Source organism: Martes martes (genome assembly GCF_963455335.1).
Source record: "Martes martes genome assembly, chromosome: 16".
Taxonomy (NCBI): domain Eukaryota; kingdom Metazoa; phylum Chordata; class Mammalia; order Carnivora; family Mustelidae; genus Martes; species Martes martes.
The window spans coordinates 17848367-17920455 of NC_137904.1; the positions used below are offsets into that span (position 1 = coordinate 17848367).

Below are 72089 nucleotides of genomic sequence, written 5' to 3' on the forward strand. Positions count from 1 at the left end.
GCCTCCCAGCTCCTGGAGAGCCTGGAAACCAGGGCCAGAATTGAGGGACGAGCGTCCTCTAAAACCACACATGGCCATGGACACTCCGAGCTGTGTTGGGGAGGCTCTGTAACCAGAGCGGGATCAGGGAAGCCCTGGTTGGCTGCCCCAGGGCAGGAGGGGCCTGGGCACAGACAGACTTGGCCATGCTGTCCTCCCTGCCAGCAGTCGGCTGGGAAGGGGATTCAAAACCAATCCTTCCCATTACGTATACACACATGCCGGTCTTTTAAAAGCAGACCTCATTCTAGAGATTCAATTTTTTTTTTTAACATTTTTATTTATTTATTTAACAGAGATCACAAGTTGAGGCAGACAGAGAGAGAGGAGGAAGCAGGCTCCCTGCTGAGCAGAGAGCCCGATGTGGAGCTCGATCCCAGGACCCCGGGATCATGACCTGAGCTGAAGGCAAAGGCTTTAACCCACTGAGCCACCCAGGCACCCCACGTGCCAGTCTTTTAACAACAGAAACAGCATATGCTGAAATCAAGGCACCACAGAGCACAGAGAGAAGGGCACCTCCCTGCCTGCCAGCAGCACCCAGCAGCCCAGTCACGGTCCGAGGGCGTCGGCCAGTAGCGTGCCATGTCCCTTCCCCCTCCTGTGTGCCTGTAAGCATGCACACACTTTGCCCCTGTGCGCCTGTCCACTGAAGACGTCGTGTACTTGAAAAGCTAAACTGTCTTCTGACCGATGTCTTTCTAGGTCAGAAGACACAGATGTTACTTGTTCTCTGCCATGACTGCCTGCTACTCCGTCCAGGTACACCTCACACTGTTGAACTGTGCTCCTCCTCATCGGCGTTTTAGTCAGGATCTGCCAGAGAAACAGAACCGATAGGGTGTGTACGGAGATGGAAAGTTATTTCCAGTGATGGGCTCATGGACGGTGAAGGCTGGCAAGTGAGGCCGCAGGCGGTAGGTCCAAGGGAGCATCTCAGCTTCAGCCTGAACGCAGTCTTGGAGCAGAATTCCTCCTTCCAAGGGGGCCTTCAACTGATGGGACAAGGCCCACCCACACCATTGGAGAATAATCCCTCTTTCACAGCCTGCTGGTTTAAGTCTTAGTCTCATCTCACACACACACACCTCTGAAGAAACATCCAGAATCACGTCTGGCTGAGTACCTGGGTACCGGGCCCTAGCCAGGTTGACGTAGAAGATTAACCATCACAGCAGGCATTGTTAAGTGTGAAATTCTAGACTGTTGCAAATTATTCAGCTTTAAATGGTGGATTTTTTATTAAATCCAAATGAATTGATCTCAGGTGATTAAAGTTGAAGCCAGCCCGACTAAGTGCCGAGCACCATAACTCAAACTCATCAAAATGCATATGTTCTCTTATTTTATTTTTAGCAGTAAATATCAATCTATGAAGTGAAAGAAAATGTCTTGAAAATAAAGATCAGTTAACCCAAGTTATTTCAAGGCATCAATTTAAATACTCACTAGATTCTTCAGTAAACACGAACGGGTAGGTTTTTTTTTTTTTTATAGCTTTGTACTTTAGGAGAAACTGGAAACATATATTTGGCTTGAAAGATGTAGCATTTTCCTTAAGATATGACAGGCTACCTAACAGATAATCAGACAGCCAAATGAGTCAGGCAATCAACATTTCAGGAAACTCTGTTATGCCAAAATTAAAAAACACAAAAACATGTATTAGGTAATAATTTGTAGTAGTCATAAAAATTCTTAGCCAGTTGTCTTAAACCCAAAAGAAACTCTGGTGGGTATTAAGGGCACATATTGCATGGAGCACTGGGTCAGATACATAAACAATGAATTTTGGAACACATACACCAAAAAATTAAATTTGATTTAATTTTAAAAATATATTTTAAAAAAAGAAACTGTTCAGTAGCAACAGTAAAAACAAGAATCACAGAATGTCAAAATACCTTGGTCATGAAACTGGTACAACACATGTATTCACAGATGTGGAGAGGGTAGCTGGGTGACTAGGAAAGCAGTATGCAGATGTGAGCATGGCACGTAAATGATCTATGATGTTTGTATTCTGCCACTCTTTGGGATAAAAGTTGAAAATCTAACTCTTCAGATAAAGTCACACTTAAATTTACCATGGACTGGTTACTGTTGTTTCTAAAAGGAAAGAGATGTGTTTTTGTTGAGCTAAAAGATTATTATATCAGCTACATCCTTTAAATTGACTTTGAAAAACACTTGTGTCTACCTAGTCATTTTAATCAGGTGCCTATGGGAACAACATATATTATCTCTAAAAATAAGAAATCATTGCTCATTTAGAAGACCCAATCAACACCAACAAAGCATGATACTCAGAAATCAATGCTCTTTTATAACAATAATAAGTAGATGCCAACTGAAAATACAAGGAGAAAACTAATGGCTCGCAGTCGTTGTGAAAGATATAAATGAATATTTGGGGTCAAGTCAGCAAATGTAACAAAGTGATTGTGCAAATACAACCACAAAGTTAAAGGCTGTAGGTAAAACTGACTTTCTAAATGGAAGAATTGGTATAAAAATGGGACAATTAGATTGTATGCAAAGTCATCATGTTCTTTCCTATTAAATCTTCATTGAGATTAGGACACCATATCGTACATGTCTTTTGTCATATAGGTTTTTTTTTTCTCCCCCAGACACTAAATATTTAATGCATCTAAAATATTAAAGAAAAATAGATAATAGTATTGCTCAACATGTTGCAAAACCAGCTTGTTTGACTATTTTCTTGGACAGATTTCTTTTAATTGGTATAGACTTGCTTTTTCACTAGCATCCTATGCTGCCCCTGAGTACTAGTTAAGTGTTTGCTTTTTGGGGTTTAAAATATTATGGTGTTTCTATATTTTCCACCATTTAGAATAAAAAATAAAGACTGTCCATAGCAACCAAGTGTCCTCATAGGAAATAACATAACTGATACAACACTCGCATGAAAGGATCTACCAGAAAAATAATACCTTTGAAAAATGCTATCACATCTCATCTCAGGCATGAAAGTACCTCATGAGTTTATTTCCTCCTTCCCATAAAAACTTCTTTCCACATGATATGTCTGAGGTAGAAATTAAGCAGCCTGGAATACTGCAATGTGATTTGTAAGATATCAAAGTTAAGATAGAGTCTATGACAAATACTAAAAATTTAATACAATTAAATAGTCACTCAATGAAATAATTTGGTGGACAAGTGTCATGCTTGAAAGATCCAAGTCTACCTGTGATCAAAATAGGTCCCTGTGATGGGGCAATGATGATATTAACTCAATGAAGACAGCGTGTTAATATCTTGTTAATGAGTGTTGAATTGATTGCTGGGAACATATACTCTCCATGACCGGAGAGAGGCCAGAATATTATTTTCACCCTGTCCTTCGAAGTCTTCCTCTTCAAGTCCAAATGAGAGTGGTGACTAAAACCCTAAGGTCACAATATCCATTGCAAAATTTGTGTGGAAGCCTAGATTGTCAATGACCTCAGCTTACTCTCTATTACAGGAATGAATTCAGTTGGGTGGTAAAGGCTGAGTTACTTGAGCTTAAATGTCACTCTCTGCACAGGGACTTGACAAATCCTCAGAAGTGAAGCTGGGAAAGCCTGCAGCCTCTACAGTTCAAATGACATCTGAACCCCCCAAACTCTTTAATATCCCCTTGATTCTAGCATGTGAACATGTTTTAATTTAGTATTCCTTTCATCAGCTTTGTGCCTATTAGAGGTAATTTTTCCATCCTCAAAGCCTTAGCTTTTACCCTACCTTGGTTTAGTTCCCATAAACTCACTCCTTGACAAGAGGCAATCCACCAACTGTGTTTCAAAAGATTATTTGGGTTCACTAATTATATATTCCTGCTTATGACACTCTCTGTAAGAACATATCTTATGTAAATGCCATGATCTGCTCAACCATTTTTCAAAACAAACCTCTATTGAAGGGTTAATGACTTCAACTGAATCCCTGAGACAGACACATCTGTCAGCTTGGTAGTGATATTAGTGAGAATATGAACATTAAGTGTTTATTTATACTTATTTTGTACCAGGAACTTAAGATGAATTAATTCATTTAATATGATCATCCTGTGAGGTAGATACTATTATTGCCCTCAATTCAGAGAATTTAAGTAATAATATATGCCAGGGCATCACAGCTATTCAGCACACATGTTGGATATAAACTTAGGTGAGCTTTAGAGTCAAGAGTCTATGTGTTTTCCACTTGCCTGCCCTGCTGATTGAGAAAGCTCTCCAGAAGGAGAGTAAGATCGACTCTTGATGGTATTATCTACAATACATTTTTATCAATAAGAGCTTGGGGCATAATTTTTGTAGAGATAGTTGATCTCTGACTCCTTCTGCATTTCCTTTTGGTGTCTGCCCCTCTCCCTTGTCACATCTCTTCTTCACACTCACTCTCTACAGGTTCTCTCCTGGGTGCCAGGTCTCTCACTGTAGCCTTCCCAGTGAGCCTGTTCTCTTGACGCTACATCTCTCACTGAAGTTTGTCTCCTTATTTTCGCCTACTCCTCTTTACTTTTCCTCCCCAGATTTTTGTCTAGTGTGTACGGACAGTCAGTCTGTCTCAACCCCAGGAAATGAATTTCCAGTTCCAACCATGATCCCATGCCATAACCTTAAGGGCTAATTTTTATTTAGGAGAGTTTTCATCAACTATAGAAAACTGGAGGAGTGGTTTGGGAGGTTTAACAGAGTCTCCAGATAAATTGAATCAATATTGGGTGTGTGTCTGTGTGTGTGTATGCTATTTTAGTATATACATTTATTCTTGTATATAGTACACACTACTCTATATTGTACATAGTACAGTAGTGTGTGTATATATATGTGGTGGGTGATCTCATATAATTAGATGGAGAGATCTGTTTTAAGGAACCAGTTTACATGATTGTGGTGGCTGGCAAATCAGAAGCAAGAAGGAAAGGCTAGCCCGTTGGAAATTCAGGCAGAAGTTGACACTGCTATCTTGAGGCAGAATGCCTTCTTTAGGAAACTTCAATTTTCTTTTAACACCTCTGATTGATTGGACTAGATCTACCTGCGTTATACACAGTAATCTCCTTTACTTAAAGTCAACTGATTATAGATGTTAACCACATCTTCAAAATATCATCACAGTGTCATGTAAACCCTGACAGTTGTTTGTTGTTGTTTTTCTCTTTTAATTCAGGTACCTGAGGTAAGCTTTGCTTGCCCCCACTTCAAAGAGGCATCCACTTCAAAGATAGTGATCCTCAACAAACACATTTCCAGCCATGCACTGAATAAAGAGCCAGGCCACCTTCCCACACTAAGGCTTCTTGGTTTTAGGGATATTACTTGATTACAGTAACTGCCCATTTGGCCATTTGTTTTTTCCTGGCTTTAAATTCCCTCTCATGTTTTAAGTTCACCAACAGCAAATAAGAGCAGAAGCCCAGGTCCATTCTGTGTGTGTGTGTGTGTGTGTGTGTGTGTGTGTGTCTCTCTCTCTCTCTCTCTCTCTCTCTCGCATGCCTTCTCTCTTTCTCTCCCCCTCCAATGACCTCACTGTGTGGTCCCAGATGTGCTGTGTAATTTTTAGATCTTATAAGTAATATAGCTTCATTTTTTTTAAGTCTCACCATGGTTATTGCTGAAGGGTATCTTTCTATCTTAAGAAGAACTACAGAGGCTAGCCCAACCACAACATTGGTTATTGGTAGGCTAAGACCAACACCCAAAAACAGTAACACCTAGATTACTGTTTGATAATCAACTGAGTACCATAGCCCAGTCAAACTGACACATAAAACAAACCATCACAGGAGGTATGCTTGAGAGATCAAATAGCTTACCATATCACTTAGCTAAGAGGACCCTGTACATATTTTCTGGGCTGAATCTGGTATGGAAGAAAACATCTAATGTAGATTAATTTCAGCTCTGTGTCATTGATGTTACTTTTTTGGGAGGGGGAGGGGGCTCTTCAGGAGCGAAGCTTTGTTCCAGAATGAGGAAATGTAATACCCAATACAGACAGACCCTGAGGAGGACTGAACAATTCCTTTTATTATTCCTAGTAGTGATATAATTGGATCCATGAATTAAGAATTAGGATGTCACTTGGTCTTGGATCTTAGACAAAGTGGTGAAAAGACAAAAGAATAATTCAAAATTCATTCAGAGTTGTGGTGTCCAGTAGTGGCTAAAAGCAGCTGTGACAGTAATGGAAAAAGTGGTGTTACTGTAGTGTTAACTTGGTCACTATTCTAGCAGTCTTTACATCCCTGGGTCCTGTATACCCTGTCAACTTCATCCCCCCACTTACCAACAGGTTCTTTGAGTTACCCACATTCTCAAAGTTTCTCTTTAAAAAAAAATTCCATCTCTTTCAGTAAAGAACCATGTCAGATAAATTGTCTTTTTCTTCACAGTCTTACTTCTGGAAGAAAAATACACAGTGAAGACAATGATACTGGCCTGGTATCTTTCCTTTAATTACTTCCTTGCTAATTTAATAGCACTACCCTGGGACTCCTGAACAGAGCCTTGGAGTAGTCTGGTGGGGAGAATTTGGGTTTGGGTCTCTCCATATGGTACAAATGGAGGTTGGAATGAAGTTTCTAATAATTTATTGCACTTGCCTTGTGCATTTACTGTCAGCCCAGAAGCAATCCAGTGTTCGATATGGGGTATATAAAATTTTTAGCAAATTATTTCAATTATCATTTCAACATAAAAATATAGCATGAAAGAAACTCAACTTACAACTGGATCATATCAAGTTTAATAACCATCTAGTATTATAGCCAGGAGTGAAATAAGAAAGTAAGACATTTCACTACATGAGTCTGTAATGAATTACAGTACAGATGCATTAAAGCTGAGTGAATTCAAATTTCAATAGACAGGCTCACTATTGAGAAGGAGAGAAAGATAAACATCACTTGGTATAATAAAGTTTGTTGTGGAAAAAGAAAGTAGGTGAAAAGAAGAACATTGAGGATAGGTTTTTTCCCCCCCTCTGTACCATGACATAATTCATATACCAATGTTATCTAACTAAAAGCATTGAATAAGATTTGGTCTAGTGTTCAGAGGAAAAAAATCTTCATTCCAACTGAGTGTTATGGATTGGAATATATCTATCTAGCTATATGGGTGTATGTTTATATCTCTCCTAGGATTTTGGTTTTTTGTGGAGTAATTTATTTTCTTCATTGCCAGGTGGGTGCAGTTACAAATAACCACTTTGACATCTTGAGTTTCATAAAAAATGAAAGCCACGTATGCTATTTAAACTTCGGATAATTTATTGCAAAAGGAATAGAGAAATCCCACAGTTATAAAAGCAGAAATAAAGGACACCAGGAAACATGAAAGAGACCATTATAAAATGATAAATATTCCTAAAGTCTTAGATACCAAATGTTTTTGATCTTGGCTTGGCTCCAGATGATCTTGTTTGGTTTGGTCATTGTAGTCAAATTTGGATAATCCTTTTGTGGCCTCAGATGTTGGGCTTCTGGAGCAGGATTTCAGTAGAAGCCAGAGAATCCATATCTCCCATAGCAAGATGGGCGGCAGCAGCCATATCTGTAGCCTCTGCAGCCCCAGCCCCAGCCCCAGCCACAACCTCGTCTGTGGAAGCTGCCACATCCCCAGCCACGGCCACAGCCCAGGCCACCAAAACCTCCACAGCCATAGCCCAGGCCTCCATAGCAGTTGCTGTAGTAGCTCATGGTGTCAGGGGTGATGAGTTTGGTTTGCTGTTCGAGTCCAGATCCTGAGTGTGAATGTCAGCATGGGTAGAGAGATGCTTATATACCCTGAGCAGAACATACGATAAATCACATGTATACTTTTCCTTTGTGTCATGCTGCATATTATCTGTAATGTTGTTAACTCATTATTCTTCTGTCTCTTGACACAGGGAGAGGCCCTCATTCCCATTAAAATACCTTGGTTTACTTACCTTCTTATTTAGAATGTCCTTGAACCTATTGTTTAGCTTTTATGGGAAGAAATGCCTACCGCTTTACATTTTGTACATTCCAAACCCTAAATTGAATTGCTTATTACCAGGTATATTAACATCATTTACATTTGATGACATTCCTTTTATAATTAAAAATTTTCTCCTTTCTGTCATCTCCCAAGTGGATAATTCCATCTCCAACTAAATTCACAGATATTTGTTCAATTTACAGCTGCTAAATCAATATTTTTCAAAAGGAAATTTGTTTATCAAGATGAAGACCGAAGAAAGTGCCTCTGTTCAGAAAACATTTTTTAAAAGAAGGTACATGTTGATTTTTTGCATTTTAATTATAATAACCTTTATAATATTTTTGGCTTTAAGAACTATCTTCAGCAACAGGAGAGAGAGAGAGAGAATCTCCAAGCAGGCTCTCCACAGTGTGGAGCCTGACCCAGGGCTCAATCCCAGGACCCTGAGATCATGACCTGAGCCAAAATCAAGAGTAGGCCACTCAACCAACTGAGCCATCCAGGAGCGCCTTAACTTACATGATTTTGAATATACAGTTGAGTTTTTATGAGATTCTCAATTATTTTAACAAAGGTAAATTTCCTCAGATGTTTTAATCCTAAACAGCAAGTAGGAAATTAAACACTGCTTATAGAACTAATGAAGAAATTATAAGTAAACTGATAGTAGCTATCATGGCTACAACAACCAGTGCAACTCTCTGACTCCACCTTAGCAAACTACCATTTTAATACCAAAATGTGGTTCGATATGTCATAACCCAACATATCCCAAGTTTCTTTTATCCAAATATTATTTCATTATTTGTCATCCTAAACTAGAAATAGTTGATAAGCTGAATTTTTCATTCTCAATAAGTCCTTTCAAATACATGTAACCATAAATACCTCAGGATTAAGGATATCACCTTTTGTCCATATAACTTAACCACATCATGTGAGAGTGATTAATGGCTAGTTTTTGTTCATTTGGATTTGAAAGAGATGTGTCCACCTGAGATAGAGCACTAAAAAACAAAAATGAAAAACCTCAATAGTCAAATAAGAAATAAAAATAATTTCAAGGATAAAACATGATAGCTTTACACAAGACCAATTTTACTGTTAATGAGCAGCAAAATATCAATACTGAAGTATTATAAAATACATAGCAAAAATGTTTGTCTTGGTTTTTTTCTAAGTGAAAAAATTATTAAAATGAAAATATCCATTGGAAAATGAAGACTATATATTTCTTTGTAGAAGTATTGTTTTATGTTCAATTGCTGGACCCCAAGTAGATTATTTTTTTTCTTCTTTTCACTCTTAGGAAGTTTCCCTCAAAATACATGTGAAATAATACTATGATAATGGGTAGTAAAGAAGAAAATCTGTTTTCACTTGGGATAAATAATAGTCTTTACAAATCCATAATGGAAACTTCTGTTGTAAATTCCAAAGGTTGTCCTGTGACTCAGACATAAATCAAAACAACATGAAATTGTAGGTCACAAAAATACACTACATTATACTAGGAATGTCACTTTTTTTTTTTCTCATTCTAAGTATACTGATAATTCTTTTTCTTTGTAACTTTGTAATAACTTCCTTGGGCTGCAAAGGTACTGACCTGTGTGAGAATAGGATACTTTCAAATGTTATTTAGTTATAGGAACCAAAGCTCTTTAAAGGCATGACCAAACTCTATTCCTGATGTCCTTACCTATGAAAATATGGCATTTGATAGGACAAGTGACAGGAGTCAACTGATTTTTTTTTCTATCTTCAGGTTGTATAAACAAATCCAAATCTTTCTAATAAAAAACTGTGATGAGGATTAAGTTTTAACACTATTCATTCTTCATTTGCCTTGAAGTACAACTAAATTACAAATTGAGAAGTTGATTATATACAATAAAATAAAATTTTCACAATAAAAATGTAAAAGAAAACACAATAAGAGGTAGTTGATCTAACAGAGGGAACTATTCCCCATAAACTCAGCTATAAAATAGTAGCTATTCATGGAAATATGACAAGAACTTTCCAGATGGTATTCAAATTTGAAAATATATAATGAAAGAGAATCAGCGTGATGGGGTAGATCACCAGGTTTCAGTGAACTGGTTTTTGATCTTGGTTCTGACACTTGTGGTATTTGTGACTCCAGGAATCACTTAACTATCTGGAGTTTCTTCACTTGTATGATATAAGGGGCAGCACAGCACTATATCTAATTCTAGGTGAGCTCTCGCTTCTGCTGTTGTCCTTTTATTATTGGATTTCGCCAACTCAAACAGCAACAAAAAACTTTATCTTTTTGCATTACCTGAATATTCCATTCAAATTTGAAAAGGCAAACATTTTTATTACATATTTTACGTACTCTATTATGTAAAATACCAACAACAACATGCTTGCTTTTGATTAGTGATAATTGATTGGAAATCTACTTAAAAAAATCCTTTGGATGAATGATGACTCTCATCAAGGAAAGCTACAGAGTGATATATTTCCTGGTTGTATCTAGGGGTTTACACTTCATTTACAGTTGCAAAAGGCTTGAATGCCATGAAGATGATGATGATGAAAGTAAAAAAGAAGAATATCAGGACACCTGAGTGGCTCAGTCCGTTGAACGTCTAACTCTTGATTTCAGCTCAGGTCATGATCTCACGGTCATGGGACCAAACCCTACGTTGGTCTCTATGGTCAGCATGGAGTCTGCTTGAGATGCTCTTTCTCCCTCCCTCTGCTCCTCCCCAAACTTGTGCTTTATCTAAATAAATAAAATCTTTTTAAAAAAGGGAAGTGAACAATGATGAACTTAAAAAAAAAAAGATCATTCACGTTTTGATACTATACTATAATTTTATAAGATGTAACCGTTAGGGGAAACTGGGTGAGCAGGTGCTCTCTGTACTATCTTTGCAAATTACTATGACTCTGTAACTATTTCAAAATAAAAAGTTTAAAGAATCATCCAAAAAAACAAAGAATATCACTGCATACTACAGAGGAACAATGATGTGGTAAAAATCTAAACCAAATAAATTCTTAATACTACATACATTTTAATTAACTAATTTGAAGTATTTTTAATAAATTCGTAAAATAATTATTTTCGTGAGAATGCCAAGTAGAGGAAACAGAGAAAAATATTATATATAATCAAGAAATTAATTTAAAAAACACTTTCTTTTCCTAGAAGTTCAGAGAACTATTTTGATCTATCACTCTTCTTTTCTTGTCATGAAAGAACTGAAGGAGGACACATTTTGAAAGAAGGATGAATTATGTATTCATTTTGGGCTGCATTGATAAAAGGAATTGCAAAAAATATTAAACATATGAATTATTTTTTATTTATTGTCATGAATACATCACAATCGTTAGACTTCATTTTTTATTCTTGTTTAATTTTTAAAAAGATTTTATTTATATATTTGACAGAGAGACACAGACAGGTGGTGTGGGAAATGGAGAAGCAGGCTCCCCATGCACTAGGAACCCAATGCAGGGCTCGATCCCAGGACCCTGTGATCATGACCTGAGCCGAAGGCAGACGTTCAAGGACTGAGCGACTCTGGCACTCCTATCCTTGTTTAATTTAAATATAAATATTATCTGATTAAAATAAAGGAAAAAATCAACAGGTATTTGAGAAGTTATTATTCATTTCAGTCTAAATTTATTGTTCTTTTTTTATGTCTCCATTTGTGAAATAAATATTTAATACACAAAAACATATATCAGAATCTTTATTGAAAGTTGAGTAAGATCTATGTTTAGTTACATATATAATTGATAAAAAAGAAATAAACAAAAGCTATATTTGCTCTTTCAAATTAAGAGACTTTATTAAAGAAATCAAGGAGACATGATAGATAAAAAGCTGTGTAACTCTAAACGTACTGGAAGCTTTAAGTACTATTTTGATAAATGGACCCAGCAAAATCTTGGTTGACCCAGAGGTTGAAATCAGATTCTGAAAGTCCACTCATGGAACCCGATAGTAGACTCATAAAGACGAATTTTAATAGAAGATAGAATCCATATCCACCATAGCAAGGTGGGAGGCAGCAGGTATACCTGTAGCCTCCCCAACCACAGCCACAGCCCCATCTGCAGGAGCTGCCACAGCCCCACCCACACCACAGCCCAGGTCTCCGTAGTAGTTGCTGTAGTATCCCACGCTATCAGGGGTTGAAGGCTTGGTTCGCTATGAAAGCTGTTTCCTGAGCATGAATCTCAGCATCTGCACAGAGGTTTTTACACCCTAAGCCATGGATGTGGTAAATCATCCCAAATATACCTCATTTTCCTCCCACAGAAGAAATTTCATGAAACAAGTATTTCTGGCTTTTTTGTTTAATATGCATGCAGTGATCTTCCACCGAAGTAAAAGTTTTAAGTTAATCTTTAGTTCAGTTAGCTCAATTCCTTTTATTAAGTTGTTTTTATAATGAGAAATATTTTTTTGCAACTTCAAAGACTATTCCAACATTAAGACTCATATAAACTCCCCCTTATTTTGGTTTCTGAGGATCTCTACAGCTCAGTCAAGGGCTGCCTGACAACATCATCTAGATGATGCTACTTTACTGCACATGCCGTCTATTTTTTCATGGAGATGACAACCTCTTATTATTTGAGGTAAGCAGGACACTAATGTCATTCTTAAATCCATGCCCCATTTGAGACCATAACCACTTAGATGTCAAATATCCAGACATGTTGAGATACAAACAAATTTTACTTTACTCTTATGCCGTTCAGAACCAGCGTTGAACCAGTTACATTTACAGTGTCTCATTAGACATATTTCTTAATCTTTGAGACACAATATTTGAAATATTGATGCCTCCTTAAAGAAGGCACTTCCAAACTTGAGAAAAAAACAGAGGGAAGAAGAAAGGGAGTGAGAACAAAACAAATATATATTCTTTGTTTTCTGTATTTAATTCTAGTCAAAACAGATGGTGTCTCAGTTTAATAAATGTCAATGATCCTTTACAATTCTGACCTGAAAGATGTCAAGAGGGCATCCTGGCAATTTAGGAACTTCTTTCTGGGATCCAGGATTATAGCATTATGCCAGAAGAAATAAATAGCTCTACTGATCTTTTTGTGCAGGAATTAGGAAGAGAAACAAAAACGTAGACAAATGACAGTCATAGTGATTTCTCTCAAATACTAATCAAAGGATGTCTTTAATATTGTGTATGTGTGTGTTTAATTTGGACACTCATATTAAATCCATCACCCCACAGGATGAGAAAATTAAAGAAATATTGGTTAAGGATTTACACATAATGTTAATGGGGTACTTGATATTTGACTGCCTGATATCCATGTGTTAAAAACCTGCTACTTAATGACTAGGAGCATATTTAAAGTTCTTTGGAGGAGAGACTACCACATGACTCTAAGATAATTATCGTGATTTTTAAAAAATCACAAAATACTTAATGCCATTGCTTTATTCAGCAATTCAATTTTGAATTCTGTTGAGCTATATCAAAGTTATAGTTTTATGTATATTGACAGTCAATAAAAGCATTAGCACTGGTTCCCCCCAAGGCAGGACTAATAATTAGAATATAAACTAGCCCAATTTTCCAAAGACCTTCTTAATATCAAATGAAATAGAAGTCCTAAGTTGCATTCTGATTTCTATACTGAAATATAGTCGTACTGCATAGAAGTCAAAAATTTCTCAAATTAAAAGTTTATTAAAACTGACACAAGAAGAAATAAAAACCTTTATATCTCTGAAGGAAATAAAGTTTGTATTAAAAAGAAAAAAAAAAAACAGACTCCTAACAAAGAAAACTCCAGGTTCACATTGCTTTAGTGGTGAGTTTTAGCAACTACTTAAATAATGCTAATTATTGCAAGAAATATTGTTAATTTTGCACTAATTATTTCAGAAAATAAACTAAATCCTCAAATCCAAAATTCAATTGTATATGAAAATTAGAAAATAAAATATCACTAACAATATCAGAAAAGTAAAATAAAGATAATTTAAAGATATGTGCAAGACTTAGTTTTTGATATTTACAAATTAAAGCTGGAAGAAATTAATAAAGATATATATATATACACACACATATAGACATATGTAAAATGTTTATATATTGATTGTAGACAAAATACCTCCCCAATTATATATTAAATAAAATCCCTAATTGAAATGAGAGTATAATGTATATATTTACAAAAGATTCTAAAGTGTATAAGGAAATCCAAAAACCCTAGAATATCCAATGCAGTATTTAAAAAGAAAAAAACTTTACATTAACTGATTTTAACACTTAAAGTGGAATGATCAAGAAAGTGTGTTATCGATGTGAAGATACACAAGTAAGTTGATGGAAAATATTAGAGAGTCTAGAATTAGGCTTCTTTTCCCACAAAGATTCCAAAACAAACAAAACACTTTTCATCAAATGGTACTGAAACAATGGGACATTTCTATGGAACAAGAAGAAAATGACCTTAAGTTTTTCATAGTCTACACAAAAATTAATTCAAATGTATGATAGAACTAAGCATAAAAGCTAAAACTTTAAGACTTCTAGAAGTTTTTCTGTTTTGTTTTAGGACACAGAAAGCACTGACCATAAGATAAAACACTGTGAAGTGAAATTCATCAACTGCAAGCCACAGACTAGAAAAAAAAAGTGTAGCTACAGATATATAGTGCAGACGCTACAAATAGGTATCGATATAGATTACAGATAGAGAATAGAGATGATAGAGGTAAAGGTAGAGATAGAGACATCCATCATACATAAAGATCTCCTGCAACCTAAATGTGTAAAGATAAATAAACCCAAAACCTGAGAACATTGACAAGAAGATATACAATAAGCAAATAAATTGTGTGACATGATTAGTTATCAGAGTTATCAGGGAAACACAATTTAAAACCACAATTATATAACACCACTCACCCACTAGAAGAGCTAAGATTTTTAAAAAAAGTGTTTTTCTTACTCAGTAGACTATGATTTAGATTAATCTACATAAAATTTAAGTTGATTTAAAAATGTTTCAATTTTTATTAGTGTGACTTCTAGTACAATTTCCAATATAATGTCTTCATTGGAATTATCATCTGATATATTCTCAAGAGAGTTTAAGCCTAAGATTTTGGCACATAGTACCATATTTCAAAAAAATCCTACTAGCATGCTTAATTTAAAGAATTCCATTAAATTTAATTTAATAGAAAGAACAAATATTTTGGGGAAATCATCAGGCCCAAAAAGTTCTGGCCGATGAGCAGATTAAGTAGTCCTCCCCTACAAACAGCTCATGAGGCAGCTAGTGAAAAGAGCATGGATAACAGGGTCTGTGTAATAGGATTGTTAGAGTCTTTGGTCACGTGGTTCACTCTGAAGCACTCACACAGGTCCTAGATTTCAATTTCTCTTTGGTGATTCAGAATACTGATGATAGAACCAGTGGCTAAGTGGCTAAATAAAGTTATAATGAAGACTATTTATAACCAGAATCTTAGGCCAGGGATTTTAGCATCCCAAATCACTGCCATAAATTGGAGTTTGCTCCAATATAAATTTTGATTAAGAATTCAAAAAAAATCTAAGACATATTTACTATTTAATAAGTACCTTCAATGACCACTGACAAGAAGACTTGGGACGGAAGTCAGGATACTGACTCACAAATACAGAAAGCAGAAGAAAAATACCAAGCTAGAAAAGACCAGCAACCTCTCCCTCTCAAGCTAAATCTATATTCGTTTTTCACTGATTTAATAACGGAAATAAATGATATCCTCAGGAAAAGAAGCAGTTGCCTTCATTTGAAATATCATAAAAAAGGCCACTTATTTCTCACCAAATTTAATTGTATACATTATTTCTATCTATTCACTGTTAAGACACCTGTTAGATCTATTGCTGATTGAAGTTATAATACTATATAAAATTGGAATTAATTGAACATGACAAAAGGACAATCGTTTAGCAACAAATATGGTTTTTTTAGAAATATTTAGTGGATTTACTCAAATGAAGAAAGCTTAAATGATACAGAACTGAAAATATTAGGATTCTATATACAATAAAAAGTGAATATAAATTAGCCAAATCCATGGACATTTCTAGTTAAGCATTCATAGAAAAACATATTCACCTTTTTCTTTTATATAGTAATAACACATACCTACATGACACAATGATTCTGGCAAAAAGAAAAATCAGAGATACTAAAAATATTCTCAAGTTTTAAAAATGGTATGGAATAGTTTTAACAACAACATTTTACATGAGCGGAAACCCCTGATTTAATTCCATGATCTTATCATGCCAGAAGCATGGTTGCTTTTAATTTTTTTAAACAGATATTGGTATCATACACATTGGCTTATTAATAATTAAGGCATTTTGTATACACAGTATCTCAGTGTGGACAAATTTTTAGTATTGATTATTTGCTATGACATTTTAAACTTGCAAAGTCTTTTCAAAATAAGAAAATAGCTGCACACGTTTAAGTGTTTTCTTATAAAAACAATCTTCACAAAAGTCACGATGATTGGTTTTTGTGATTCCTAGTAATAAGTCCTGTCTTCTTTCTGACATAGTATAAATTATATTCTTATGCAGGACTGCATTAAGACCCAGTAGTTCTTAAACAATGTTACCAAATAACCATATAAAACCCAAATGCAGCAAAGGCGAGCAATCTTCACAGTGCATTTTCACCTCTTTGAAGTTGAAGCTGCTCCTTTTGGATATTTATCCACTTCAATGTGAAGTAGATTGCTAGGGTTTCATTAGTGGTTTCGTATGTGGCTTTTTAAAGTAAAAAAAAAAAAAAAAAAAAAAGGTTTTGATCTCTTCCACAGTTCTCAGTTCTCAGGTGAGACTTACTTCTTCCTTCCTTTCTTTTTTTTTTTGGAAATCTAGTCTGGGGACTTTTTGAATAATCAAATGCTCTTTAGTAGATGAAGTCTCTCAATGCAACTGTAATAAATAAGCATCTACATCCTTGACTATATTACCAGTATATCCTGGGACCAAAGTAAGATGGTTTTCTTGTTCCCATAATCCACTTAATTGTTGTTTTAAAATCTGAATATTTCCATCATTTATAATTTCTGTTTTGGATGACAGTTCAGACCACCACCTTTTTATGACTGCTTGAAGCCAGTTTAAACCAACTATTATATATTCTTCAAACTTGCTTTTAAGTAAGCACTTTACCAGAGGCAACAAATCTACACAGCAGCCAAGTGAGATGTGTTGTTTTTCTTCCTGTAAACTCTTGGTGAGCACAGGAAGGCAATCCACAACAACTCCAAGGTCTTCTATCCTCACCAAATAAGCTCCAAGTTCACTTATACTTCTCTTTCTCCAGAATGTTAAAGCTACATTCAATCTCAAATTCCTGCTGAACAAAACCTGTGCCATCGTTTCATGGTCCTGAGAAACCTCAGAAAAAACCCCACTGTATTTTGATGATGGGCTTTCCGTCTGTGGAGAACCAGATCACCGGAGTTAATCAAGTCCGTCCGAGGATCACGGCGTAATTTTTCAGGCAGGTGACCTGCACGAGCCAGTTCATTTTCTTTATTTGCCATGTCACAGCCCCCACTTCTAGGGGACTGTTGTTTTCTGTAACAAGGATTTGGAAAAGGATGATGCACTTTCTTTCGGCGATAGATCACCCTACGCGGTTTATCTGGGCTTTTCGCAGCTTGTCCAACTGTCCTATTTGTGTCAGCAGCCAACTGTGTTGGAGATTTCTTAACCTCCTTCATGTTAGTAAAATTAGAGATCCTTTTTCTAGATCAGTGGAATGATCCTCAATATTATTACAAAAGCCTCGTTTTTTAGCATTGTGGGCTTCAGATGCCATAATCTCTTAAATCCCGGCGCCTCATGGTCGCGCGGCGCCTCAGCCCAGCCCGGGCACGAACCAACTGCGCCCGGTAGCCCAGAAGGTCCCTCGGCTCCCGGGCCGAGCCCCACTCCGAGCCGTTCAAACGCAGCCGCGCGCGCCAACAAATATGTATTTTTAAAACTTCTTCCCATTCAAGTTTTGTAAACTCTCTCGAGTTACATTTTAGCATTTATTTCTTGATCATGTTTTAATCTTTTGGTAACACAAGAGTATTTGAGAGGGGAAGATTTTGAGCTTGGCATTTTAGTACACAATCAAGGAGACCACTATTTAATATTTATATTTATGTTCCAATAATAGCAAGAAATAACATATCTTCATATTCTTCTGTCAATATTACTTTAATTCCTTATAGCAAAAAGTACCAGAGTCTTTCTTTACATTTTACAAGGTCAAACAATTTTATATTTTTTACTATAAATCTTATTTGATTATTAAAATGGAAATTGTATTTCATTTATAGTCCGTTTACATAGAGATATCCCTTCCTTTCTTTCTCCCTCCTTCCTTCATGCTTTCCACTCTTGCTCTTAACTGCATTCTAAAGCTATATATATGTATAATATATATATAATGTCATATATATGTATATACATATTTTCCCTCAACATTTAGAAACTAATATTTAAGGACAATAAAACACAAATAATAACTTACTGTTACAGAATATATTATCATAGAAAATATATAGAAAATAGTATATGTGTTATAATTTGGTATTATCATAGTTGTGGTAAAATCTAAAATTGTAAAATCTGGACTATTAAATCTAAATATTTAAGAGATCCAAGGGTAAAATGGCAGAGTGGCCAACTGGCCAACTGGCCAGGTTTTCCTTGACTGTGTCAGTTTGGGTATTAAATGTGCAAGTACTAGGAAAACTCTCAGTCATGAGTAAGCTAGGATGGTTGGTCACCTAAAAGTAATTCCTATCTAAGAGGGTCAAACCGGCAAACTTCCTATAGATATGAATGTGTGTGTATATATATATACACACACACATCAGATCTTTCAGAAATGTAAATAAAAACCTAATAGGTTGGAAAAAAGGGGAAAATAACCTCTTATTCTGAAGGAATTTTAAATGGCATAGTACATAGTATATACAGAGAATAGAGTTAAATAACCCTTAAAAAAAAAAAAAGCAAGGAGGGGATTGGTGTAAAATGAGGCAAAAAGAAGTCCACACTTCTAAAAAGGTTCTAAAAAACCTTATATGCCCATTAAAGTGTTTTTATTTTATCTTCCAGTTCTGAGGTCAGCAAACTGCAGCCCCTGGGGTCAAGTCCTGCCAGACTTGTGACTGTAAATAAAGTTTTATTGAACAAGCACACTCTTCGTTTATGTATTGTCTGTGACTGCTTCCCTACTACTACAACAGAATTGAGTAGTTGTGCTAGAGAGTAATTGGTCAGAAAACCTAAAATGTTTACTATTTGCCACTGACTCTTACTGTAGGTATGGGAAAGCTCACAGAGGTATCCAGGAAGTGGAGGGATGTGAATGATCTTATTCAGTCCTTTTATTTTAGCAAAGATGCTGCTCATACTCCAGGAGGTTATTGACCAAAGGGATATTTAAGCAGCACTTGGATTAGTTAGTTGTCTTTTATCCTTTGACCGAGAGCCATCCTAGCAGTAACTTATCCCATCTAAACCACCATTCCATTTTTAAACTTATTACATAGTCCTTTGAAATGTGCAAAAGTGAGATGAGAGTTGGTGGAGAATGGGAGAAATAAGTCTGTTTGAGATATTAGAAGAAGTCTAACAATGTTTCCTTGTTTAAGCCTACGGGAAAAAGAAGTACTTTAATAACGTAACACAAGTCTATTATTTAGAATCAATAAGAATGAAGGAAGTTAATTTGAAAAAAGGCAATTTGGAGAGGAAAGTATATCAAAAGTCCTAAGTTGCATTCTGATTTCTATACTGAAATATAGTCGTACTGCATAGAAGTCAAAAATTTCTCAAATTAAAAGTTTATTAAAACTGACACAAGAAGAAATAAAAACCTTTATATCTCTGAAGGAAATAAAGTTTGTATTAAAAAGAAAAAAAAAAACAGACTCCTAACAAAGAAAACTCCAGGTTCACATTGCTTTAGTGGTGAGTTTTAGCAACTACTTAAATAATGCTAATTATTGCAAGAAATATTGTTAATTTTGCACTAATTATTTCAGAAAATAAACTAAATCCTCAAATCCAAAATTCAATTGTATATGAAATTAGAAAATAAAATATCACTAACAATATCAGAAAAGTAAAATAAAGATAATTTAAAGATATGTGCAAGACTTAGTTTTTGATATTTACAAATTAAAGCTGGAAGAAATTAATAAAGATATATATATATACACACACATATAGACATATGTAAAATGTTTATATATTGATTGTAGACAAAATACCTCCCCAATTATATATTAAATAAAATCCCTAATTGAAATGAGAGTATAATGTATATATTTACAAAAGATTCTAAAGTGTATAAGGAAATCCAAAAACCCTAGAATATCCAATGCAGTATTTAAAAAGAAAAAAACTTTACATTAACTGATTTTAACACTTAAAGTGGAATGATCAAGAAAGTGTGTTATCGATGTGAAGATACACAAGTAAGTTGATGGAAAATATTAGAGAGTCTAGAATTAGGCTTCTTTTCCCACAAAGATTCCAAAACAAACAAAACACTTTTCATCAAATGGTACTGAAACAATGGGACATTTCTATGGAACAAGAAGAAAATGACCTTAAGTTTTTCATAGTCTACACAAAAATTAACTCAAATGTATGATAGAACTAAGCATAAAAGCTAAAACTTTAAGACTTCTAGAAGTTTTTCTGTTTTGTTTTAGGACACAGAAAGCACTGACCATAAGATAAAACACTGTGAAGTGAAATTCATCAACTGCAAGCCACAGACTAGAAAAAAAAAGTGTAGCTACAGATATATAGTGCAGACGCTACAAATAGGTATCGATATAGATTACAGATAGAGAATAGAGATGATAGAGGTAAAGGTAGAGATAGAGACATCCATCATACATAAAGATCTCCTGCAACCTAAATGTGTAAAGATAAATAAACCCAAAACCTGAGAACATTGACAAGAAGATATACAATAAGCAAATAAATTGTGTGACATGATTAGTTATCAGAGTTATCAGGGAAACACAATTTAAAACCACAATTATATAACACCACTCACCCACTAGAAGAGCTAAGATTTTTAAAAAAAGTGTTTTTCTTACTCAGTAGACTATGATTTAGATTAATCTACATAAAATTTAAGTTGATTTAAAAATGTTTCAATTTTTATTAGTGTGACTTCTAGTACAATTTCCAATATAATGTCTTCATTGGAATTATCATCTGATATATTCTCAAGAGAGTTTAAGCCTAAGATTTTGGCACATAGTACCATATTTCAAAAAAATCCTACTAGCATGCTTAATTTAAAGAATTCCATTAAATTTAATTTAATAGAAAGAACAAATATTTTGGGGAAATCATCAGGCCCAAAAAGTTCTGGCCGATGAGCAGATTAAGTAGTCCTCCCCTACAAACAGCTCATGAGGCAGCTAGTGAAAAGAGCATGGATAACAGGGTCTGTGTAATAGGATTGTTAGAGTCTTTGGTCACGTGGTTCACTCTGAAGCACTCACACAGGTCCTAGATTTCAATTTCTCTTTGGTGATTCAGAATACTGATGATAGAACCAGTGGCTAAGTGGCTAAATAAAGTTATAATGAAGACTATTTATAACCAGAATCTTAGGCCAGGGATTTTAGCATCCCAAATCACTGCCATAAATTGGAGTTTGCTCCAATATAAATTTTGATTAAGAATTCAAAAAAAATCTAAGACATATTTACTATTTAATAAGTACCTTCAATGACCACTGACAAGAAGACTTGGGACGGAAGTCAGGATACTGACTCACAAATACAGAAAGCAGAAGAAAAATACCAAGCTAGAAAAGACCAGCAACCTCTCCCTCTCAAGCTAAATCTATATTCGTTTTTCACTGATTTAATAACGGAAATAAATGATATCCTCAGGAAAAGAAGCAGTTGCCTTCATTTGAAATATCATAAAAAAGGCCACTTATTTCTCACCAAATTTAATTGTATACATTATTTCTATCTATTCACTGTTAAGACACCTGTTAGATCTATTGCTGATTGAAGTTATAATACTATATAAAATTGGAATTAATTGAACATGACAAAAGGACAATCGTTTAGCAACAAATATGGTTTTTTTAGAAATATTTAGTGGATTTACTCAAATGAAGAAAGCTTAAATGATACAGAACTGAAAATATTAGGATTCTATATACAATAAAAAGTGAATATAAATTAGCCAAATCCATGGACATTTCTAGTTAAGCATTCATAGAAAAACATATTCACCTTTTTCTTTTATATAGTAATAACACATACCTACATGACACAATGATTCTGGCAAAAAGAAAAATCAGAGATACTAAAAATATTCTCAAGTTTTAAAAATGGTATGGAATAGTTTTAACAACAACATTTTACATGAGCGGAAACCCCTGATTTAATTCCATGATCTTATCATGCCAGAAGCATGGTTGCTTTTAATTTTTTTAAACAGATATTGGTATCATACACATTGGCTTATTAATAATTAAGGCATTTTGTATACACAGTATCTCAGTGTGGACAAATTTTTAGTATTGATTATTTGCTATGACATTTTAAACTTGCAAAGTCTTTTCAAAATAAGAAAATAGCTGCACACGTTTAAGTGTTTTCTTATAAAAACAATCTTCACAAAAGTCACGATGATTGGTTTTTGTGATTCCTAGTAATAAGTCCTGTCTTCTTTCTGACATAGTATAAATTATATTCTTATGCAGGACTGCATTAAGACCCAGTAGTTCTTAAACAATGTTACCAAATAACCATATAAAACCCAAATGCAGCAAAGGCGAGCAATCTTCACAGTGCATTTTCACCTCTTTGAAGTTGAAGCTGCTCCTTTTGGATATTTATCCACTTCAATGTGAAGTAGATTGCTAGGGTTTCATTAGTGGTTTCGTATGTGGCTTTTTAAAGTAAAAAAAAAAAAAAAAAAAAAAAGGTTTTGATCTCTTCCACAGTTCTCAGTTCTCAGGTGAGACTTACTTCTTCCTTCCTTTCTTTTTTTTTTGGAAATCTAGTCTGGGGACTTTTTGAATAATCAAATGCTCTTTAGTAGATGAAGTCTCTCAATGCAACTGTAATAAATAAGCATCTACATCCTTGACTATATTACCAGTATATCCTGGGACCAAAGTAAGATGGTTTTCTTGTTCCCATAATCCACTTAATTGTTGTTTTAAAATATGAATATTTCCATCATTTATAATTTCTGTTTTGGATGACAGTTCAGACCACCACCTTTTTATGACTGCTTGAAGCCAGTTTAAACCAACTATTATATATTCTTCAAACTTGCTTTTAAGTAAGCACTTTACTAGAGGCAACAAATCTACACAGCAGCCAAGTGAGATGTGTTGTTTTTCTTCCTGTAAACTCTTGGTGAGCACAGGAAGGCAATCCACAACAACTCCAAGGTCTTCTATCCTCACCAAATAAGCTCCAAGTTCACTTATACTTCTGTTTCTCCAGAATGTTAAAGCTACATTCAATCTCAAATTCCTGCTGAACAAAACCTGTGCCATCGTTTCATGGTCCTGAGAAACCTCAGAAAAAACCCCACTGTATTTTGATGATGGGCTTTCCGTCTGTGGAGAACCAGATCACCGGAGTTAATCAAGTCTGTCCGAGGATCACGGCGTAATTTTTCAGGCAGGTGACCTGCACGAGCCAGTTCATTTTCTTTATTTGCCATGTCACAGCCCCCACTTCTAGGGGACTGTTGTTTTCTGTAACAAGGATTTGGAAAAGGATGATGCACTTTCTTTCGGCGATAGATCACCTTACGCGGTTTATCTGGGCTTTTCGCAGCTTGTCCAACTGTCCTATTTGTGTCAGCAGCCAACCTTGTTGGAGATTTCTTAACCTCCTTCATGTTAGTAAAATTAGAGATCCTTTTTCTAGATCAGTGGAATGATCCTCAATATTATTACAAAAGCCTCGTTTTTTAACATTGTGGGCTTCAGATGCCATAATCTCTTAAATCCCGGCGCCTCATGGTCGCGCGGCGCCTCAGCCCAGCCCCGGCACGAACCAACTGCGCCCGGTAGCCCAGAAGGTCCCTCGGCTCCGGGCCGAGCCCCACTCCGAGCCGTTCAAACGCAGCCGCGCGCGCCAACAAATATGTATTTTTAAAACTTCTTCCCATTCAAGTTTTGTAAACTCTCTCGAGTTACATTTTAGCATTTATTTCTTGATCATGTTTTAATCTTTTGGTAACACAAGAGTATTTGAGAGGTGAAGATTTTGAGCTTGGCATTTTAGTATGCAATCAAGGAGACCACTATTTAATATTTATATTTATGTTCCAATAATAGCAAGAAATAACATATCTTCATATTCTTCTGTCAATATTACTTTAATTCCTTATAGCCAAAAGTACCAGAGTCTTTCTTTACATTTTACAAGGTCAATTTTATATTTTTTACTATAAATCTTATTTGATTATTAAAATGGAAATTGTATTTCATTTATAGTCCGTTTACATAGAGATATCCCTTCCTTTCTTTCTCCCTCCTTCCTTCATGCTTTCCACTCTTGCTCTTAACTGCATTCTAAAGCTATATATATGTATAATATATATATATATAATGTCATATATATGTATATACATACTTTCCCTCAACATTTAGAAACTATATAATATTTAAGGACAATAAAACACAAATAATAACTTACTGTTATAGAATTTATTATCATAGAAAATATATAGAAAATAGTATATGTGTTATAATTTGGTATTATCCTAGTTGTGGTAAAATCTAAAATTGTAAAATCTGGAATATTAAATTTAAATATTTAAGAGATCCAAAGGTAAAATGGCAGAGTGGCCAACTGGCCAGGTTTTCCTTGACTGTGTCGGTTTGGGTATTAAATGTGCAAGTACTAGGAAAACTCTCAGTCATGAGTAAGCTAGGATGGTTGGTCACCTAAAAGTAATTCCTATCTAAGAGGGTCAAACCGGCAAACTTCCTATAGACATGAATGTGTGTGTGTATATATATATACACACACACATCAGATCTTTCAGAAATGTAAATAAAAATCCAATAGGTTGGAAAAAAGGGGAAAATAACCTCTTATTCTGAAGGAATTTTAAATGGCATAGTACATAGTATATACAGAGAATAGAGTTAAATAACCCTTAAAAAAAAAAAAAAAGCAAGGAGGGGATTGGTGTAAAATGAGGCAAAAAGAAGTCCGCACTTCTAAAAAGGTTCTAAAAAACCTTATATGCCCATTAAAGTGTTTTTATTTTATCTTCCAGTTCTGAGGTCAGCAAACTGCAGCCCCTGGGGTCAAGTCCTGCCAGACTTGTGACTGTAAATAAAGTTTTATTGAACAAGCACACTCTTCGTTTATGTATTGTCTGTGACTGCTTCCCTACTACTACAACAGAATTGAGTAGTTGTGCTAGAGAGTAATTGGTCAGAAAACCTAAAACGTTTACTATTTGCCACTGACTCTTACTGTAGGTATGGGAAAGCTCACAGAGGTATCCAGGAAGTGGAGGGATGTGAATGATCTTATTCAGTCCTTTTATTTTAGCAAAGATGCTGCTCATACTCCAGGAGGTTATTGACCAAAGGGATATTTAAGCAGCACTTGGATTAGTTAGTTGTCTTTTATCCTTTGACCGAGAGCCATCCTAGCAGTAACTTATCCCATCTAAACCACCATTCCATTTTTAAACTTATTACATAGTCCTTTGAAATGTGCAAAAGTGAGATGAGAGTTGGTGGAGAATGGGAGAAATAAGTCTGTTTGAGATATTAGAAGAAGTCTAAGAATATTTCCTTGTTTAAGCCTACGGGAAAAAGAAGTACTTTAATAACGTAACGCAAGTCTATTATTTAGAATCAATAAGAATGAAGGAAGTTAATTTGAAAAAAGGCAATTTGGAGAGGAAAGTATATCAAAAGTTTTTTTTTTTTCTAAGTTAACCGCTATGGAAAAAAGGCATGTGTCTATACAAACCCAGTGTGGGGAAACATTTTATCCCCTAAAGGGAAAACAGCTGAGTTAACCCGTATAAAACAACCCAAAAATAGGGTAAAGAATCTAGTTTCTCTTGATTAACAATAGATTTTTCTTACCTGTTTGGTGCCTGGTTTGTTTGTTTGTTTGTTTGCTCGTTTTGTTTTGTTTTGTGATGTTTTGTTCTACCAAGCTGAGGAAGTTCTCTTTTAGTTGGAGGAGAGTTTTTAACATAATAGGGAGTTGGGTGTTTAAGGTATTTCCTGCATCTAGTGATATGAACATATGATTTTTTAGGTATATTACATTACTTGATTTGTAAATGTTAAATCAGCTTTCTATACTTAGAATGAATCATGCCTCATCATATAATACTTTTTATAGATTGTTAGATGAGATTTGCTAATATTTGTTTGAAGATTTTTGCAAAAAAATTCATGAGATACATTATTCTTATTTATTTATTTATTTATTTATTTGACAGAGATAACAAGTAGGCAGAGAGAGGAAGGGAAGCAGGCTCTCTGCTGAGCAGAGAGCCCGATGCAGGGCTCGATCCCAGGACTCTGGGATCATGACCCGAGCAGAGGCCCTAACCCACTGAGCCACCCAGGCACCCCGAGATACATTATTCTTTAACTTTCCTTTTCTACCAATGCTCTTGTCTGATTTTGATATTAGTATAATGAACTAATAGAATGAGTTAGTAAGTGTTCCCTCAGCCTCTATTTCTAAAAGTGATTATGGAGAAGTCATATGTTTTCCTCAAATGTTTGGTAGAAGTCCCCAGTGGAACTGGAAATGTTTTGGTCCAGGTGCCTTCTCTTTTGGAAAGTTTTTGTTTATGGTTTTAAAATTAATTTAATAGTTATAGGCCTTTTGAGATGATCTATTTATCCACACATGAGTTTTGGTTGTATCTTGAAAGTATTTGCTCATTTTATCTAAGTTATCAAATTTATGGGTGTGGAACTATTTGTACATTTCTTATTATCTTTTCAGGCCCATGAAATCAGTGGTCTTGACCTCTATTTAATTTCTAATAGGAGTGATGTGCCTCTCATCTTTTTTCCCAGGGCAAGACATGATAGAAATCTATCAGTTATTGCATCTTTTCAAAGAATTAGCTTTTGGATTTGTTGATTTCCCCTATTTTTCTGTTTTTAAGCTGATTGGTCTCTTCTCTAGTGTTATTCTATATTTTTCTTTTGCTTCCTTTCTTCCTTTGGGCTTAACTTTCCCCACCCCCTAGTTTCCTAAGGTAGAAGCAAGGTTATAAATTTTAGAGCACTTTGTTTCTTTTCTGATATAGACATTTAATGCTATAAATTTCCCTCTAAGTACTGTTTTTGCTGAATCCTACACATTTCACTAAATTTCATTATTTTTCATTTAGTTTAAAGTATCTTTTCAATTTCTTTTGAGACATATTTTTAATTCATATGTCATTTAGGAGTGTGCTATTTATTTTTTGAAATATTTGAGATTTTCCAACCATGTTTTCATTATTGATTTCTAAATTAACTTCATTGTGGTCTAAGAACATACTTTGCATGTTTTCTATTTCCTTTTATTTTTTTTTAATTTATTTATTTGTTAGAGAGAGAGAGAGCGCGAGCGAGCACAGGCAGACAGAGTGGTAGGCAGAGGCAGAGGGAGAAGCAGGCTCCCTGCTGAGCAAGGAGCCCGATGTGGGACTCGATCCCAGGATGCTGGGATCATGACCTGAGCCGAAGGCAGCCGCCCAACCAACTGAGCCACCCAGGCGTCCCTCTATTTCCTTTTAAATTTGTTAAAATGTGTTTGATGGTCCTGAATGTGGTCTATCTCAATGAATGTTTCTAGCAAGCTTTTGAAGAATGTGTATTCTACTCTTATTGGATGAAATACTTTATAGATATGAATTCTGTCAAACTGATCATGTCATCTGTATGACATTCTTCATGTCATCTATATCTCTCTTGATTTTTTGCTTGATTAATCTATCAGTTACTGACGAAACATGTTAAGTCTTCAGCTATAGGACTGGATTTGTCTATTTATTTTTAAGATTTTATTTATTTATTTAAGAGAGAGAGAGAGAGAGAGAGAACACAAGCTAGGGGAGAGGGAAAGAGACACACTGCTGAGCAGGGAGCCCCATGCAGGCCTCGACCTCGGGATCCCAAGATCATGACCTGAGGCAGATGCTGAACCAACCGAGCCACCCAGGCGCCCCTGGATTTGTCTATTTCTTCCATAAGTTTCATCAGGTTTTGTCTCAGTTATCTTACATTCTTCTGCCAAGTGCATACAGTTTAGCATCATTTTGTCTTCTTTGTTCTTGTTCATTTTCCCTTTTCTGGAGTATTTCTACCTGCAGTAAAAACCCTAGTTTTCTTTCTATTAGTGATTGCATGGTGTATTTTCTCCATCCCTTTACTATAGTGTGTCTGAGTCTTGATACTTAAAGTGTGTTTTTCTTTGTAGGTAGCATGGTAGTTGAGCCTTAGGTGGTATTTTTATTTATTTGTTTGTTTTTAATCCATGATGATGACAATCTTTATCTTTTCCCTGATGTATTTATATCATTCACATTAAAAGTGTTTATTTGTATAGTTTATATAGTTGAATTAATGTCCATGTCTGTAACTGCTTTCTATCAATAGACATTTGGTCTTTGTTTCTTCTCTTATTGTTCTTCTTTCTCTGCTATTAATGAGCGTTTTATATGACTACACTTTATCTCCTCTCTTAGAAAGCATTTCAATTATACTTTGTGTGTGTGTGTTTACCCTAGCGTTTACAGCACACATTTAAACTAATCTAAGTTCATTTTCAAATAGCAGCACCACTTCCCAAGTACTATGGATACCTGGTAACAGAGTGTTCCAAATTCCACTCTCCTGCCTCTTACAACACTTCACTTATCCCTATGCTATTTTACTAAATACATTTTTACTGTTATTACCTTAAGTAAACAGTTACATTTTAGATCAGTTAAGGATAAAAAAAAAAAAGATTCTACCTCACCCTGTTTGATTCTTTCTCCATTCCATTCTGTCTCCAAGGAGACAGTGAGGCTATAAAGCAACTGAAAGTGTTTATTTGGGCCTATAGGGATTGCACACCAGCAGACAGTCATCTGAAATCAAAAGTGTGCTCCAAGTTGCAAGCAGAAAGTGCAGGCTTATAAAGCCAAAAGAATCCCACAAGGTTATATAAGTTTGTGTTGTAAGAATTATGATTGCTGCTGGCAGATTTTAAGCTGACTATATGTGATTGGTTATTTAGCTAATCATTGTTTCATTATCTATTTCAGTCCAAAATAGGAAGATGTGTTTTAACAGGTGGTGAAGCTGAAATTGACAAAAATTGGAAGTTCTTGGTGTTTTGTTAATTGAAACAGGAGACCCACATAAACCCTACTTCCTCAATAACTTTGTGACTGTTTTGAGTGACTCTTAGCAATGCTTACTTTATTTTGGGAAATGTCTCACATTTTCTTTGGATCCAAATTTCTTTAACATCTTCATGCTTAAAAATTTTCTTTCAGTATTTCTTTACAGAGCAGGTTGCTGGCGGTGGATTCCCTTAGTTAGTGACTCAGTTGGTTAAGCAACTGCCTTTGGCTCAGGTCATGATCCCAGGGTCCTAGGATCGAGCCCCATGTCGGGCTCCTTGCTCAACAGGGAACTTGCTTCTCCCTCTCCCTCTACCTGCTACTCTGCCAGCTTGTGATCTCTCTCTCTTTATCCCCATCAAGTAACTAAATAAAATTAAAAAAAAAAAAGAAAGTATTTATTCTCCTTCTTTGAAGGTTGATTTCTGGTGTAGAAATCTAGGTTCATGGAGTTTTCTGGCAATACACTAGTATTCCATCTCACCCTCTTCTTGCATGCATAATTTTATATGAGAAATCCACATAATACTTACCATTGTTCCTCAAGAATTTAGGTTCTTTTTTTCCTAAGAAAGGTCTGCCTGTCTTAGATTTTCTCTAGTTTGAATGTAATATGTCTAGGTATGGGTGTTTGACAGATTGCTTTATTTTGTTTTGTTTTATTCGGGTGGATATTCTCAGATCAATCTAGAGCTATGATTTGGCATATTAATAATGTTGTAAGTTTCAGCCATTATTGCTTCAAATATTTCTTTTTTTAAAATTTTGTTCTCTCTTCTCATTTGACATTACAGTTACATGTATAATACACATTTTAATATTGTCCCACAGTGTCTTGGGTGTGTTATTGTTTTTCTTTTTCCATGTTTACACTTCATTTTTGTCAGTTTATTTTGATTTAACTTGAAGCTCATTGATTCCTTCCTGAGTTGTGCTGAGTCCACTGATGAACCCCTCATTTCTGAGGCTACCTTTCCTATTTCTAGCATTTCTTTTAGATACTGTCTTAAAGTATCCATCTCTCTGCTTCCCTCAATGTAACCATTTTTGTAAGACACTTATTTCGCCATTTGAGCTCTTCACATATTAACCACTGTTATTTTAAATTTCACGTCTATTAATTCCATCTATGCCATCTTTGAGTCTGGTTCAGATCATTGCTTCTTTCAGAATCTGCTTTTTCTTGCCTTAGACATGCCTTGCAATTTTTTGTTGAAAGTTGGACATGATGTATTGGTTAATAAAAACTGAATTGAGGGAAAGAGGATTTCAGTGTAAGGATTTATGTTAAACTGGTTAGGGTTTTGGCTTTTTAAAATATTTACTGTAGAAGAAATGCCAAAGTCTTCAAATTCCTCTATATTCTCTTTGTTTTTGTTGTTTTCTCTGGACTTTGGTTTCTCTATGTATCACCCCCTCAGAGTCAGTCTGTGTCTTGTAGTCCCTCTTGTTTGAATTCAGTTGAATTTATTATATTGAAGCTGTATTGGTTTGATGATAAGATCTGAGGAAAGGGACCGTTCTATAATCTTCTTATTAAATATCGTGTTTAAAAAAATATATAAAAAATATATATATAGCTCAGTGGGCTAAAGCCTCTGCCTTCGGCTCAGGTCATGATCTCAGGGTCCTGGGATCGAGCCCCACATTGGGCTCTCTGCTCAGTGGGGAGCCTGCTTCCTCCTCTATCTCTCTGCTTGCCTCTCTGCCTACTTGTGATCTCTGGCTGTCAAATAAATAAGTAAAATCTTTAAAAAATATATATATATATATACACCAGGTTTTATTTTGGGGGGGGCATCTTAGCACTGTGAACTTCATAAGTTTCTCCAGTTATACAGTTCATTAACCTTAAAATAAAACTGCCAGTTATTTTACCAGCAAAAATGGGTTTATTTGGGCATAACAGAGAATTGTTATCTGGGACACATAAGCTATGACAAAACCATAGGCAAGTACAGCACACAAAGGAGAAGAACATTATTTTATGGAGAAGAAGGGGGCAGTTGGGAGGCATTGTTTTGAACAAATTTCCATTGAGAAAAGCAAGAGTTCCCCTAGGGTGATGAGGGTTTTTCATTCACTGAGTTGGAGAGGGGATGGCTGGTGTCTTGTAGAAAATGCAATGTATATCTTTCCCTTTGGGACATGTAACTGATGATACTTTCCTGTTGAGATTCTTTGGTTAGGGGTCTCTAACTCTAAATCTTGCTGTATTTTACATAGAATGGTAAGTCTTCCCTATCAGACTCTCCCTCTAGCTTCCTAAGTCCATGTTAGTGATGGTCCCTTATATTAATTCTTCACAAACTTTTTCCACCTTTTCTCTATCTCTTGGCTGCAGCAATCTTCATGGATTTCCTCGGATCCCTGTCTTCTGTGGTCAGTACACCTCTCCCACATTAGGTGAGACAAGAAGACTGGAAGGGGCTGGACGGTGAGAATTTCTCTTTCCTCAACTCAGGTATGGTTTCAGAATTACACTCTGGGAATGTGGTTTTTTGGTTTTTTAGATTTTTGTTTGTTTTTTTTGGGGTGGGTGTGGGGGGGAGGGTTGTGTTTTCTCCTAGAGATTAGGTCTTTTATCCAAAAGACTCTGGGCATATCTCACAGTAGTTACTCTTCCCATCTTACTTCCAGAATCAAGAGGACATATTTCTGGGTTGTTCACAGGGAAAATCTGTCCACTGAAGTATGGGAACAGCCTCACATTGTTTCCCTGGTAGTTTCTCATTCCTATGCTCACCTATATTTAGCCTTTAAAAACTTAGGGGAAAAAATGGGCATTGAATATCCCTACCAGTTAGGATTCAAGCAGCTTCTGCTCCATATAAGCAAATTTTTGAAGCTCTGTATTTTTCAATGTGTGGGTATTTCTAGTTTGGGGATGGGAGTCTGCCTAGTGACCTTAGTTCTCTGACATATCCAAAAGAATGTATTGATTTTTGTTTTGGCCAGACTTTTCTTGCTGTAAGGAAGATAGTGAAGATTTTCAAGCTTTTTCATGCCAGAGCTGAAACAGGAAGTCCTATGTATCACCTTTAATTGGTGCTAAAGACATTTTCTAATAAGCTCATTTGCGGGTCATCTGACTCCTTAGAAGAATACAACTTTATACTGTAATTTGCATTGTTCATGCCTGGACATCCTTTCTCATGCCTATAAGCATATCTCGTTTTTTTCAACCTTCTTATTTGCCAAGGATAAAATACATCACTCAATACTTAACTGAGGCTTCACATCTTCTGCGAAAAGTTTTTACCCAAAGTTGACTTTAAAAATTATGCTGAAACTGATAGTTCTGCTATGTCTTTTCTCTCCTCAAAAATGACGTAATATTTAATCCTCCTTGAAGAAATGGATTTTAGTCTGTAAGCCTGATGATTCACAGACCTGTAGCCCTGGGGCAAATAATACATTATATGTTAAGAAAAAAAAAGAAATAGATTTTAGATTGTTCGTCTTCATAGTTCCAATGGTTACAGTTGTCTCTAGAATGTTGTAGAAAAAAGTAATATGTTTACTAAATTGAACAGAGTACGAAAATGACTGACAGATGATCCAGGCTCAACACATTTCATTCTGAATGAGGAGATAAGTAGTGTATAAAATTTATTTTAATAGATGGCAGCATGTGTATGTTTAATGATAGAAGTATAAATAAAAATATACCCAAGTCTAGAGGAAGGTGTCACTTATAACAAAGAAAATAGAGGTCATTGAGGAATCAGAAATTGACCTATGTTTTGAGATGTGTTAGAGATCAGTAGACACTGGAAAAAAGAAAATTTATTTAAGGGGAAAAAATGAAGTAAGGAAAAGGTACTGAGTCATTCAAGGAATAGGCATGTGAGATAAGAATATATTTTTCCCAGTGTATTTTAACCTTAATTCTTTAGACTTAGCACGTTCATAGAACAGTGATAAAAAATGATATAATGCAGGAAAATAAAACTGATAAAAATGTTTTAAAATGGTATTGTATTCAAAACCCAGTATCTGTAAGAACTTCACCTAGAAGAAGGAAAAAAAAATAAAACTTTTTTTTTGCTTTATGAACTAAGGACTTTTATTTATTACTGAGCAGAAGCTACACATTGGATACCTGTGTTTAAGAGCGTTTTGACAATGTGGGCATAGCAGAGCATTTTTCTGACGGCATAATCGGCAAAGATGGCTGAGGCTTAAGTTCCTGCTAAGACAGTCTCTGCACTGGCACTCATTTGAGAGCACACATTCTTCATCGTTAGACTTGCTTGTGACAGATTCTTTCCTTGACCAAACTTTATTGAGGCTCCTCTGAACTCTCTTGCAAATGGACCTCAGCCTTGTCTGCAAAAACCACAGCTCTCAGCCCTGTCCCTTAAATGACTGCCTAAGGAGGCTCAAAATGCCAGGAAAATTTACTGTTTGTTCCAGCCCAAACCTGACTCTGGGGCTCTAACCTCACTTTTCTTAGAAGCATTTACTTAAAGAAATTGCAACTGTAAATCCCTCCTCTGCCCCTGTGAGATGTACCTTCTATGACCCAGGACTCTCTTAACGATCTGGGAGCCATTTCTTCTAAATGCAGACTCCCAAAGTTCTGCGTTGCCTCCAGTCCCTGTGGGAGGGTAAGGGCCTAGCTTCCCTGGGTGTCTTGCTCCAATTTGCAAAATTAATTTCTGTCCTGAAATATGAAAAGTTTGTTTCTCCTCCGGAAAAGCACTAATGAGCAAACCCAGATGGCCTAATCCCATTACCTAACCACCCCTTCCTGCTTTTTGGTATTTTTCCACAACTCTGACTCTATTCCAGCCCCGGCTCGTTCACCGTCCCTACTCCCTCTCTCATTCTCCCTCTGCACCACCCAGTCACCTCTGCATAGAACGCAATTGAGCTCAGTTTTGTGAAGTCTCATTTCCCTACTGAAGTAGTACTGAGTAAAGTCTTTATCCACTGTTCAGCTCTATTTCTCTTTGACCCTGGATCCCAAATAACTAGCTACAAGCCAAAGAAGATAAATACAATATGACACTTATCATGCAGAAGAACATACATGTTGAGTCAAACCATAGCCATGTGCAATTTCTGAGGTCCTAGGAGTTCAGCAAGTCCTACCAAAAAAGTAGAGCCTCGAGGCACAGAATCTTCCATTGAGAGAGAGAAGGTAGAAGCCACAGCCTCCAAAGCCACAGCTGGAACCAGAGACATACACAGGACACTACGATTAAATCTAAGGACACTGTAGTAGTTGCCATAATAATCCATCTGTTACGTATTGAAGATTCAATTTTATAGTAAAATGAATGCTCCAGGAAAGAAGATTGCAAAGAAACTAGTACATTTTTACACTCGCAGTGAAAGATGAGGCAAAGCATAACCCATGAACTTCATTCTCTTTGAAAATAAATCTGTGGTTAAAAACAAATACCATTAGGCCATATCTTTATTATTTAAGGGTAGTTCCAAACATCCCTGAAGCCAAGTTTTCATCTGAATTTGCCATGTTTAAGAATTAGAGAATCAGTCTTTATATGGAAAAATAAGCTTTATGTTTAAAGTAATGACTATACATATTTCTACATTTAAATGTTACAATCATAATCCCTTGCATCATGCAGCTGCTTCCTGGCACTGGTTGAAAATTTGGGTTTGTCAAATGATAGTTCCTCACTTTGGCTGCTATAAGGTTCAATTTGTGCCAGATATCACGTTTTCTTTCTTTTTAAGTGAATTATAAGGAAAATGGAAAAGTGCAACATTCAAAAAGGGGATGCCTAAAATTTTTCCCAAATTATTGAAATACATGAATCGTCAGATAAAGGAAGTACAGTGAATGTCAAACAAAATTAACAATAATGAAACTACCTTGAAAGGAGGGAAGAAGGTACAAAACACAGTATAAGAGAGTTCAATCCTCAGGTACCATCATCAACTGGTAATTTGATACCCCCTAAAATTCATGAGTTGTAAAATGGCAGGATACACATATTATTTATAACACTGGAGATGCACAAATTCCAGAAGAAACAACTAGAATATAGGGGTAAGTGGTGGTGTCTGGAAAAGAGGATTTGAGAGCAACAGGAAGGGATGGGACAGAAAAATGGTGGACACCCAAGGCCTTCCCTTTGTCCCTATAAATCTTCCCACTCCCCTGATAGCCTTTGGGTGTCTACCAAACCCAGCAATGCTGCATGTCTCCCTTGCTGTGGCAAGCTCTGAATAAAAAGCCTCTCTTTACTCCCTTTTAGGTAAGCTCTGTTACCTCTACAGTCTATACATTTTATCCTTACAATGGGATTCTGTCCAATTGCTAAAAGTAATGAAGTAGGTTTGTGTTCACATACAGGAAAAACTCTTCAAGATAGAAACATTATTATTTTTAAAACCGCAAATTTTAGAACAATGTATTATATAACCCTTTTCAGGAAATAAAAGATACTTACTTTGCTGATAGCAGGTAATATTGTAAAGCCAGTTGTGGTTGATTAGTGATCTTTTAATTTTTATCTCTCTGTCCTATATGAATTTTCTACTCATAAAAATTTTATCTTGTAAATGCAATTCTGGGCCAGTTTTACTTTTTTTAATGAAATATAGGGAATATTCCCAAATGGTAGAACTTTTTCTTCTTTTAGCTTTCTACATTCCTAGAAGTGCCCCCAGATTTCTTGGAATATTTCACTTAAGATTCTGGGGAGCCAAGTAGCATATTCAAACATGAATTTCTACAATTAAGGTATAGGCAAAAGTATCCTAGAATTAAAAACCTGAAGGATTATTGTGTTCTTAAGTGTTTCCATTTGTAGGAGAAGCTGAAGTCATCTTAAACTGATAACCTCATTAATCTTCATTTGATGGCATAAGCAAACATTTGTGCTCCCTGTAAAACTACTCCTCCTTTAGAGCACAGGCTTCTGTTATCTGAATCTGATTCAGAGGAGGCCCTTGACCTTTTCATTGCGTTTGGCAGATCACTGATGGCAATGTAAATGATTCTTGTCTTTGGGTATGCAAATAAATTATGCTATTTGAAGAGACAACTCTCCCCATGTCCAAAAAAAGAAAAAAAAAACAGTTTTACAAATTCATTTCAGTATTTCTGATCCATAAATACCTCTGCTATTGTACTTTGTTCGTATTTATAAATTCTTCCTTGATCCCTCAATAATAATGAGTTCAATAAGAATCTTTAACATGTGTTCATTTTATATGTACATGAAAACCATGATTTTAACTTTTTTAACGTGCTTTCAGTGACCTGTGCTACCAACTGATGGTGAAGGGAAACGTGTTTTCCCTGAGCACTCCCATTAAACACTGAGAGCCTGGGTTATAGTCCCCTTATACAAGTGGAAGTATAACTTATCTGAACCTTATTTTGTGTCTTCTGTGAAGTAGGAATAACATTTCCCCTGAGAGTTCTTATAATGATTAAATAAGATACAATTAGTTCAATAAGAGAATTGAATGAGGCAGACATTGGAGAAACACTGCTTGAGGTGAAGAGCCTCTTCTGCCAAAGTGACTTAGGGTGGACCCCAAAACAGTTTCAGGATGGCAGTGGGTTGTATCATGCTGGAAGGACAAACCTTGGGACTAGTCGAAGCTTTGAGAAAAATAATTTTAGCCCCATCTCCAGAGAAAGAGAGCCAGAGATTGAGTTCACTTTTGAAGCCAATGATTTAATCACTTCTGCCTACATAATGATAAAAACCCTGGACATCAGAGCTTGGTTGAACTTCCTGGTTAGTCGTGCACACGTGCAAGGATGATGACATGTCCTAAGGATGTGGAAACTTTACATTTGTCACACTGCCAAACCTCGTCCTCTGTATCTCCTCATTTCACTGGTCCTGATTTGCATCCTTAACAATAAAATTGTGACCATAATATAGGGCTTTCCTGATATCTGTGACCCCCCAAATTTGTATCTATTTGTCAAAACCCCATAACTTGCAGCTAGTGAATAAAGTGAGGGCAATCTGTTTAGGGGTTGTTTGCCTTTAAAGTGTAAAGTCTGCCCTAACTCTGGGTAGTTAGTGGCAGAACTGCATTGCACTTAGCCTGTGGGTCTGTTACCCAATTTATAAACTACAAATAATGATGTTACTCCACACGTATATGATTGTTATAAGCATTAAATGTGTTAACATTTGCAAAACACATAGAAGGATGCCTGGCACCTCGTAAGCATTACACAGGGGTTTATTAAAATAATAATAATAATAATAATAATAATGTCAATGTCCTCTCTTATTCTGTACTTAAATGTCTATACTTAATTGACATTCATATATTCTATACTTAAATGTCTCTTGGAAGAATTATTAAAGTATATGCCATTGCACAGCCCTAGAAGCCCCAGACATAAATTACAAAATGTTCTCTAAAGATATACTAGAAGTATGTCATATGAAAAATCATGTTTTTAAGCATACATGATATTTCATTAAATACATTTTCCAAACATGTGAACCAAATCATGGAACCCATGATTTTTTCCCATATGGTTTCACAAAGTCAGTTCTGACCTTCTCAGTATTCTTCCAACTAATTTTCAAATGACAAATTGCAAACTTATTTCAGGTTCCACCTGTAAATCTGAACTGACTTATCATGAAACATTACATACAGAACACAAGGAAGCCTATTTGCAGTGAGAATACGTCAAATAATCTGTTCATATGCCTTACCCTTGCAGACTCATGCAAATGTGACCACGGAGAAAAGGAGTAGAGTAGTTTGACAGGAACAAGGCAAAGGGATGAAGAGGGTGCAGAGGGTGCAGACTTCCAATTATACGATGAATAAATGCTGGGGATGTAGCAGACAGTATGGTGACCATATTTAACAATACTGTATCATGTATTTGAAAGTTACTGCAAAAGGAGATCTTTCAAATTCTTACCACATTAAAACAAAATTCTAACTATGTGAGGAGATAGATGTAACAGCTAAATTTATCATGGTAATCATTTTGCAATATATACATATATCAAATCATTACACAGTATAAATTAAACCTACACAATGTTATATGTCAATTATATCTCAATAGAGCTGGAAAAATAAGTGAAAAGGAAAGCTAATATATAAACTGTAAAAACATTGACATAGTCTCAAAATCTGTTCTTTTTACCTGCAGGAATCTGCCTTATACAACTTGAAACAATTGCTTTAGTAGGGACCATGTCTATAGCTTGAGCAAATGTTTAGGGGGAGAAAAAGTCTAATACTCTTTTACTCAAAAAAACTAAAAAAACAAATAAAGTGACTTTTTTAACTTCTTGAAAACCACTGGAATCGGATAAATGTAACTTTCCTAATGTGCTTCTGCCTCCCACCTGTGTGATTTTTAAAATTTATTTATTTTTATTTCTTTTCAGCGCAACAGTATTCATTGTTTTTTCGCCACACCCAGTGCTCCATGCAATCCGTGCCCTCCCTAATACCCACCACCTGGTTCCTGTGTGATTTTGCATAAGCTGTTTAATCTCTCTGAGCCTCACCGTCTGCATTTGCAAATACACAATCTTTGGGGGGTTGTGACTATATAGAGACTTACCAAAATTTTGAGGACCTCCTTCTCTATAAGTGACAACCATAGTTTCCTCTGGTTACCCTAGTTGGAGTTAATTTCGCCCTGTTTTTCAATCTCATTAATAATTTGTTTGCACTTATTTTACTCTGCCTCATAATATTTGTTACATTTCTTTTCCCCTAATAAGCCAGGAGTTCATGTGTGTATCATTTTTTGCCAATAACATATAGATAATATTTATTAACTACATACTGAAAGTCAGGCTCTAAGTGCCTTGCTTGCTCTGTCAAGTCTTCACACCAACCCTATGAGGTAGATTATCCTCAGAATCATTTTTGTTTTGAGGATGAACAAACCAAAACTCAGAGAGGTTGTCATTCTGCCAGGGTCAACATCGAAGAGCATGAGCTGAGATCCAGACCCAGGCTCTATGACTCCTTACCTCCTCCTCTGCCATCTTCTATCAAGCCTGATGCTTTTCACATTATATATACTCATCAAAACAGGTTGTGTTAAATTTACCTATTATTGTCTTACTCTAATCCTTATAATAATCATGATATATTAGTATGGTGGATTAATAGATAGGATAGATTAATTGATTATTTTAAAATCTACTCTTAATGGTATAGAAATTATTATGTGAAATTACTATTACAAATTGCTAAATTAATCATTGGTAGCAGGCAATCTACAAAATTGATTTACTGCATGTGTAAACACTTCTTTCCTTCAGACATGGGTTATTTACCCTCTCCCTCCATAAGCTCCCAATTACTAATGGGTGTATCCAAACCCATTTCTTAATAATGTAGTGTTATCCCCATTAAGTGACATTTCCAAATATCCATGAATGCCAATTTTGGATTTTTTCACTTGAAAAAAATAAACACTTTATTTGCAGTCCAACATCTTTATACCTATTAGATAATGGGTATTCCAGAAATCCAAAATGCAGACTACTCTGAAACTCTTCTAAGTCCAAATAGATAAATAAATTGTCTAAGTTTTGTTGACTATGACAAATCCCCCAGAAATGACTCATTTGCTTGTCAAGATTAGAAATGGTCCACTTTGTTGTTCTCTGCATGCAAGATATGCAAAGGATAAGGAAGTAATGTTGCAAGACCACTTACATGCCAACCCCAGCTGTAGCTGGCAGAAAGATCAGGGCTATCAAATGCAGGAGTGTTTCCTCTCCCTCCCCAGTGGACATCTGAGACTATTATAAGCTCTTGAATAACTAAAAGCTCACAGATTTCAAAACACAACCTCCTAGATCTTTGAAAGGTGGACCCATGAATTATGTGGCAAATAAAATTCTCACATTGTAAAAAGATACTCTCCTTTCTTGAAGCACTATTTGGGCAAGGTGAACAAAATGTAAAGAGAAAGCTGATTTTATGCACTATAAATGGTCCTCAAGCTTCTTGCCCCACCACTGCTTCATTCTCAGGGAAACTGTAACCCTCACATGACAGATCCTGCCCAAGTAGTACCCCTAGGGTGTTCTTTACACATAGATGGCTTTGTTAGGTAACATCTACAACTTTTTCTGTGACCCAACACACCTGCTTGAGCCAAGACAGGAGGACTGAGTATCTCAAGGCTTGCCATCCCAGCCAGTAAGTGACCATAGATGAACAAAAGTTCTGCTCAACCAGGAGTGATAATCAACTTACTTGTTTGTATTTTATTTTCCTTTGGGAGAATTCAAACCAGATATATAAGATGATAGTCAGTCAATTGGCAGAAGATGCCAAAGTTGAAAAATGTGCGAAAAATGAGCAACATAGATGCCATGATACAACAGAAGCCATAAGTGGGGAAGAAGAAAAAGAGCTAAATGAGAAAAAAAAATAAATAAAAGGTTACAGAGTATGGGAGATAAATGTAATTTGGTAGGAACAAAATGGTGGAAAGAATCAAGAATTTTGGAAGAACATCAAATTCCTGTTGCTGAAGAAACAAGATACTCTGTCTAATAGAGGCAGCATATTAGACAATTCCACTTCCTAAATTAGGGCAGTCACAATAAGGGCAGGCTCTTCTGCTGTTCCCGGCATCTCTCAAACCAGAGTGTAAAGCTAATTCTGGCTTATTTATCTCCATGTGGCTTCTTACTGAAAAAAAAAAAAATGACTTGAGATACTCTGAGAGAATTCTCTTTGCCACCAAAAGAAATTAATATTCTCTGCCTTCTTGGCAAATAGAGCTAATTTCTTCTATGATGACACAATTGTCTATGTCTATCTTAACTGATTAAAGAAAGACAATTTTTCAATAATTACAATTTTAAAACTTGAAAATGAAACAATTACTTTACAATGTTTTTCTTTTCTCACTTAAAGGTTTTGAAAATTTTCATAACTTTGGAAAAAAATAAAAGGCTTGTACAATAAACAGCATATATGACTCACCTAGATTCACCAGTTGTTAAAATTCGCCCACACTGGAAAGTTATAGACAATAGGATATTTAAACTCTGAATACCTCAGTAAATATCCTGTATAGGGAAAGACATCATTCTACATAACCACAATGCCATTATTACACCTAAGAACATAAGTAAAATTATATATGTAATATATATGTATAACACATACAATATACTAGCAAAATATAAGAGGGCTTTCTCTTCCTTTTTTTTCTTTTTTTTAAATCCAGGTTACAATTAAGAGTAACACACCTCATATGCCTACTGTTTATGTTTAGGTAGAACAGTCACCCAAAAAAAGTTGGTTATTCATCTTACAAAATATCCCACTTCCTAGATTTGTCTTACTGTCTCTTTTTGGAGTCATTTAACTTGTTCCTCTATTTCCTACAACCAGTAAGTTTCATTTAGAGACTTGATTAAATGCAGCTAAACATTTTTTGAAATAATACTTCATGGGAGGTGTTACACAGATGGTGGTGTTACTCCATATTGCATCACGTAAGGAAACACATAATATCAAGTTCTACCAGTATTAATGACATTCAATTTTATCATTAGATTAACAATGTTATCATTTGTCCACCATTGTATGGACACATGTTTTTCTTTGTAATTGTGGGGTGATAGTTGAAACACTGTGCCTCATAAACCCTTTACTCAATGATAATTACATCCACAATGATATTTACCAAGTCAATTATTTCATGGCTATCTCATTTCTTCCTACATTTTTCACTAGGATATTTCCTTGATTAAAAAATAAATGTTTTTCTTGCCCCCTGTCCCTTCTTTTCTCTCTCTTATTATGTCTAAGTACTCAGGGATCTTTTAAAACTTCAATATTATTCTAAATTATTGTCAGGATTCTCTTTGGTGTTTTATTTTCCTAAAATTGGCCAGTGGTGTCCTTTCTAAGACAGCTCTGCTTGGCATGATCCCACTAGTCCTCAGGTTTTGTTTTTGTTTTTGTTTTTTTTCTTGATTTCTAGCACAGGAAGATAACCTGGGCTCACCTTGCACTTGGTCCCAGATCAAAATTAGTAACTTCTCCATTATTGTTTTCCATTTGACTTTTTAAAAATTATCACCTATTCTATAATACCCTTCAGATTTTTGCTAACCAGTTGGAAGCAACAATTATAAGACCTATCATTTCTCAAGCAACTGCTAATTGCTAAGGGGCTCTCCCAAAGTATCTCACATAATTCTTGCAGGTGAGATAACTAATATTTTATTCATTTTACAGATAAGGAAAGAGAGGTTTAGGGAAATTAAGGAATTCCCTTAAGGTCAGAGAAGTGTGTTCTAATCCAAAGCCCAAATACTCTTTTTCACTTTGCCAAAGTGTTTCTCAGAGACTTAACAAAGGGGCTGACCTGGTCTGAAGAGCCCATTGGTGTGAATATTTGATATCCAGTTATTGAGTAGGTGAGATATTAAAATGATCAGACTTAATTTTTATTAAATTTTTAAAATTCATAATAAATTATTTGTTCAAAGAGCTAAAAGCTCAACATATTATTCCCTGGTAACACATATTCCTACTTGAAAACTGGAATGCCCATAAATATAGAGAGACGTTACTTCTGAAGGTACCTAACTAGCATTCAATTTATGTTTGGAGTAAATCTATAATGGTGAGAAAGTGTTTCATACCTCATCTGAATTGAATTATGAATGCTTTCTGTTATAATTAGTTAGAAGAGTTTAAAAATTATAATACAAATTATACTACATAATTTTCTAAGATTTCAAAAACATCAAAGTTTTGATTAAGCTATTATTTCTCAAGCATGGACAAACCACCTTATTCATATCCCTATAATTAGAAATGTTAGTTCTAACCACCAAAGCCTGATCTTTTGAAAGCCATAACCTCAGTAACCATCTCTACTCAATTTTTGCATGTTGACACCAGTATGACCACTCCAGAAATGCAGAAACCAAACTCTACTATGACCTTCATCATATAGCTTATCATGATACTCTCCCACAAGCCTGTGTCTTTTATTTTATCTATCTATATAAAGTGAGTGCCTTACAGTTTAAGAACATTCATTAAATGATTTAAAACAAGTCAAATATTGATCATTGTAGATAGAACATTCGTATGGTCCAATTTGATAAAGCCATTCATCAAACAAAGATTTATCAAAGCATTCTGGAAGATACAAAACAAATAAGAATTACTCTATAGCTTTAAAAAAACTCATAATCTGCAAATTAAAACAAGAATAAGATCCCACTACATATCTATTAGAATGGCAAATATCCAGAACACTAAGAACGTCAGATGCAAGGATGTGGAGCAACATGAACTCCCATCCATTGCTGGTAGGAATGTAAAATGATACAGCTGCTTTGGAAGACAGTTTGGTGGTTTCTTACAAAACTAAAGATTCTTACTGTACAATCCAGGATTTGCAATCCTTGGTATTTATCCACATGAGCTGAAAACTTATGTCCACACAAAATCTGCACACAGATATTTATAGCAGCTTTATTCATAATTGCTAAGACTTAGAAGCAACCAAAATGTCTTTTAGTAGGTGAATGGGTAAGAAACTATAGGACATATAGGCAACAGACTATTATTCAGCACTAAAAAGAAATGATCTATGAAGCCATGAAAAGACATGGTTGAAATTTAAATGCATATTATTAAGTGAAAGGACCAATATGAAAGGCTACATGCTGTATGATTCCAACTATATGACATTCTGGAAAAGACAAAACTATGCAGACAGTAAACTTAACAGTCAGTGGTTACCAGGGCCTGGGGGGTGGGGTAGGGAGGAATGGGGGGGTAGATATGGATGAATAGTCAGAGAATGAAGGAATTTTAGGGCAGTGAAAATACCTGTATGATATTATAATGATGGCTACATGTTGTTTATACATTTGTCCAAATCCATCCAATGTAAGACCATGTGTTTGTATCGGCAAAAATCCCATTAGAAATAATGAATTAGGGACACCTGCATAGCTCAGTTGGTTAACTGACTGCTTTTGGCTTAATCATGATCCCAGGGTCCTGGAATCGAGTCCCACATTGGGCTCCTTCCCAGCATAGAACTGGCTCCTCTCTCTGCCTGCCTCTCCCCTGCTTGTGCTCTCTCTCTGTCTCTTTCTCTATGACAAATAAATAAAATCTTTAAAAAAAAAAAGAAAATGAATTGGTGCTATAACTTTTTGACTCGTGGTGATTTTGACAAGGTTTTTCTGAGTGAGAAAATAAGACATAGAAATTTTAGATCTTTCTTTGTAAAATAAATAATAATACTCATGGGTGGACACATTTACAAATACATTTCTATAATTACATGGTCAGAGATTATATGTAAAGTTAGGCTAATGTGGGGAGTGGAGATGAAAGGGTGAATATTCTCCATCACTGAGGATATTTTAAGTTACACAATATCAGTTATAAATAAGATTCCCAATATGAAATTCAAAAATCAAGGCCTGTCAAACTGACCTGGTTGAAGGATATAGACTTTCTGATATTTTTATATGTATATGTATTATATATGTGTATATAATTTTTGTTCATGTTTACTTATAACCACACATGTTTAGAAGTAGGCATTATATAACCCATTAATAAAGAATAAATGTTTAAAATCTTCTCTTTCAAACAGGAAGAGACGGCTTCCAGCCAGTCATCAAGGAAGGGCTCTTTGGATGAAATGACATATTATCTGGGTTTAGCAAAAGTGGACTTAATTTTGAAAGACAAATATGGCAAAAGGCGGCTGAATGGATAGTTTTATATCTGAAGACATCATATAACCTTGCTGGAGGAAAATGAGGAATGCTGTGGTACCAAAATTTTAGGGAACTATTCTAAATCATACAGAGCAGACTTTTGACACTTTTGGGGGAATGGAATGAATTTTGAAAGATTTAAAGTGAATAGTTAACTTCAGTCAACTTCAGGCCATTATGTATATTCATCCAGTGAAATTATTTCCTAGTCTGAAGGGAAACAATGCTTATTGAAGACTTAATTACCTTAACTATGTTCCAAATATTATTCATATGTCACTAACCACTACCTTCCAACAACCATCTGGGAGATCAATACTATAACTACCTCTATTTAAAGATGAGGCCTAGACTGAAATTATAAATGCTATCCCAAGGGAGTCTATAAAAATGAGGGTGGATGAAACAGAACAGCAAATCAGTGATACAGAAGATAAAATTTTGGAAAATAATGAAGCTGAAAAGAAGAGGGAAAGAAAGGTAATGAACCACGAAGGTAGACTTAGAGAACTCAGTGATTTATTAAAATGAAATAAAATTTGTATCATAGGAGTCCCAGAAGGTGAAGAGAGAGAAAAGGAGGCAGGTTTATTTGAACAAATTATAACTGAAAACTTCCAAATCTGGGGAAGGACACAGACACCAAATCTAAGAAGCACAGAGGAATACCACTAAATTCAACAAAAGTCAGCCATCAATAAGACATGTCATAGTCAAATTCACAAAATACATCGACAAGGAAAGAAACCTGAAAGTAGCAGGGGGAAAAAAGTGCTTAACCTACAGGGGAAGACAGATCAGGTTCTCACCAGCTCTATCCACAGAAACGTGGCATGCCAGAAAAAAGTGGCAGGAAATATTCAACATGCTGAATGGGAAAAAATATGCAGCCAAGAATTCTTTATCCAGCAAGGCTGTCATTCAGAATAGAAGAGGAGATAAAGAGCTTCCCCCAAAAAACAAAACTAAAGGAGTTCATGACCACTAAACCAGCCCTGCAAGAAGTTCTAAGAGGTATTCTGAGTGGAATAAAAGAGACCAAGAGCAAAAAAGACCAGAAAGGACCTGAAAATATCACCAGAAATACCAACTCTACAATGGCACTAATACATTACTAATAATAATATAACTAATAATAACTAATAATAATAATAACTCTACAATGGCACTAATAAAATACTAATACAATACACTAATACACTAATACAATACTAATACAATACTAACACTAATACAATACTAATACAATGGCACTAAATTCTTATCTTTCAATAATCACTCTGAATATAAATGGATTAAATGTTCTAATCAAAAGACATGGGGAGCCAGAATGGATAAAAACCAAGATCCATGTATATGCTGCCTAAAAGAGACTCATTTTAGAACTAAGGACACCTACAGATTGAAATTAAGGGGATGGAAAACCATCTATCATGCTGATAGACACCAAAAGAAAGCCAGAGTATCCATACTTACATCAGACAAACTAGATTTTAAAATAAAAAGAGATGAAGAAGGGCTTTTTATCATAATTTAGGGATCTATCCATCAAGAAGATCTAACAATTGTAAAGACCCATTCTCCCAACTTGGGAGCCCCCATATATATAAACCAATTAATAATAAACATAAAGAAACTCCTTGATAATAATACAATAATAGTGGGGGACTTAAACACTTATAGCACTGGACAGATCATCTAAGCAGAAACTCAACAAGGAAACGATGGCTTTGAATGACACACTGTACCAGATGGACTTAGATATATTCAGAACATTTCATCCTAAAGCAGCAGAATACACATTCCTTTCAAGAGCACATGGAACATCCTCCAGAATAGAGCACATACTGGGTCACAAATCAGCATTCAACAAATACAAAAAGATTGAGATGATGCTATGCATATTTTCAGACCACAACTCTAATAAAACTTAACGTCAACCACAGATACAAATTTAGAAAAAAAACACAAATACATGGAGGTTAAAGAACATCCTACCGAAGAATGAACAGGTAAGGGAGCCTGGGTGGTTCAGTTGGTTGAGCATCAGATTTTTTATTTCGGCTCAGGTCATGATCCCAGTGTCCTGGGATCAAACCCTACATTGGGCTCCATGCTCAGTGTGGAGTCTGCTTGTCCCTCTTCTTTTCCCAACTTGTGATTGCTCTCTTTCTTTCTCTAAAATAAATAAAATCTTTTAAAAAATGCAGAGGTCAACCAGGAAATTAAAAAAGATATTAAAAATTACATGAAAATGAAAATGAAAACATGACTGTCCAAAACCTTTGGGATGCAGCAAAGACAGTCCTAAGAGGAAAGTATATAGCAATACAGGCTTAATTCAAGAAACAAGTCTCAAATACACAACCTAATATCACACCTAAAGGAGCTAGAAAAGGAAGAGCAAATACAGACTAAAGTCATTAGAAAGAATTGAAAAAATAAAGATTAGAGCAGAAATAGACACAGATGATATAGAAACAAACAAACAAAAAAAAACAGTAGAAGAGATTAACGAAACTAGGAGTCGGTTCCTCAAAAGAAGAAAATTGATAAACCCCCAGTGAGACTTATCAAAAAGAAAAGAAATAGGACCCAAATAGATAAAATCATGAATGAAAGAGGAGAGATCACAACCAACGCCAGAGAAATACAATTATAAGAGACTATTATGAAAAATTATGTGTCAGAAAATTGGGCAATCTGGATTTCTATAGGAAATTCCTATAAACATATAAACTACCAAAACCGAAACAAGAAGAAATAGAAGATTTGAATGGACCCATAACGAGCAAAGAAATTGAATTGGTAATCAAAAATCTCCCAACAGGGGCGCCTGGGTGGCTCAGTGGGTTAAAGCCTCTGCCTTTGGCTCAGGTCATGATCCCAGGGTCCTGGGATCGAGCCCCGCATTGGGCTCTCTGCTCAGCATGGAGCCTGCTTCCTCCTCTCTCTCTCTCTCTCTCTCTCTCTCTGCCTGCCTCGCTGCCTACTTGTGATCTTTATCTGTGAAATAAATAAATAAATAATCTTTTTTTTTAAATCACTATTCTTCTCAAACTGTTAAAAAAAATAGAAATGGAAAGTAATTTCCAAAGTCTTTCTACAAAGCCAGCATTACCTTGATTCTAAAACCAGATAAAGACCCTACTAACAAGAATTATATGCCAATACCCCTGATGAACATGGATGCAAAAATCCTCAATAAAACACCAGCAAGTCGAATTCAACAGTACATTAAAAGAATTATTCATATCCACAAATCAGCCAACATTGTATGCCAGATTCATAAAAGAAAGAATAAGAATCATATGATCCTGTCAATAGATGCAGAAAAGGCATTTGACAAAATACAGCATCCTTTCTTCATAAAAACCCTCAACAAAGTAGGGGTAGATGGAACACACTTCAATATCATCACATATGAAGACCCTCAACTAATATCACCCTCGATGGGGAAAAAATGAGAGCCCTTCCCCTATGGTCAGAAACAAGGCAAGGATGTCCACTCTCACCATTACATTTAACATAGTACTGGAGTTCTTAGCATCAACAATCAGACAAGAAGAAGAAATAAAATGCATCCAAGTTGGCAAAAAAAGTAGTTAAACTTTCACTATTTTCAGACAACTATTTGCAGACTCCACCAAATTTGCTAGAACTAATACATGAGTTCAGCAAAGCTGCAGGATATAAAGCCAATGTGCAGAAACATGTTTCATTTTATATACCGATAATGAAGCAAGAGAAAGAGAAATCAAGGCATTGATCCCACTTGCAATTGCACCAAAAACAATAACATGCCTAGGAATAAACTTAAATAAAGAGGTAGAAGATCTGAAAAATATAGAACTCCTATGAAAGAAATTGAAGAGGACAAAAAGAAATGGAAAAGTATTCCATGCTCATGGATTGGAAGAACAAGCATTATTAAAATGGCTATATTACCCAAAGCAATCCATACACTTAATACAATCCCTATCAAAATACCATCCACAGTTTTCGCAGAGCTAGAACAAATAATCTTAAAATCTGTATGGAATCACAAAAGACCCTAACTACCCATGGCAATTCTGAAAAGGGAAAGAAAACTAGAAACATCACGATTCTGGATTTCAAGCTATATTACAAAGCTGTAGTCATCAAGACAGTATGGTGCTGGCAAAAAAAAAAAAAAAAAAAAGACACAAAGATCTGCGGAACAGAATAGAGAACCCAGAAATGGACCCACAACTACATGATCAACTAATTTGCAACAAAGCAGGAAAGAATATGCAATGGAAAAAAAATACAGTCTCTTCAACAAATGGCATTAAGGAAACTGGACCACATTCTTATCCCACATGCAAAAATAGACTCAAAATGGATAAAAGACCTAAATGTGAGACAGGAAACCATCAAAATCCTAGAGGAGAACACAGGAAGAAACCTCTTTGACCTCAGCTGTGGTAACTTCTTTCTAGACACATCACTGGAGGCAAGGGAAACAAAAGACAAAAATGAGCAATTGGGACTTCATCAGGATAAAAATCTGCACAGCAAAGGAAACAATCAACAAAACTAAAAGGAGCCCACAGAATGGGAGAAGATATTTGCAAATGACATATCTGATAAAGAATTAGTATCCAAAATCTATAAAGCATTTATCAAACTCAACACCCCCCAAAACCAAATAACCCAGTTGAGAAACGGGCAGAAAACATGAATAGACACTTTTCCAAAGAAAAACTTAGATGGCTAACAGACACATGAAAAGATGCTCAATCAACATCACTCATCATCAGTGAACTACAAATCAAAACTACAATGATAAACTGTCAGAATGGATAAAATTAACAACAGGTGTGGGTGAGGATGCAGAGAAAGGGGAGCACCGTCACACTTTTGGTGGGAATGCAAACTGGTGCAGCCACTCTGGAGAACAATTTTGAGGTTCCTCAAGAACTTAAAAATGAAAATACCATATGATCCAGGAATTGCACTCCTGGGTATTTACCCAAAACACACAAAGATATATATTCCAAGAGGTACATGCACCCTGATATTTCTAGTGGCATTATCAACAATAGCCAAGCTGTGGAGAAAGCTCAAATGTCCACTGACTGGTGACTGCATAAAAAGAGGTGAGATTATATATATATATATATATATAGAGAGAGAGAGAGAGAGAGAGAGAGAGAGAAAATTCCATAATAGAATATTACTCAGCCATCAAAAAGAACAAAATCTTACTATTTGCATTGATGTGGTTAGAGCTAGAGTGTATTATGCAAACTGAAATAAGTCAGTCAGAGAAAGACAAATACCATATGATCTCACTCATATGTAGAATGCAAGAAAGAAAACAGATGAACACGTGGGAAAGGGGAAAAGAAAAAAAAGAGAGGGAAATAAGCTGTAAAATATTCTTTAAAATAGAGAACAAACTGAGGGTTGATGGAGGGAGATTGGTGGGGGGGATGGGCTAGATGGGCCATGGGTATTAAGAAGGGCATTTGATGCAAAGAGCACTAGCTGTTGTATGTCAGTGATGAGTCACTGAATTCTACTCCAGAAACGAGTATTAGACTGTATGTTAACTAACTAAAATTTAAATTAAAGAAAAAACAAAAAAAAAGATGAGGCCTAGAGAGACAATGTAATTAGAACAAGGACACACAGCTAGCAACTGTGCAGAGATTTAAAACCAGAAAGTCTTAATTCTCCAGCTGGTGCTAGACCAAAGAGAAAAAAACAAGAAGTCTTATGATTTAATTCCAGTTGATAAATTTTGGCAGAAACATAAGGGAAATACATTCCCAGAAGTTTCAGAATCAGTTCAGCAATAACTAGAATCTTACAGAGCACAGGAAGATGAGGTTAAATGACTTAAAATCATTATGGGACTAGAAGGGGAAGACGAAGGAGTCATAAGTATGCTTTCTGACAATACTGCTAAGCTAACATCAGCTGTTAGTTCTTTGCCAAACTCCTTGGGGAAAAAAGGACTTATTGATCTCCATACAAATGTTGCCACTGCTGTTTTAGAACATATAAAGTTCTCATATATGTAAAACCAGGAAAATGCCAAGCTCAGCTCCCACAATCAAACCGGAGTTGTGTAACCCAAAATATCTATTGTACCTTTGGAAAGCATTCAGGTTCATAAAACTTTACAAATATTATCCTACTAAAAATTTATATGAATATATGCCAGGTCAGAGACTAGAGCTTATGGTTTGAGAAAATTCTAGTAATTGCGTTATTCAGTCATGTTTTTGAGTGACTGTGTGTTATGCTGGGCCCTGGGAGTTCTGTGGTAATAAAATGAGTTCTCTATTCTCTTGTAGCTAATATTGTAGTAACAATAAAAAGGTAACCAAATAAATAAATAAGTAAAACTAGAAAGTCTTAAAACAATAATGAGATACCACCACACACCTATTAAAATGGCTAAAATCCAGAAAAACTAACAATACCAATTGCTGACAAAGATATGAAGCAATAGCAATATATATTCATTGCTGGTAAGAATGAAGAACGGTACAACCACTTTGGAAGAGTTTGGAAGTTTTCTCACAAAGCTAAATATGGTCTTACCATATAGTCCAGCAACCATGCTTCTGGATATTTACCTAATTGGTTTGAAAAATATGTCCACACAAAAATCTGTACACAAATATTTACAGCAACTTTACTTATAATGGCCAAAAAATGGAAACAACCAAGATCTATTGAAATAGGTGAATGGATAAGCAAACTGAAGTATATCCATACGGTGGAATACTATTCTGATAAAAAAGGAATTAGTTATCAGGCTTCACAAAAACATCTTAAATAAACATTGCTGAGTGAAAAGCATAAATTTGAAAGACTGCTGTATGAGTCCATTTATGTAAGCTTCTGGAAAAGGCAGAATTTTAGAGTTGATAAGGAGATCAGTAATTGCCAGTCTTCTAGGGAGGGAGAAGAAGGGTTTAATAGTGAAGTACAGGGGATTTTTTTTGAGGTGGTGAAACTATCCTGTATGATTTGTTATGATGTATATATGACAATATGTATTTGTGAAAACTCAGAACTGTAGAGCACAGAGTGGATTTTAATGTATGCAAGTTTTTAAAAAAATAATCTAGGAGGTCAAGGGATCTCACAATGTGACAAAACAACCTAACTATATATGTATAATATTTGAATATTACAAATGTATGAAACAACCTCACTGAGGGGGATGGTAAAGTAAGGTACTGACCTGAGTCATTCTGGAAATGAATGAAGACTGTAAGTAAGACTTTTGGGCAAAGTTAAGCAGGCAAGGGTGCTGTACTCTAGTTGGTAAAGTTGTTTCCCATTGCATATGGGTTAAAAAGTCTGAAACAACTATATGTATAGTACATGTAAGCATGTATACTAAAATTAAGCAAGCAAGTAATGAGTGGTGAATAGTGGGAGCCAAGTTTCTCAGCGTGGGCGTGGAAGTTACAGACTAGGTGGGGAAGGTTAGCACGATCCTGTGGTATACCAGATTGGAATTGGCAACATCGGTACGAACTCATGCTAGGCTTATATAAAGATGGACACATATAACAATATCTATAGGTATGTATAGATACATAAATCAGTACACACCCACATCGATTTCCTTCTCTTACAGCTGGGAGGATCTAGAAGCAGCAGTACCATCCACCTCAGCTCCTGGCAATTCCTAGTGCTTCCCTGCTTTTAGTTTTTCTTCTTCCCCAGCACTTGTCGACTTCTGACATCTCTCTTTTGGAAATGTATTTGTTCATGATTACTCTTCCCCTTATAGTAATGTAAGCCCTAAGGAGCAATAAGGTTTTCTTTTTGCTGCTATTTCCCTGGCTCCAAGAATTGAAGCTGGCTCAGACTAATTACTTAACAGATAATGTATTTGTTGAACGAGTGAATGTTTGAAAAGCAATAGGGAGTGCATCATGGCTAATCAGTTGGTACACTAACCGTGGAAGTCAACCCTTGGACACATACTGCCATTACCTTATCAGGAAGCAAGAAGTGTTAGGATCAAGGGACCACTTCTCAACAGAACACTATGCTTCTAGTGAAACATTCAACGTTTCAATCTTGTATTCTCATCAAATAATGGCTTGTTCAAGTCCAATATTTCCTCTTTGTGGAAAGAATTTTGGCTTCCTAAATAAGAAAAAAAAATTTTCTTGATATTCTTTTAAGTAGAAAGGAAAAAGAATATATTTGGATGTTTTTCTTCCTAGAAAATTGGACCTTTTAAAAATATTTTATTTATTGATTTGTCAGAGAGAGAGCACAAGAAGGGAAAGCAGCAGGCAGAGCAGGCAGAGGGAGAACCAGGTCTCCACTGAGTGGGGAGCCTGATGCAGGACTTTATCCCAGAACCCGGGGATCATGACCTGAGCTGGAGGCAGATGCCAAGCCGACTGATGGATCTTACATGTTCTCACCATAAAAAGGGACAGGAAGGGAGAGGGAAAGGAGGAAAGGAAGGGAAGGGAAGGGAGAAGAGAAGGAGAGGGGAAGGAAAGAGGGAAGGGAAGGGGAGAGGAGGGAAAGAAAGGGGTGATTTTGTGATGTGACAGTTTGACTGTGTTCGTTAGCTTGACTGTGCTGATTATTTCAAAATGGATAGGAATATCAAAGCGTTAAGTTGGACACCTCAATTTTTACTTGTAAACCCTCAGTGATACAGCAATGACAATATTGCTTCCCAGAGGGAACCCAGAGAGTTTCTTCAAAAATATTTTTTACTGAGAAAACATCTGCATGTGTTTGAATGTTTTAAGTTGCAAGGGGGAAATTATATAATGGTCTTTCAATGGTCTGGAATATTAATTGTTCTTATTGAGAAGTGATTCCTTCTTATATTTCCTTCTTCCTATTTACAGACTCCATTGTCCCAGGGAAGTTTTATTTTTCTCACTCTTTTGTCCTCTGAATGAGCTCATAATGCCATGATATCACGCTCAGCAGGGTGTTTAGTTACAGCAGCTCAGTTTGAGCCTGCCCTTGCAAAAAATCTACTTTCCCTCTTGGCTCAAAGATGGGGTGACAGCAGCTCTGTCTTCACAGCAGGGCTCAAGTTCCACCCTATTCACTCTGAGGTGTGTGTCTACCCAGAGGATGGTGGTGAGCCACGCAGGCAGCCTGTCTGAGCTTGTCAACACAGCAAGCCCCATTTCCTCATCCTCTCTAGGCAGGCCAACTGCCATCGTAAGAGGTGAACGCAGCCCTTAAAAATTAAAGATTCTATGGCTAAAGGGTGGTGCAAGCCATACTGGTCCAATCCCTCCCTTTTGGATGAGGAATTTGAGGCTGCTCACAGTCAAGGGAGATTTTGGGGTCGGGTCTGAGATTAGAACCAGGCTGTCTATACTACCATCTCCCTGCTTCATACAGGACTAGATTTTGTCTCTTTCCTTTGAAAGACGCCCCTTTAAGTTTCTGCCTATGACGGGAATGGCTTTTACCACTCCCTATAAGGGAAAGACCGATGGAGATCTTCCAGATGAATCACAGCTTTGGCTTTTCATTCAGTGAATGTCTGCAGTGGGTGAAGTTAGACATGTCTATTTTATACCACATTGACTTGCAAATGACCTCGTGTACAAAATGCTCAGAAATGAGGGAGAGAGAGGAAGGCATTGGTACTCAGAGTTACAAAATCAAAACTCCTTGATTCTAATCCATTAAAGTTACATGGCCAATTGCATTCCTGAGACCACTAACAGCAGTGTCATATTTTTTCTTTACTACTGAATATTTCAGTATAAAATAAACTTATAAACAGTAGACAACTTTAATGATTCTCATTATTCCAAGTTCTAGTACTTCCTTGTTTTAAGCAACTATTTTTATTAATAACAAAACAATTATTAGGAGTTTTAAAATAACTAATGAATATTTATTTTTCATTTAAATGGATTGAGCTGAAAATGAGATATGAAGTTTAAATATCAGTATAACTTTACATAAAAGCAGAGTTCAGGAAAGGAAATAAACTGCATTCATTTCTAGCCATTTTTATTAATAGAAGTTGTCATTTACAAAGCACAGGATGGTTAATTTTGTGCGTCAAGTTGACTGAGCCATGGGATGCCCAGATATTTGCACAAATGTTATTCTGGGTGTTTCTCTGAGCTTAAAAGCTTAGATGAGCTTAAAATTTGAATTGGTAGACTAAGTAAACTGCCTTCTCTAATGTGGGTGAGCCCTATGCAATCAGTTGAAGGCCTGAGTAGAACCAAAAGGCTTCCACTTTCTCAAATAAAGAATTCCTCCTGTCTGACTACCTTGAACTCTTGTATATCAGTTTTTCCTGCTCTCAGACCCAAACTGAAACATTGGCTCTGTCTGGGTGTCAAGCCTGCCAGCATTCAGACTGGAAATATGCCATGAGTTCTCCTGGGTCTCCAGCTTGCAGGTGACAGGTAAATATGTTCTATATATTTTATTATATTTCTAGACAAATAATCTACTATAGTTTCTCTCTGGAGAATCCTAATGAAAGCACCTACTCTGTACCAGGTATTATTGTTATCACAACAAAGCAATGGGATCCATATTTTCATCTCATTTTTCACATGAGAAGAGAACTATGTAAGTTTTAAGGACTTAACCCAAGATTGCATAGGAAAGATCTCCAGGATCAAAACCCAGTCTGTTTGCTTTCAAAGCCTGATTTCTATACACCACCCCACCTCCCCAAAGCCTCACACCACTTTCTTTCCAGCTTTGCACAGATCTCAAAATGCTTTTGTCCACTCTCCTATCTTGGTAGTGCAGCAGTATATCAAAGTTGAAGACTTTTTTGATGTGATGGGATGAGGACTCAGGACTGTTGCCTTGATCATGAATTTTTCTGATACAGGTCTGTGTGTACAAAGGTTTTAAGTGAAAAAGACTGTCCTAAATTGTATTTCTGGTAGTATATGTCCTCGAACAGTGCCTTCACCATGATTTCAGACATGGACCATGCAAAATTGACCCACAAGTCAATGCACTCATGTCAACAAATAGCACACCCAGGACTTGGTCTGCTCTGGCTCATTGTTCCTCAGTACCTCCACAGAGCCAAGACAGGACTTCCATTTGGGAACCGGGAGCTTTGCAAAGGAACTGCATTGGCATGTGGTAGATTACTATAAGTTTTGTCAGAGCCAAGATTCACTGAACTCAATTGTACACAGACACTGATGCTGAGTTTCAAATACAGTGGAAGCAGAAGATGGGCAGATTGTTTTGCTGTGTAGTGGTTTCATTCCAGGGAACTCTCTTTGAAGTCAAGGAGGGTGATGCCTGCAACAGATATAGAGTACAGAGTGCAGTCAAGAATGGTGCTCATGTTTCACTCTTGAATATTTTCAACTTGACTATTTTTAAGTCAAACATCTTCAAATATGTCAAAGACACTTGTTCTAATTAAGAATAAAGGCCACAGTAAGTTGGGATTTTTTTTTTAACTAGGCCAATTTCTTATCTCTTTAAACACAACTGAATGCATCTGGAAGATTTTGTTCCAAATCACATTTTTCCATCCTCATAATGGCCAATCCAAATTCCCCATGTTTAAATATTTTTGTGCACACACACACACACACACACACACGTATATAGACAGATAGTCTTTATACATGTATCAGTGTGAGTTAATGTGTATGCTTATGTATGCATATATCAATACCAAGTATGGGAAATGTTAATCTCAAAGCCAATTTTACATGGTAAGTCCTAAATACTTTATTAGTAAGTATCCCAACTAAGATGTTTTTTTATTTCAATGCCAAAATAGAAAAGAAATAAAATTATAATAACTGTATTGTAAATAATTGTAAATACCATTAAAGGTATTTACAGAATTTTGGAAAGTGAAAATTCCCATCTTGACACATTAATGAATTTTCAAGCATAATAAATTATCTTTGGCCAACTACACTAAAGCAAAAATCTCATAGAAACACATACACATTCATACTCCCACAACTTATTTCAGGATAAGAAAAAAGAAATTGCTTATCACCTTTGAAAGGAGTATTGGAAGTGCCAATTGGAACATCCAAAAATTTGCAAATGTAGAAGGTAAGCTTGGATTTGTAAGAGATATACAAGAGTTAGTATTACAACACAGTTAGCCACTCAATCCCAAAACACTGAAAATTCATTTTGACCAGGACTTTTAAGGATTGGAAAAAACCGTGTGGGCATCAAAGACAAAGGTGATGATGTTATAAAAGGAAGGTATAGAGACTGGAAAAGTATGACATATCCATGGAACTGTGAAGAAACTTTCCTGACTAGAATTCAGTATCCTGAGAATCATATGTCAATGAGTAGGATGGGACCAGCTTATGAAGTAGTAAGTTCAAAGACTGGACTGGGGATTGAGGTTTAGTTAATTTTAGGCATGACTATGGCATATGATATGGTATAGATGGAGCTTGAGGAAAACTGATGTCATCATCAAGGCCAAAAAGAGATTAGCTAGGTTTTCTAACACCCAAGACTATGTTAGGTTCACCTGATACATGCAAACATAGCATTCTGCTTTCTTCATTACATTTATCTTGCTTACACTTCTTCTATGTTTACCTTTGTCATTAGACTGTAAATTTAATGAAGGCAGGATATAGTAGAGGTACACAGTAGCTTCCCAATATACAGCTTTGAATAAGTGAACTTACAAATGAGTGAAGCTATTACTGAATACAGATCCATGAGATAATGAAGACTTGAACTACAATTGTATATATGAAAACACAGAAAGATACTATAAACATTGAAAATTAGATCTTCATGATTTTATACAAAAGATGTGAGGGGGGAGGCTGAGACAAAATGTTAACAGTTTGCATCTAGATAGAATTTGAGAATATCCATAGCATTTTCACAAATAGTTAATGATTTTGAGCTCTTCTTCCAAAATTAAGATTTATTATTTATTTATTTATTTTGAGAGAGAGAGAGAGGAATTGGGGGGTGGGGTATAGAACAGAGGGAGAGAGATAACTGAGCAGATTCCATGCCAAGCTCAAAGCCCTGATGTGGGGCTGGATCCCATGTCTCTGAGATCATGGCCCCAGCAGAACCCAAGTGTCACACACCAAACTGACTACACCACCAGGCACCCCTCTTCTTCCAATCTTATATAGCCTAAATATGTTAACACCATTAACAAAATCCAAGAATTGAGTTAAAGCACCTGCTTAAAGGATATAATAAATTCAATTGTGGCCAGGTAGTATTAAAAAAAAAAAGACAAAATATTGAAATGTAAATGTCCAATATTCAGTTGAACATATGGAACACTTAAGTGAAAGGATCAGTTTAGACATATAAATTTGTATCTTTGGGTCGTGAAAAATCATGAGAAACTTTCAAATGAAAATCAGTTCAGTTTAATAATGTGCTCATTCGGGCGTCTGGGAGGCTCAGTTGGTTAAGCAACTGCCTTCGTCTCGGGTCATGATCCTGGGGTCCTGGGATTGAGTCCCGCATCGGGCTCCCTGCTCAGTGGGGAGTCTGCTTCTCCCTCTGACTCTTCCCCCTCTTGTGCTCTCTCTCTCACTCTCTCAAAAAAATAAACAAAATTTAAAATAAAAAATGTGCTCATTCTCTGATTATTAAAAATTCACTTTAAGGTAGGTATCAACTGCACTGGCCAATCCATATATTCAAATAAACTAAAAATTCCTAATAGCTTCAAGGCTAATATGGTACTTATTTTTAATTAAAAGAAACACTTGGAAATAAAGGTAATGTCCTCAAATCCAAGTTGTCGTGCTCCTACACTAATAAAGCCTGCTGATCAGTATTAACATTTCACTGGAAAAATCACTGTAAAATTTCACTTTCTTCAGAGAGGAAGATATGCCTGACTCCCTCTAGGCATCAAGTAAATGCAGTGTTTTCTTCACAGTGGGAACATTTCCATGAAAAACCAGCAAATAAATACCTATTTCTTACACATATATATTATGAAGCCTTTTTGAGGCAATGCATATTTATGGAAATAAAATTCATATCTCTTTCTCTATTTCTTTCTCTATTTTTCTCTGTCTCTCCAAGAACTGAATCCAGAATCATAGTGCTATGTCCACAATTTTCTAGGCAAGTTACATAATTGACTCTAAAAAAAATGAATCATGTACAATTTAGGAAATCAAAACAATTTAAGATGTCTAGTCTTATCTATGAAATGTAAGTGCATATACCCTTTAGGCTATATTCTTACAATCTACATTTTTAAAAAAATTTTGTCAGTACTTTTTTTTTTCAACTTTTGGTGAAGGAGTAAATTTTTGGTTAGAATTGTTGCTTATAATTCACTTTTCTGGTTTTTGCACACAGAAAAAAACATTGAAACTTGCCCATCAAACATTTTGCAATTTAACAAAAACCTTAAAATGAAAAGTTTTCCAGAAGTTTTCAGTAAAAAATATGATTGAATGGCTTAAGCCAAGCCAAGATTTCAACTTGAAACGTCACCATTTTCTTGGGTTCTGAGGCTATTCAGAAAAACATGATAGGCAATTTGTAAAACTAAATGACATATTTTTGGGGAGAAAATGTCCTTAGATAAATTAGATTACAGTGACATTTCACTGAAACATGAACCACTAGAATATGGAATTTAATGTTTGACATCTGACTTTGATCCCATCCAAGAAGTTTGTTATCGGAAGTAGCTCAAATGCCTCCACATGGCACATGGTATGGCCTCACCTAGAGAATTAGCTAATACAGCATTCTCTGAGGACAACCCCAAAGTGGTTCTCTCTCGCTTCCTCTCTTTAATTTGCTTTGATTAAAATATAATTGACATAATATTCATTAGTTTCAGGTGAACAACATAATTATTCAATATTTGTATATTTTGTGAAATTCTCATGCTTATAAGTGTAGTCAACATCCATCAAACATGGCTCTTCTTTGAGCTTCAAAAACACTTCTGGACAATGAGTGACACATTTCAATCCAGTAAGCATTTCTTTCTCAGTGAGGTCTTTCCCATCCTAAACATTTGGGAGCACAACATAAGCAACCTTTTCTTATTTTTTCCTAACTTTCAATGTATCTCAAGAATACCCAGCTCAAAAAGCCTTTTCTTGTGCATGAGGAGAGACCTTCTTAAATGTGGAGTCAGCATGCCCTAACAGGATGAGACTCAAGGGTGATAAAGGAGCCTCAGCCTCTTCTTTCAAAACTGTCCTATCTGCCTGCTTAAATTCCTGCACAGAGTGATTGCATTTAGGCGATTCTTGGAAAAATCTGTAGCCCATGACCAGAATGGAGCAGGAAGATGCTGGGTGGGAGAAACGGATGAAAAACACATTCTTCAGGATTTTATTAGAGGCATCTTCCTCTCCCTCCTCCCCTCTCTTGTCCTCCTCCACCTTTTCTTTCTTCCCCTCCACTCTCCTTCCCTCTCCTCCTCCTCTTCTCCTCTTTATCCCTGTCACTCTCTTCCTCTCTTTCTCTCTCTCCCTCAAACAATGAGAATGCAGGATCAGTGAAGGGGGATGTTGGGCTCTGTGGACCATGAGCACTACAGCATCAGTGCCAAAGAGTCAGCAGAAGAGGAGCAGACTGAGCTCTAAAACTCTGCTTATTTCAACAAATGCCCCCCCCAAAAAAAGTGCAAGAGATTTTATTTGCCTTGTGGTTATTTCAAAACCAGGAGCAGCAGCACTTTTAATTGCTCCCTTGTTTGAGGTTGGTACTAGAAAACCCAGAATGAATCAGTCACTAGAATAATAAATCATCTAATATGGGATCTCATATTCATCTGCCTTCTGTAAAGCTGTGTATTAATGAATACATTATAATCAGGTTTAAATGAAAGGACTTATCAATTGTTCTTATATTTTTAATAGTACATGCTTTTTAGGAGCTGGGACAATGGTCTCCAAAACAGGGCACATAAATAACAGGAAGTACAAGGTATGAGATATCGAGATATGAGGACATGTAAGAAGTTATTTTTATATTAAGAAGGAAAAATCAATTTCAACTAATATTTAAAATACAGATAGTGATATATTCACTAGACCCACATATCAGGTACCACTCATCACATTAAATATTATATATATATATATATATATATACACACACACACACACACACACACACACACACACATATATATGAGATCTTCAGAAGCGCATTTCATCATAACAAGCAAACAGGAGTTGGCAGTGAAAGCTTCATTCATATGATCACTTTCAACTTATGATCGAGTGGATCAATTTAGGCAAAATTGTTCTAATCCTCACAGAGCAGGAACATAGCTTTATAAGATTCTTAGGAATTGAAGACAGTACTAATAACACAAGTAACAAGGAAATGGCAGAGCTAACTCCTCTTCTGATTTGGGGGCAAGCTGTTTCTCAGTCACATCATGAGATTTAAAAAAAAATGGCACTTTTCATCAGATATGACAAAAAGCTCTGCAATTGAAACTATTTTAATTTTTTTATTATTAAGTTTTTTGTTTTAATTCCAGTATAGTTAAAATACAGTGTTATATTAGTTTCATGTGTGCAATATAGTGGCTCAACAATTCTATACATCATTACTCAGTGCTCATCATAAGTGTACTCTTGATCCCCTTCTCCTATTTTACCCATCCCCCACCCATGTCCCCTCTGATACGCTTTAATTTAAATGAGTACCCTCAGTTAAAGTTACTATTTTTTAAATAAGAACATTTTTTACTTGAAACAATTTTAGAATACATGGTTCTAAACGATATACATAAAATATTCCATCCAAAAAAATAGAATACACATTTTCCTCAAGTACATGCAGAAGAATCCCCTGGTTAAATCATATAAAAGGAGACATAACAAGTATTACAAATTTAAGAAGAGTGAAATCATACCAAGTATATTTTCCAACCACAATGGTACAAAACTAGAGATCAACAATAAAACAAAGCTGAAAAACTACAATGTAAATATCAAATATTTCATATATAAATATTAAACAACACATTACTGCACAATGGGCCAAATAAGAAATCAAATGGAAAATCAAAATATGTCTCAAAACAGAAGAAAAAGAAAACACAATATCCCAAAACAGATGGTATACAACAAAAGCAAATGTTAGAGTGAAATTTGTGCTATAAGTGCTTGTATTAAGAAAAAGTTTCAAATAAACAATTTAACATTACATCACAAGTAGAAAGAAGGAGAAATTTAGCTGAAATGTACTAGAAGAAGGAAATAACAAAGAAAAATCAGAAATAAATAAAATAGAGACAAGAATAAATCACATAACATTGACATAATGACAAATTAAAAAAAAATGCCAGTAGCAATATTTTAGCTATATTAACTAAGAAAAAGAAGACAAAAATGAAAATGACAAATAGAAAACAGATAACCACAAAAATATGTAATGTGATAACAGCTAACTTACAAACTATTACATACTAAGAAATCAAATAACTTGGGCAGGAGGGTGAAATAATTCCTAGTAATGCTCATATTACCATGACTGAATCATGAATGTTGAATCCAAGAAATAGGAAATCTTAGACCAATAACAAGAACGAAAGTTGAATTAGGAATCAAAAATCTCTCAGCACAAAAAAGCCCAAGACCACATGATTTCACTGGTGAATTTTACCAAACATTAAAAATAATAATAATAATAATAATGATAGTCCTTATCAAAATCTTACAAACAATGGAACTGAGAGAAATCACTTAAAATCCTTTCATGAAGCTAATACCATCCTGATACCAAAGCAGGATAAAAACAACACAAGAACATAAGTCTAGTTTGTCCAATTTAAGTATTCCTTCTCTGACTTTCTTTTGACATCCACTTGTTTCTCGCCCCCTCACTTTCAATCTGAGGGTGTCTTTAAGTGTAACATGAATCCCTTGTAGGCAGTATATAGGTGGTTCTTGTGTTTTTAATCCATTCTGATGCCCTATGTCTCTTGATTAGAGCATTTAGTCCATTTGCATTTAAAATAATTATTGATAGGGGCGCCTGGGTGGCTCAGTGGGTTAAAGCCTCTGCCTTCGGCTTGGGTCATGGTCTCAGAGTCCTGGGATCGAGCCCCGCATCAGGCTCTCTGCTCAGCAGGGTGCCTGCTTCCTCCTCTCTCTCTCTGCCTGCCTCTCTGCCTACTTGTGATCTCTGTCAAATAAAAATAAATAAAAACTTTAAAAAAATAATAGTTATTGATAGATATGTATGTATTATTGCCATTTTATTACTTTTCTGTCATTGTTCCTGGAGAGTTTCTCTGATCCTTTCTTGTCTTTGTCACTTTTGGTCTCTCCTTTGCACTCAAAGAGTCCCCTTTAATATATCTTGCAGGGCTAGTTTAGTGGTCACAAATTCCTTTAGTTTTTGTTTGTCTAGGAAACTCTTTATCTCTCCTTTTCTGAATGAAAGCCTTGCAGGATAAAATATTCTTGGCTGCAGATTTTTCCCATTCAGCACTCTGAATATACCAAGCCACTTCTTTCTAGCTTGCCAAGTTTCTACTGAGAAATCTCCAGCTAGCCTTATGGGTTTTCCCTTGTAAGTTAAGGACTTCTTTTGTCTTGTTGCTTTTAAGATTTTTCCTTTATAACTGTATTTTGCAAATTTAATTACACTATATCTTGCTGTTGGCCTGCTTTTGTTCTCTGTGCTTTCTGCATCTGGAGATCTGTTTCCTTTCCCAAATTAGAACACTTTTCTGCTATTATTTCTCAAAATTAATTTTCTGCCCCCTTTCTTCTCTCTTCCTCTTCCTGGATTCCTATAATATGAAAAAGTACATTTGATGGAATCACTGAGTTCCTTAACTTCCCTATTCTCATGTTACATAACTCTTCTTTCTCTCTTTTGTTCTGCATCATTATTTTCCATTTTCTGTCTTCTAGGTCACTGATTTGTTCTTCTGCTTCTTCCAGTCCGCTATTTATTGCACCAAGCCAGTTCCCAGTCTTCTTTACTGAATTCTTCATCTTTAATTGATTCCTTCTTAACTCTTTTATATCAGTTGGAAGAGTGTCACTGAGTATTAAGCCCAGTGAGTATCCTTATGACTGTTGCTTTAAATTCTCCATCAGGGATGTTACTCGTATCTGTTTTGCATAGATCTCTGGCTGTGACTTTATCTTATTTTCATTTGGGATAAATTTCACCACCTTGGCATTTTGTCTAAGTCTCTTTTGTCCCCATACTGGGACTGAGGCAAGCTTGACTGAGAAGAGCACTCCTGCCAGAACACAGGGTGGTGGGGCTTGGTATAAGCAAGTTAGGCAGCCAGTGTTAGCATTATGTTGTCTTCTGCCAATAGCTCTGTGTTCATGCTGAGGGGCAGGGGAGGAGCATGGTGCAAGCCAGGTCTCCTGTTCCCAGAGAGGCTTCTATATGAAGGCTGCCTCCCAGGGATACTCTCCCAGAGGAGAGAATAATCTTTGCCTAGTGTACCCCGGGCATTCTTCAAATCATTGTTCCCATGCTATCTGCCCCTAGGTTGTTTGTCTGCCTTTTCTCCTGGAGCAGGGCAGTACTGTCAGGGCTCTATCTTAGCTAAGCCCACTGACCTTTAAAACTTCAGACTTTAAGCCCCACTGGTTGCAAGGACTCATGAAATTCAGCCCCTCTCATTTTCCATGCCAATGGCTTTTAGGAAACATTACGTGCTCCCCCCTCTACCTTCCTCAAGACCATGGCTCCCTCCCATCCACAGCACCCAGATCCATTTCTCCCCTAAACTACATTTCTGCACTTTCAAACTCCTTTAATGTGGCCCCTTCTCTCCCTTTAGTGTGAAATTTGTTCTGTCAGGCTTCAGGCCAATCTCTGGGGTATTTAGGATGACTTGATAGTTAATCTAGCTGTGTTCATGGGATGAGAGAAGCCTAGGGTCCTCTTATTCCATTACCATCTTTGATCTCCAATCCTTGTAACTATTTTTAGAAGTCATTTGAAATAAGGATGCACATTCACCAGTATCTGGAATGAACCTTGCCTTAAACATATTCACTAAAGAAAATAAGAAGGGCACCATCACAATTAGCAAGACTGTAAAAAATATTATTGACTTCATCTTATCCAATTGGGTTTCTATTCTGTGTTGTTTTATATAAAATAAAGCTCTCCCTTCATCTTTTAGATTTGAGAAGAAATTGAGTTTTTTCTGTGAGAGGTTATTTTATAATAATAGTAGTAATAAATTTGTAATAAACTGTAGAGGTTTTTGAATTCTATCACCCACTAAATTCTCTCTAAAACTTCCATGATACACAGCCATGCATATTTTAAAGATTTTATTTATTGAGAAAGAGAGAGAGAGCACATGAACAGGGAGAGGGACAAAGGGAGAGAGAGAAGCTGTCTCCCCACTGAACAGGGAGACTGACACACACAGAGTTCGATCCCAGGACTCCAGGATCATGACCTGAGCTGAAGGCAGACACGTAACTGACTAACCCACCCAAGAGCCCTGCCATGCATTTTTTACATGAAAATTTGCTATATTGGGCATCCCCTTTGTGAGACAGCTCAAAATTATCAGAAAATTCTTTTAACAAGTTGATTGCTATGTCCTTACTTCTTTTTCTATTTCCCAGTCATTCAAATATTTTCCAGTTCCTCATATAACCTGGTTTCTTGTTTTGTTTTGTTTGTTTGTTTGCTTTTTTTTTTTTTACACACTTTGCTCTTTGTTCTTCATCTCTGGGTTGGTTTCATTTTGTCCCTCTCTCATTCTAAGAACTCACAATATCCTTGGATGATTTCTAACCAATGTAGCAGTAAAATAATTTTCTTTCTTTCTCATATATTCCATAAATATTAAATATGAAACTACTATGTGCCAGCACTTTTCAAGAACAGGAGGTACACTGATGAAAAGATGGATAAACTCCTGCTCTCATAGAGCTTAGACTCCAATGAGGTTGCCACAGACAATTAGCTAGCAATAAATAATGAAACAAACAAGAAATGTGACGTGGAATAAGAGCCAGACAGTGAAATACAACGTGGAGATAGGAAAGAGATTAGTAACTTAGTGGCTAATTTGAAATAGGTGATTCAGAATAGCCTTGCTGGGGAAGATTTATGCTAAAATTGGAAAAAAAGAACTTGCCAGGCAGAGGCACAGCTTATGGAAAGACCTGGAGGAAATAGTTTAACATTGAAGAACCGAAGCAAGTTGAGCAGGGCTGGAGTAGAGGGAAGAAGAGAGAACAGTACAAAATAAAGTTGGAGAAGCAAACAGGGACGAACAATGAAGGACCTTGTATGACATGCTAAGAATATGTAATTTTGTGCTGATTATATACTAAAGACCCTTAAAGACATCAAATACTACCAGATCTCTCACTTCCTCCAATTCACATTCCATAACTATTTATTGCTGGGTTCCTAATCAGCCAACCACTGATATAAGTCCTAGGATATGCCAACTCTAGTTACAATATTTTTCTCTTCTCTACCAAGTATTTGACCATTGCCACATGGAGGCAGGCAAGTTATTCCTTCATGATCCAAAAAAATCTGTTAATTCCTGACAACTTAGCAGGCCATCACATGGCATTGTATTATTCAATGTCTGGACAAAATAATATTTCTAAAGCTCTTCAATTAAAATTATGGGCTCTTCCTGGAAGTGGCAAAATAAAAAAGTCTAACCAATATCTAATATTCTGTTATTTGGAATTCTTTAATGTCCTAAATACAAAAAGAATAACAGGAAAAAGTAAAACCGAGTGGTATCAGAATTAGGATAGGAATATAAATTTTATGGTATGAGTGGTACAATAAGCATATTAAAATGAGTTTTGTTTGAAATGTCACTTGAGAATTTCAAATCCCTCATAAGTCTCTCTCAACCACCTCACTTTTAGAAATAAAATGTTTAAGTTTTCATGACTTGCAATCCTATAGCCACAAAAACAAAAAATGTTTTTTGCTTGAACTTCTCACAAAGGAATTTGTTGGCCTATTTTCTTGTACTTACTGAGCACTTATTCTTTGATTAATGATTTATATGTTGACACATAATTTCATAGTTTTATACTTCTAAATCATTATCTACTATAAATAAAGGATTTGTGTCAAAACAGCTTAGAATCTTATTTTGAAGTGATTATTAGAATAAAGCTAGGTTCACTGGTTAAAAACTGGTGAATCACAGATGAACCTCCTTGAACTCTATATTTTGGATTGATCCCCTTTTTCCCTAAAATTATTATGCAAACTGATATTGTTGGGGAAACAAAACTAGTTTTTAATCTGTCAGTGATTCTATAAACACTGTCCCATAACTCACCCCTGCAATTACATGAGAACACTTTCCCTCAAGAAAGTACTTTTACTTTTTGCTCATTTATTGGAACGCATCTTATGCAAGTCTGACTGTTTTTAATGTTAACCAGTATAGCAATGCGATATTAGACTTCGGTTCTTAAAATTTCTGACCTTAAGTTTATACATCATCATACACTAACTCTTTGGTGGGGTATTCCATCTGCACTGGTTGTTGTGAGCTGAATTGTGTCTCTCCAAAAAGATTCATGTAAAGTCCTAGCTCCCAGTACCTTTGAGTATGACTGTATTTAGAAACAGTGGCTTTACAGAAGTGATGAAGTGCAAATAAAGTCATTAAGATGAGCCTTAATCCACTATGACTGATGTCCTCATAAGAAGAGGTTATTTGGGGGCGCCTGAGTGGCTCAGTGGGTTAAGCCTCTGTCTTCAGGTCATGATCTCGGGGTCCTGGGATTGAGTCCTGCATCGGGCTCTCTGCTAGGCAGGGAGCCTGCTTCCTCCTCTCTCTCTCTCTCTGCCTGCCTCTCTGCCTACTTGTGTTCCCTCTCTGTCAAATAAATAAATAAAATCTTTAAAAAAAAGAGGTTATTTGGACACAGACATCTACAGAGGGGAGATGATACAAAGATTCAGAGAGAATGTGGCCATCTACAAGCCAAGGAGGAGAAGCCTGGAACAGATCCTTCTCTAACAGCCCTCATAAGGAACCAACTCTTTCAACACCTTGATTTCAGACTCATAGCCTTCAGTACAGTGAGAAAATACATTTCTATTGTTTAAGCCACCCAGTCTGTGATGCCTCATGATAGCACCCCAGAGAACTAACACACTGATTTCAGATAAGAATTATAGCTCATATAATTTTATGTCTTATGAAAGTCATTTTCTGGCTACATATCTATAAGAGTACATAAGGCAAATACCATAAAGTGACATAAAAAAACTGAAATTGGGGCGCCTGGGTGGCTCAGTAGGTTAAAGCCTCTGCCTTTGGCTCAGGTCATGATCCCGGGGTCCTGGGATCGAGCCCCGCATTGGGCTCTCTGCTAAGCAGGGAGCCTGCTTCCTCCTCTCCCTCTGCCTGCTTCTCTGCCTACTTGTGATCTGTCTGTCAAATAAATAAATAAAACATTTTTTAAAAAGTTAAAAAAAAAGAAATCAAAGCTAAAGCAAATTTCCTACCATTCTGTATACTGAATTTACTTTCACCAAATCACATGACACTGATACTTGTGACATATTCATTTTACCTCACATTGGTATCTCTCCCAAAGATACTAACATGGACTACTAAAAAAGCTCTTAGTCTTTCCTATGCATCAGCTCCCATTAAAATATTCATTTTATCCCTGCTCTCCTTTATTATACCTTCTCTTGGAGTCCTTTAAAACACTGTATGAACAGACCATCTTCACTGCAAAAAGGCTGAACAGATCTATTGATTCGGTGCTTTCCTTTCTTTTCCATTGTCTACAATAATTAACGTTCCTATTACAGTAACATGGTTTTAATTCTGGTTTGGGTTGCTAAGGACTAAGGATAACACAAAATCAATAGAACATTAAAGAACTACAATTCTGACAAGCCATAATCTGAGATAAACACCATATGGCTCAGTAAATCTAAGGAAATGTCTTAAAATTCTAATGCAGTGCCAAGCAAATGAGAAGTCTGTGAAACTCAGAAGAAGTTATTATCTTATAAGGAAACTATTTTAATTTATGTTTGTTAATAGCATTATCTAAGATTTATTATCCTTCTTCCAAAAGGAAACAAGAAATGTTTATTTTTAGTCTTTGTGAAACCTAAAGTACGAACATAAAGTTACATTAGGTTTTTTATCCAGGAGAAAGTAAACTACAGGAATTTTGAATGCCATGGTGAAGGAGCTCCTTCTACCCATCAAAATGTCCCATCATCTTAGAGAGAGCATAAAATTTGCTATTTGACACAATTCTAAAGAATCACTTCTCTCCATAAAACATAAGTCACATGCTTCCATTCCTATCTAAAATAAAGGATATGAGAGCAAGGACAAAAACAGAGATGTGGGAACTGTTTGCTGCTGACATCCAAGGGAAATACAATCTAATAAGAGGAAGGTGGCTGTAGTGGTTTCCCAGCAGTGATCTTACTCACAGTCAGGGTCTGGTGCCAGTGCCATTACCATTCCAAGTTAGTGGTCTATTTTGTATCAGTCTCCTAACAAGGTTAAGAGAGTAGTTTGACTATTTGAGATCTATAGACTCCAGAAAAGGACTCCAGAAAGAGCTGTGGAGACTGTCAATTCCATGGCTCAGTGGGCTAGAATCTGGAAGAGAGGACTAACAACACTAACCAGGAACCTGGGGCAGAAAGTCAGACATACCAACTGAACAAACAAGGTGCTGGGCTATCTGCACCTGGAGCACTCAGACTGACCCATGATTCAATGTGACTACACCAAGCACCAAAGAGGCCAGCTATAGACCACACACTGTGGTTGGTCTGGGCTTCTCTTGTATTAAGCAGAACAAACTCCGATGCCAGGGCTCAGCTTAACTGGAGAGGAAAAGCAGGGTCTAACCAGTTTTGTCTGGTAAGTGGATAGATTGTATGTATTTACCACATTTTGGTTTATTATTAAAAGGGCCCTTAGCTTTTTACAAATCCACTTGCTAAGTCATTCACTTAATTTACTGAAATCAGCTGAAAAAGAGTGACATCACCACTGAGCTCTGACTATGCATCAGTTGAAAATGGTAAGAGAAGTTTGATTGGAAAGCAAGTTCTTTTGCAGAGCTATCTTGTTTTGAGAATAAGGCTTATTTCAGGAAAAGAATTATTCAAAAAGTTGGCAATTCCAGAAGAGAGTGGCTCTTAACAGATACTTGTGGGACTCATATTAAAACAAGCTCAGCAATAAAAACATACTTTTTGGAAAATTTTTGAAAGTATTATTAACATGTAGAAAACCTTAAATTATTCTAGTCCAATTCACTTGTTTTGCTTAAGAGAAAACTGAGGTTCAAAGGTTTTTTTTTCTATGACCTTATTTGTCAAATATAATTTACTATAATTATTAAATTTTTAAAAAACTAAAAATATCATATAAACCTTATTTTTTTAAAGATTTATTTAATTGAGAAAGAGAGTGCAGCACAAGTGGGGGGAGGGGCAGAAGGAGTTGGAGAAGGAAAGAAGCAGACTCCCTGCTAAGGGCACAGCCCACCAATGTGGGCCTTGATCTCAGGACCCTGAGATCTTGACCCAAGCTGAAATCAAGAGTCAGAGGCTTAACCCACTGAGCCACCCAGGCACCTCTGAAAATATCACATAAATTTTACAATGCTATACAAATATAAGTTAGTAATAGTAGTAGTAGTAGTACTCCTTATAATTATAAATAAACCTATAAATAGCTTGAGTTTTCAAACTGAAAGAGGAACATGAAAAAGCAATTAAAAGATTTCCACTTCCAGGCAAGATAGAATAATAGGAACCAATCTACTCTCACCTGAAACAACCAAAAACAGAAAAAATATGTGAAGTTTTTAAGAACTAGATATCAAGCAATAGGAAATGAGAGATAAAAAACAATTGCCCAGATTGCTGCCTTGAGAAATTTTTCTAGATCATGGTTCAGCAAGCCAGAACATATGCAAAAACCAGCAATTCCCTGGGTTGAGGACACAACTAAGAGTCTCAGAAGACCAAAGCAGCTAGTTCATAGGACAAGGTACTAGGGGCAATTAACAGCATTTAACTAGACATTATGGATACAAAAAATGGTACAATTAAAGCCATATCAATAGAAACTATCTAATGTAAAATACAGGAAAAGGAATCTTCAGGGGACCTAGGTAGCACAGTCGGTTGAGCATCCAATTCTTGATTTTGGCTCAGGTCATGATCCCAGGATCATGCGATCAAGCCCTGTATCAAGCTCTGTGCTCAGTGCAGAGTCTGCTTGAGATTCTACTTCTCCCTCTGCTGCTCCTGCTCATGTTCTCTCTCTCTCTAAAATAATAAATAATATTAAGAAAGAAAGAGAGAGAGAGAGAGAGAGAGAGAAAGAATCCTAAGAAAATAAAAATGGGGGCGCCTGGATGGTTCAGTCATTAAGCAGCTGGCTTAGGCTCAGGTCATGATCCTGACTGGGGTCCTGTGATTAAGCCCCACACTGGGCCCCCTGCTCAGCAGGGAGCCTGCTTCTCCCTCTCCCTCTGCCTGCTGCTCTGCCTAGTACTACTGCTCTCTATCTCTGTGTCAAATAAATAAAACCTTAGATAAAAAAAAGAAAAGAAAAATGAACAATGAGCATCAGTGAGCTTCAAGCAGTCAAATATATGTGAAATTTGACAGTCAAAAGTAAAGTAGAGAAAAGGGAGAAGAGAAAAAATATTTAAAGAATAAATAGCCGTTTTTTTCCAAATTTGCAAAATCTATAAGCTGACAGATGCTAAACAAACCTCAACTACAAGAAACATAAAGAAAACTACACTAAGGTATGTCGTACTCACATTACTCAAAACCAGGGATACACAAAAAAGTTTTTTTTTTAGGAGCAACCAGAAAAAGAAATACTACATATTTCTTCCATATAGAAGTACCAG

General features: G+C 35.9%; 1 protein-coding gene and 2 pseudogenes across 3 annotated transcripts; all 3 read right to left on the bottom strand.

Moving 5' to 3' along the window:
• Positions 1-7552: 7552 nt before the first annotated feature.
• Positions 7553-7756, bottom strand: LOC308357370 (keratin-associated protein 19-7-like; the record flags this gene model as incomplete). The annotated part of the gene is made up of 1 exon (XM_080826893.1): positions 7553-7756. The coding sequence occupies one exon, from the start codon at positions 7754-7756 to the stop codon at positions 7553-7555; it is 204 nt and encodes a 67-aa protein (XP_080683019.1).
• Positions 7757-16996: 9240 nt separating this feature from the next.
• Positions 16997-17900, bottom strand: LOC308357406 (KATNB1-like protein 1; annotated as a pseudogene). The gene has a single exon. The product of its transcript is annotated as a KATNB1-like protein 1 (transcript).
• Positions 17901-23186: 5286 nt separating this feature from the next.
• LOC308357481 (KATNB1-like protein 1) lies at positions 23187-24090 on the bottom strand (annotated as a pseudogene). Its single transcript has one exon. The product of its transcript is annotated as a KATNB1-like protein 1 (transcript).
• Positions 24091-72089: the final 47999 nt, after the last annotated feature.